This window comes from Pleurodeles waltl, chromosome 6 (assembly GCF_031143425.1).
Source record: "Pleurodeles waltl isolate 20211129_DDA chromosome 6, aPleWal1.hap1.20221129, whole genome shotgun sequence".
Classification (NCBI taxonomy): domain Eukaryota; kingdom Metazoa; phylum Chordata; class Amphibia; order Caudata; family Salamandridae; genus Pleurodeles; species Pleurodeles waltl.
The window spans coordinates 35,689,407-35,761,495 of NC_090445.1; positions in this window are offsets into that span (position 1 = coordinate 35,689,407).

Sequence of the window (72,089 nt, forward strand, 5' to 3'; positions counted from 1 at the left end):
GTTCCGTGTGTAATGTAACTGGTGCTCTTTTTCTTTTAAAGCGCTCCGATACCTTCGGTCGAGCTTTCGGTAAGGAAATCTGGAAAAATTGCACAACTAAATAAATTAGAAGGCGGTATTGTACCGCCGCTCGGGTGCCGTTTCCGCACCCTTTTTTTCAAGAGTACTGACAGATCAGACGTAGGTAAAAAATAAATAAAAAAAAGTCAGCCGCTGTGCTTGATTTCCACTTTAGAAGCCACATTTTGAATAGTTTTATCGCCTTTCCTGTACAGTTCATTTTGAACGGCGCAATGCATTCACTGACCATTTTAATTGCCTTTCTGATGTAGAGTTTTATTTAAATTATAACTCTCTAAAGCTGACATCAGACTGTAACATTGCTCAATGAACTGACGTCTTATGGTGACATCACTCAAAGAATGACTAACCGTGGTATCACTCCAGGAAACTGACTATACTGTAATATCGCTACAGAAATCCAAACTCCCTCTGGCTATGACATCACTGCAGGTTCCCGATAGCAGACTATGACATCATATCAAAATTCTAGTCACCTAAAGTGGTGTAATATTTTCCTAGAAAGTGCGACCAGAACGAAAGATCGACTCCAAACACTATAGACATAAAAACAGACTCAAATACATCCAATCATATATTTGTTTGCCAAAATCCACCAATTATCAACAGAACTTATAGAGTGTGCCATTAATGATGTCTGCTTGGGTTTGATGACTAACTCTGACATCATTCACTGGAGGGCCACTTGAAAACTACAGAAAGAGCACATTATAAAATCAGGATTAGCGAGGCCCTAAAGGAGAAGAAACAAATGAGAAAAAAACGAGTACTGTCTGCACCTTAAGACTCCTAGAAAAAGTATCCCCAGGACTCACCTGACATCGCCACAAGCATGAGTAACAGACACCGAAAAGTCATCTCTAGCTCTTCACATGAGGTTGGATCAGACAATGAAGACCACCCTTGGGCCACGAGCACCATCTGTGGCTAGGAATGGGCAGGAAGTGATGCCACAGCAGACAAGAGACGGGCAAGTATGCTCTGACTGGCAATGAGGCAGGAAGTGATGTCATGGAACTTGTGTTTACCTGTCTCGTGAAGAGGTATCTATTTAACAAAAAGAAGTTGAAAACGCTCCGCTGAGGTCAAAGTGAGGCCTGGTTTCAGTGACAACCTCGACCAATAGCACAAAGTGACCACAGCCACAAAGCATCTACGAGTGGGAGTTCTCAGCTTTGTACATTAAACGTGCTTCATCATTTGACAACTTTTAGAACTTGACTTTTCTTTATGGGGACACCCTTGATACAGCAGGACTCCAAACAAAGCTCTATCATCCTCTGTTGAGGGCGCATTCCGCAACTCCCAGTAATTTTGGAAATTTATCGTGGATCACAGCCAGTCTAGTCCATTTCTCAAACTGTCCATATAAGGTAAAGCACTGCTCATTTCTGAATCCTGATTGGCTGTTGCAGTGATGACACTGACTCAGATGTTTAGGACCCCTTGGGATGGTCTTTTCATTCTTCAGCAGGACAGACTTCAATGGCCTGGTTAGTACTGTTGAGTAATGCAAACATTTCCCAGTTGGATCCCTGTGAACTTACAGTCACATACACAAGTAGGTGGGTGAGGCCGGTTGGAGAATCCAGTCCACACAGTCGGTTGCCTGTTCTTAGACTAGACTTGCCTCTAGTTTCTTGTTCCTTCATCTTTGGCCTTCCCTTGTGGCTCATCTCCCCTGGTTCTTTGTCTCAGTTGAAGGATTCTCTTACAAACATTGTCCAGTTTTAGCATTGGAAGGTGGTGAAGGGACTGTGGGGTGCAGCAGTTAGACAGTGATCCCAAAGATGCAATGTGGTGGACTACACCGACGCAAGAGGGTTCAAAGAAGAGTGTTACTGTCTCTGTACTTTTTACCAGGTTGCATACAATTTCTCCCTCAATACCCTGTCTTTACAAATCTCTTTTGCACATTTCCTGCTATACTTGTTCCACTGTCTCATGTGTCTCTTGCCTTTTCTCACCCTGGTTCTCATCTTCTTGTGCAGTAAGTACTTATTTCCTCCATCACTCCTTTGTGATATTCGATAATTATGCTTTTTTCCATGACACTCAATTTTCTCCTCCATCTAGTCATTCTATTTAACTATTATTTTGTTAATTTCTTTCTTCAGGGATGATGTTTTTTCCTTTTCTCATAATTGTCCTATTTTTTTTAACGTTCTTATTTCTCCATTTGTCTTCTTTTCTTCCCTCTTATGGTCTTGTTTCCTGAGATTTCTTTGCTTCATGTTAATTTTTTTCTTCAAATTAATTTTTCCCTTTTTTGTGACGTCTCCTCTTTTTAACTGTTTTCCCTCTGCTTTGCTTTCAATAACTTCTCAACCAGCTCTATTTACTCTTGGTTCTCCCTACTTGTTAGCATCATTTTCTTTCATTGTTTAATTGTTTCGTTACCTTTCTCCTCATGTCTCACTACTGGCCGTTTTTCTTTCTCATCTTCTTTGTAGCTCCAAACATCTCTCACTTATGCTCTTCCATGGTCCACCTTTTCTAGATATTTATTTTCTGTTTTACATTCTTCCTTACAATACCCAGGACGTTGTTTTTTAAATTTTTAAATTTTTAAAAAATTTTATTGAACATTTTTACCTAATTCATTCTGTTATGTCCACGTACAGAGCAAAATGTATTGAAGACATTCATCATTCTGGTGACTTGAACATTGCTTACATCACATTTCCAAGGGTCATAGTAAACAGGGCAGAGAGCAGTTGGGTTCACATATGCATGCACCATTGTGACAAAGCTTGTAACATCTTGGCATTATATGAGCAACAAAAGACAATTTTGTTAAAAAAGGAAAAAAACAAACATTGGATCTAATCTACACTTGCACGTTTTACAGTACTGTATATACCTGTCCGCAATAGAGCACGTAAATGTTCATTGTGTAGCCTGGAAGGGGGAAAAAGGTGATTGTACTCAATAGGAGGAGCTGCGGTTAAATGGGGGACAGGAGCGCCTTCAGAGAGCCGTCAGCACCCAGTAGGTTATACTGGAACTCAAATAGTAATGTGTCCCAGCTGGCAGAAACGGGGGATTTGTGCAGGCCTCTGGTGTCCTCTTTATGCAAGGCCACACTCTCAGCCTGGGCCCAGGCTTTTATGGAGGGGTCCCAGGCAGAGATCCAGGGAGAGCTGACGATTTCCATCCAATAATCCAATAATCGGGAGCTTCGCAAGTAGGAGACCCAAGTCAAGGTAGTGACCCTGTTTCTCTTAGTCCGAAGGAGCATTCCCAGTAGATACACCTCCCATATGTGTAATGAGTCGTGCCCCGTGCAGTTTATTAAGTGGGTGGTGGTGTCTTGCCAGTACTGCACAAGCGATGGGCATGTGCAGAACATGTGCAGGCAATCAGCATCAGGCAAGTTGCAGCGGGTGCAGGCCACATCCGTGCAGTGGAAATAGCAGTTGATTTTATTTAGGGTGAGTTAAGCCCTATAAATCTACCTTGTCTGCTGCCTCGCCACTCCTCTTTTCCTCGTCACTGCAAGCACACACTCCCAGCCTTCAGCCTCAGAGCAGCGTTAGCATTGGCTGGGTGTGGCCAGCCAGGGCGCTCCCAAGCATACTGGGAGAGTGTGCCTGCTCTCTCCAGCTTGCAACACAGTGCCGGGCTGGAGAGAGCACAGTTCGCATGTGTGTTTGGCCGCTCCGAGACGGACGGCCAAACACACATGCGTACTGAGGGGAGTGCACAGTGCACCCCCCGGTCCCCATCACTCCCAATGTCACGCCCCTTTAACAACGTTATTATTTTTTACTTTCTTTGCCGACCGGGACGGACATGGCTGATCCCTTACGTTATGGGTAATAATAGGTTGGACATTTAATTCCAATAAAATGGAAAGACAATCAATTTAAAGACCATGCAAATATAAGCCCTGAAGAAGTCCTTTTGTGTAGGATGAAACGCGTTTGCTGATTGCTCATTTGTTCAAGAAAAAGCAATAATAAAAAATGAAGATTTTTAAAAGACAACGTTGTGTTACTGGACTTTACTGACTTTTCGCAGTGGTGCACTATCCGTATCTTTTTGCATGTAATCCTTTCAGGACTGCCCCTGTGGTGGCAGGTGCCGTGATTTGTGCACAGGTATAGCCATAGATATTGGGCGAAAATATAGTTCACAGAGTTCTAATATTTATGGTAGTTCAAGACAGGTGCATTTGTAAGGTTTAACCCGCCACCAATTCAGTAGCAGTTCAACGTTATTAAAGGATTTAAGATTGTTAAAAAATTTGCAGCGGCTGCTGCTGGTGGGGGCAACGGTATGGGCCTAAAGCGGGTATTTTGGGACACCAGGGTGGGATACACCAAGATTTACCCGAACTCTCTGTCTGTACGAGGGCAGCACAGCTCATCGTCACAGTGGTGTCGCAAGGAAGTAAGTGGTGCAGTTGTACGTATGCCTAAAGAGCTGGCTAGCCAGTGTATTAAGTGGCAGCTCGTTCCAATGACATGCAAATATTGAATTGTGAGATGCATTTTGTGTTCTTGCTGCATGTCCCCCCAATTTGTTCCTAGCACCCTAATGAGGGAGTTGTGTAGCAGAAATTGGCCCGCAGGAAGCCCGGCATATGCAAAGAGTTCATCCATAGGGAGGAGAGTGGCATCATTAGATGTCTCCCAATCTTTGAAGAACTGCTTCGCACCAGGAAGTCACCACTACAGAGAAAGTGACCAGTCCTCCCTATGGCGTGCCCAGTAGAGGTAATGCTTGAGCATATGGCAACATCGTTCTCGTGAGGAAAAGGCATTATCTGTAACAGCTGCATGCCACTTGTAAAAGAGGGGAACAGGGCAGTGCCACTCTAGACAAAAGATGGAAGAAGTGCAGTTGTCGTAGTTGGACTCTTGTTCTAGGCAAGACTGCTGGTTTAGGGATGATAGCACTTTTGTTTGTTAGCAACTAGGCCAATCCTACAACAAGTCGTAACTGGTGGTCCAAGCCTCCCGGCTCGAAAACAGAACCTCACCAAAAACCCAAACAGTAAAAGGAGATTTGTGGCAGCATTTACGCATGGACTCAAGAGTGTGACATCCGAGGGAGTGTTGTGGTTAAACAGAGATTATCCCTTTCTCACATGAACAACATGTCTCAATCAAACACAGGAAATGAAGATGATGCAGTAAAGTTTCAATAGGTTTTATTTAGCAAAACTGCAATCTATGATAAGTTGCATGGGCTGCAATGATTAGGATAATGAACAGTGCAAGAAACAGAATGGTCTGAACAAGAGTCATTAATACAAAGACCCCCACCATCTTGCAATGACATGAAGTGACATGAAGTGTGGAATATGTCCTAATACCCTAATGAGGTGAACCTAACCTCTAACCTAAAAGAGAGCTAGGCGTGTTAAACCCAATCTGCCAATGCCATGTCCATGAGAAGGCTCCCCAACCCTTGTTACCTTGGAATGAGGTCTCTAGCTCAGACTCCGTAGGGACATGAAGACTGGGTCAGCATCAAGGTGACATGCAGCATCGATAGCAACAATGGCAGCTGGTCGGAATCCCTCTGACTATCTGTCTAAGTGAGATGCATTTGTACAGATCTGCTCAGACCCCTGATGTAGGTCTGTTCCCAAACAATAGATAACAAGACAAGCTTGGGATGGCCCTCGAAGGCGTGAAAAGGGAAAGTAGCTAATGTGAACACCTACAGTTTGTTTATCTTTGTCGCTTGATATTGACGCCTTAGCGCGTGGCACCGATAAGATAAAACTAAAACATTGGCCTAACTAGAAACAAAACAGCCAACTTAAAATATATAATTAAATACATGTGCTAACACAGAGCAAGCTAAGTAGGATAGAAGTCAATAGGTGACGGGGGCACGAGTCTGCAAGTCAAAGGCTAAGCTAACTCCTGTTTCCCATTAAAACAAACTAGGATTCACTACACCCTCCCCATTGCCGTAACAAGTATGACGCCACTGAAGGTGAATAAATCCAATGCTAAAAGTGCTCTGGACTAAAAGCTAAGAGCATAAAAACTAGGTACAATAATCATATTTAAAACATGTTAAAAATCAGAAGCTAAAAACATACAAAGAGATATAGGGGGTCATTTTGACCTCGGCGGTCTTTTTTAAAGACCGCCGAGGGACCGCCGTGCGGAAGACTGCCAGTGGTGGCGGTTTGCCGCGCGGCCTATTTTGACCGTTGGCAGCTCTCCGTCCTTTTACGGACGGAGAGCCGCCAACAGCTATACTGGCGGGAGGCGGGGAAGTGGAGGTTGCTCCACCTCCACCACCACGCCAACAGAACACCGCCCAGCGAATCACGTCCTGTGACCCCCATGATGTGGACCATGACAAGCATAGCAGGCCAAAGTAAGAACAATAAATGCAAACTTTGAATTTAGTATTATAAGCCAATCATCAAATCTTTCTAGCAGTAGTCATGATCTTGAAGAGCATCTTCGAAGCCATTGAATGGAAAGGACCTCAGAAAAGAGGCAACATTGTCAGATGTTAGATAGATCACAGGATAGGCAGACGGATCCATGGAGCAATAGTGCGTAGTAGTCTCATGTGCAAGTCCACCTGCAGGAGTGGCACTGTCCACAGCGCCAAAAAGAGCCAAATCATTCACCAAAGGTGGCTCAAAAGTGGCCTCGTGAATCAGCCTTAGTCTCAAGTGGCACGACCGTGAATGAACCCTCATCGGGGACATCAGCAGTGCTTAGTCCACAGGAGGCACTGGCGTAACAGCAAGACACACTGTAGGCAAGTGTTTGAAGAGGTACCATATGCAGCGAAAGACTGGTTTCACGCACCATAGGAGTGGTCGGAATTACAATGACCAATCACGCTCCAATTTGTCCAGCAATGGAGCATTAATGACCTGAACCATGCGTTCATGGCACAGTTGAGCTGGTGGCAGTGGCTCCATTGCTTTGTGTAGCTGGAAATACACAACCACTGCTAATCAGAAGAGATAGCAGCAGTACTCCACCAATCAATGTCAAAGGTATAGGAAAGACGCCAAACACACTTGGCTGATGGAATGACTCCGAAGATAGTCTGGAAGATGGACACAAATCCAGACCCAACAGCCTTAAAGAAGTAGACAATGCCGGTCGTGCTCGAAGCATTGAAGATTCTGGACACCAGCTCTCCAAAATGCTTGGGGAAGTTGGTATTTAATAGGGATTATATCTCGGCTGATGATCTCGCATTCTGGAGAACATACGTCTCTCTAGCTGATGTCAACGTGACTTGTTTTTGAAACAGTAGCGTCTTCAGTCGGCTCAACTTGTCATAATTTACATTAGCAGTATCAATGTGAGGCCACATTTCTGATACTTTTATCTCTTGTATGGGGGGAATAAAACACGTAACAACCTTAGAGACTGAAATTGCGTAGGCAATTCCTTGTTGCATACAGCAACAGTTTTGGTCGCTCAGCACCATATAACTTCCATTCGAAAGTACATGAAATGCAGGTCGAATCAAAGGGATGGGAGTACCGTTCATAAAGCAGGCCAAGTTTGCGACCCCCGTATCACAAAGGCCGTGAAGGGACACCTGCTTGCAGATCATTGAATGACTCACAGTAGTCTCGAATTCGCTTCCTCTGAGAAAGACCTCTGTTTCGTCGTTCCGACATTTGTATTCAAAGGGCAACTCCCACACTACTTTAATATAGCTATCGCCTAGTCGCTCATATCTGCCCACAGCAAGATGTTTCAGGCATTTCAAAAAATGAAAAGTGGAAATGGGCAGAATGATAATGCCATGTAGGAGCCATACTGTTGAAGGACTCTCTGCAATTGTGAAACGCAACTTTTCTAACTTCTCTATATGAAGCATGGTGAAACTCGCTTCCCTTTTAGCCATTGTCTGTTGCTCCTTAGATAAATTAAAAGTGGTGAACAATTCACTACCGTTAATGTACTTCCATGGAACTCGTCCATTTTTCAAAGTCTGTAATGTTGAACCTCATGCATGATGGAATGCAGCTGACTTTGCCCATGATACATAAGGGACATGTCTGTCTGAATGATACATATTGCAGACAACACTATGGCCCTCATTACAACCCTGGCAGTCGGTGATAAAGCGGTGGTAATACCGCCAACAGGCCAGCGGTAATAAAAATGGAATGGAAACCGCCCACACAGACAGCCACTTTAACACACCGACTGCCACGGCGGTAGCAACAAGCACCGCAGCAGTAACCACCACCAGCCAGGCGGAAGACAATGTACCGCCCACAGTATTACAACAGGCCTATCCGCCACCTTTTCCGGGGCGGTACCAACGACATCAAAAGCACGGCGGAAACAGTACACAGAAGGCAAAGGACTCACCTCTGGAGACTCAAGGAAGAACCACGGCGCCATGGAGCCTGAGTTGCACATCTTCCCCATGATTGTATACCACTTCATGCATTACGAACAGAAACACCGGCGAAGACGACCACAGTGAGTACTGCCACCTAGCACAACAAGGGAGGGGGGAGGAAAAAGAGAGTGACACTCAGAAGCAACATGCAACACCCCCACCCCCAACACCACACACACAAACAGATGCAATAACATCACATATCTACCTCGTACCCCTCAGGAATTATGCAAGGACAAAAGGAATAGATTAAAGTGAGTGTAATAAGATAAAATAGTAGAAATTTGTGCTTCAAAATCAAAACAGTATATACATATGTTCAAATGGAGGGACACTGCCAAGTCCTCAATGTACGTGGGCCACAGGGCCACTACACATAGGCCAAAGCCCCACTTGACTCCTGCAACAACACAGAGAGAACACTGCAGGGGCATCAGGTCGAAAATACATAGGCACCTCAGGGGGACAGGGAACGGGGGGCACCTCAGCCGGAAGATGGTACAACACCATTGGTCCTGGAGGGGGCAACATGCCCATTGCTTTATCTTGGGGAGTGCAAAGCCACAGTCTCTCAAGTCTTTCCAGTGGGTGGGTTGCCCACTGCTGTATCCTGGGGAGTGCAAGGCCACAGTCTCTCAAGTGGGTGGTGTGCCCACTGCTTGGTCCTGGGAGTGCAAAGCCACAGTCTCTCAAGTGGGTGGTTTGCCCACTGCCTGGTCCTGGGGAGTGCAAAGCCACAGTCTCTCAAGTGGGTGGTTTGCCCACTGCTTGGTCCTGGGGTGTGCAAAGCCACAGTCTCTCAAGTGGGTGGTTTGCCCACTGCCTGGTTCTGGGGAGTGCAAAGCCACAATCTCTCAAGTGGGTGTTTTGCCCACTGCATGGTCCTGGGGAGTGCAAAGCCACAGTCTCTCAAGTGGGTGGTTTGCCCACTGCTTGGTCCTGGGGAGTGCAAAGTCACAGTCTCTCAAGTGGGTGGTTTGCCCACTGCTTGGTTCTGGGGAGTGCAGAGCCACAGTCTTTCAAGTGGGTGGTTTGCCCACTGCTTGGTCCTGGGGAGTGCAGAGCCACAGTCTCTCATGTGGGTGGTTTGCTCACTGCATGGCCCTGGGGAGTGCAAAGCCACAATCTCTCAAGGGGGTGGTTTGCCCACTGCATGGTCCTGGGGAGTGCAAAGCCACAGCCTCTCAAGTGTATGGTTTGCCCACTGGTTCTGGAGGGGGCCTTGTGCCCAGTGTGCTTCATCCTGGCAAGGAGGGGGTGAGTGGATGGCTTCTTCCACTGGTTCTGGAGGGGGACTTGTGCCCTGTGATGCAGCCCTTGGGAAGTGCAAGGTCACAGTCTCTCACCTGGGTGTCACACAACAGGATTTGCAGGGTCCAGGATGCACTACAGCCCATGGAGGCAGAACTACACATTGCCCGCCGGCGGTGATGGCTGCTCAGTAGTGGCAGTGGTGGTGCTGGTGTCGGGGATGTGAGTGGTGTGGGGAGGCTCCAGCCTTTCCGCTGCAGCCTCGGACGGCTGCCCACTGGGGCTGCTGTTGCTGGCAGTGGTGCTGGTGGCAGTGCAGGCAGTGGTGGGGGGAGGCTCAAGCCTTTCCCCTGCAGCCTCGGACGGCTGCCCACCTGGGCTTCTGCTGCTGGCAGTGGTGCTGGTGGTGGTGCAGGCAGGGGTGGGGGGAGGCTCCAGCCCTTCCCCTGACACCTCGGACGGCTGCCCACCGGGGCTGCTGCTACTGGCATTGGTGCTGCTGGTGGTGCTGGTGGCGGGGATGCCAGTGGTGGGGGGAGGCTCCAGCCTTTCCCCTGTAGCCTCAGACAGCTGCCCACTGGGGCTGCTGTTGCCGACAGTGGTGCTGCTGGCGGTGCTGGTGGCGGTGCTGGTGTCGGGAATGCCAGTGGTGGTCATCTTCCTCATGGGGCCCCGGAATGGGGCATGGGGCCCCTCTGGTGATTTTCACAGGGGCATGACGGCGCCCCCGATTTGACTTCTGCCGGGGCCCCAGGATGGTTTCTGGGGCCCCCCGGTTCAGTCTTCACAGGGAGCGCGACGGCGCTCCCTGGCTTCTTCTTGGCCGTCGGCCCCTCCACAGCCAGCAGCCATCTTGTGGGGGTGTGCGATGGCACCACCCCACGCCTCCTTCTTAACGGGGCCCTGGCCCACCCCGGGGGCACAGTCTGGAGCAGACCCACGCGCTTCGTCGCTGCTTCTCTAAAGGTCAAAGGTCACAATCCTTCTTCCCTGGATATCTCGGGCCTCCAAGGGCCGATTTTCATGATTCCAGCATCGTTTCGCTCCTTGTGACAAGCCCTTGCCACCAGGAGCACTCTCCTTAGGCCTCCTGGCCTAGAAGGGTCTCAGATTATAGGGAGCCAGTCCCACTGACTCCCTGAGCCAGCCTTTCCTCTGGGTGCACTCTTTTCCTCATGGGCAGCGTGTTCTCCTTGCGCTAGCCCAGTCCTTCCCCGAACTATCCTCGGGGGAGGGTAAGGGAGCCAGCTTGCCTGGCCCTGGCATTCGCCTCGCTGGCCTGAAGTCCTTCAGGGGCAGAGTCCCTGCCCCAGGGGCAGTCAGGGGGTTCTTCCTTCAGTTGTCCATGACGCCCTTCTGCAGTCCCAGTGTACATCAGTGAAGCACAGCCAAAAGAGAGAGAGCTCTCTCCTGTGCAGGACCTTTTAAGTGGGGGTGGAAGTGTCCAGCAGGTCTGCACCTCTGGCCTATCCAGATGTGCCACATGACTTCCTTGCCCCCGTCCCCTCCTTCCTGCACAGTCTTCTGGCAAAGCTCAAAATGGCATCATCCAGGAGTTTGTTGCCACATGTGCTCTGAAAGTTTCAGCCCCTCCTCACTGACATTCCTCCCAGGGCCTCTACAGCCTGCTCCTGGCACGGAATGACAGCTGGCTGATTGATGCAAGCCCCTGCTCAAGCAAGTAGACAGAGCAGTAATTGGCCATAATCCTGAGCTGAGTCAGAGAAAGATGACATCCCTGGATGACCCATAAGTTGTACAACTATGCTCTTGTAACCTACTGCATCATTCTTTTCTTACAGGTTACAGTGTACCTTGGTGTGACTCTGCTCTCGGTGGACCCCAGAGAACTGGAGTTGCACCCTAGGCCATCCTTCCCCATTGACATTTAATGGAGTATCCCCACAATGCAAATACATTAAGCACACTAACATTGGCATTTAACAGAGTGTCCCTACAGTGAAAAGACAGGAAGGACACTGATTCTCCCTCACATGTGTACACCCCTCTCATGAGGCCTACTCCAGGTCACCACCCACTCTGCAGAGTTCTTCCTGCAGCAGGCTTACCTAAGCGCAGTTCTTGGGCTGCGCACACCAGGAATCCTCCTCCCACAGCCCTCACATGGGTGCACATCCATGTGCACACATGATCACATGTAACCCACCTGGGGCCTCCTGCCCTTAGTGCACCACAGCAGCCTTTCCTTAGCACGGCGGCACCAGCAGTAAACTCGCGCAGTCTATTTTACCATGAGTTTACTGTGCGTTAGTCCCCGCATAGGAGGCCCCCTCACAGTAAAAGTTCAAAAACCAGGTGGTCAAAAAGCGAAAAATCAGGGCAGACCTGATTGTCAGAACCGTCCTCTAACAGCCTCCTTGCCCTTCCCTTTGGCACCTGGTGGTGCCTCCTTGCCCTTTTCCTTGGCAGTTGGTGGTGCCTCCTTGCCCTTCCCTTTGGCAGCTGGTGCAGGCACACTGTCAGTGCTGATGGCTGGTTCCCTGGAGCCTCTCCCACCTGCAGTAGCTGCCGACACTAAAGTGGCCGTGGACTGGGTGGCTGAGGTGCTCACCTGTGTTCTGACCACCCTGGCCTGACGTGAAGGACGGGGGAGGGGTAGGGAAGAGGTCAACGGTGGAGAGGAAAAGCTTGTTAGGGACACCCGGGTGGGAAGAAGGTGAAGGTTTGGGAGTGGAGGAAGAGGGAGTGGTTGTAGGAGGTGTCTGTCTGCTGTGTTTGGGTGCAGGTGCATGGTCTGGATGCTGCTGTGAGGTGGATGGCTGTTGGGTGTCTGAGTGCTTGCGTTTGTGTACTTTGGGAGGAGGGGGCACAGACACAGTCGGAGAGGACACAGGGGATGTGTGCATGGATGTGGGGGTGGTGACTGCCAGTGAGGGGTGTGTAGTGATAGGCGTGATGGTGGAGGTAGTGGATGAGGATGTAGTGCATGCAGGTGTGAGTGGAGACGCTACTGGGAGGGTGGTGGAGGGCGAGGAGGAGGGGGACACAGTGGAGGCAGTGGATGTTGTTATATCTGCATCTGGATGGTGTTTGTGTGAGTGCCTGTGGGATGATGTGTGGTGCTTGTGTTTGCCTGAGCCACTCCTGTGTATTGTCTTTGGTGCATGCTGGTCTGAATGTGTGCTTGGGATAGGTTGGGTTTGAGGGGAATGGGACTGGGTAGAGGAAGCTGGAGGGGGGAGTCTAGAGACAGGGACAATGGCTGCCATCAGGGAGGAGGCCAGCGCCTGGATTGGTTTCTGTTGAGCGCCATGCCAGAGTGAATGCCCTCCAGGAATGCATTTGTTTGTTACAAATGGCCTTCCAGCCCCTGGATGGCATTCACTATGGTTGACTGCCCAACAGAGATGGATTGCAGGATGTCAATAGGCTCCTCACTCAGGGCAGCAAGACTAACTGGGGCAGGTCCTGAGGTGGCTGGGGCGAAGGAGATGCCCACCCTCCTGGCTGAGTGGGCACGGGAAACTCGCTGAGGGGCTGCTGGGAGGGCGGAGCTGGTACGGGGGTGGTGGCTGTACCTGTAGTTGGGATGGGCACAGCGGTGTCCGCCACCATCAGGGAGCTTCCTTCAGAGGAGGTATCACTGTTCGAACTGTCCCACTTGTCTCTGCTGTGGTGCTCCCCTCGCCCTCCGTCCCACTAGTGCCCTCACCGCTGGTGGATTCGGCCTCCTGGCCCCTGTGGGATGCAGCTCCCTTCATCACCGGTGCCTCTGCTCCTCCGCCAGATGATGCTAATGCACATAGGGACAGGGTGACAAAACAAAAAGGGGGGGGAGATACAAAGAATACACTTGGTCAATGGCAACAACAACACCACCGTTGGTGTACACCACACACACACACACACAGGGAACAGCCCTAAGCACTAGGCAATGCACTAAGAGTCACAATGCTAGTCACCAACCCATGGAAAAGAATACCTAATGCCCATAGCAGCATACTTGAGACCCACAGACCCCACCTAGTAGTGGATACCTACTAGCTTGGTTGGAGGTATTTTACATCAGAACCCTGCCCAACATGGGACCTACCCTGCAATGTCCGGCCTGGCCTAGGGGCACCCACAGGTCCAGATACCCCACCCGGGGTCCACCCCACCACGTGCAAGTAGTAAATTGGGAAACTGTACTCACCCCCTTGTGGCTGCTGTGATGCCCTCAAGTGCCCATCTAGCTCCGGATAGGCCACTGCCAGTATGCGGGCCATCAGGGGAGTCAGGGTTTGACGGGTACCCCTTCCTCGTTGGGAGGCCTTCCCCAGCTGGGCCTCCGCCGTCTTCCTTGCCCAGCGTCTCAGGTCCTCCCACCGTTTGTGACAGTGGGTGCTCCGCCTGCCGTAGAACCCCAGGGTCCGCACATCCTTGCCGATGGCACGCCATGTACCCTTTTTCTGAAGGGCGCTCACATGCAGAAAAAGAAACATAGAAAAAGGTATCAGTCATACCATCCGGCCTGTTGCACTCATGGCCCACCATAGCCCTCACATCCCCTTACGCACAGACATTGCCCACCATACATGCATCACGCTGCCCAGAACCCCTCCACCAATCCCCCCTACACGTGGCCCTCACATACAGCACTCCATGCCTTCATGCCCCATGCATCGTGCTCACAGTGTACTCACCTGTTGGTCTGGAGGCCCATACAGCATTCGGTACTGGGGTAGGATCCCATCCACTAGTCTCTCCAACTCCGCAGCGGTGAAGGCAGGGGCCCTTTCCCCAGTGACACGAGCCATGGTCGGTTCCAGACACAGGTCACAGCAGCACTTGCAGTGTAGGTCCTCTCCTGTTGAAGGTCAGGTAGCAAGTGAGTGAACAGATAGAAAATGGCGGTCACGTCTGTGGTGGAGTGTACATCACCATTGGTCACTGTAACCCATAGGGGCCAATGACAACCAATGAGGAGTTGCACAGCAGTACTCGACTGCCTTCCACAACGGCGCACAACGTCAGCTGCATTATTCATTTCCACATTTCCATCCTCACAGGACAGGTGGACACCATTTTATGGGGGGGGGAGGGTGGCCATGGCGCCTAACTGCATCACAGTCCACATAGGCACCATTTGGGCCTATCCAATGACATACTGTTACAGTCACAACATGCAATGCAGTGTAGTGTTTGGAAATGTGGAATACTGACCAGCTGCTCAACGTTTTGCCCCCTAGATAACAACCGTTGCGGATGAATAGGAGATGGAGACATCCGCCTGTGTACAGACCCCTGGTGGACTTAGCAACAATGGAGGATAGGCACATAAGGGGTCATTCTAACCCTGGCGGTCCAAGACCGCCAGGGCTAAAATGACGGGGGCACCGCCAACATGCTGGCGGTGCCCCGCTGGGCATTCTGACCGCGGCGGTTTGACCGCGCTCAGAAGTGGAAAACCGGCGGTCTCCCGCCGGTTTTCCGCTGCCCATTTGAATCCCCTGCGCCGCCATGGGGGATTCTGACAGCCCATACCGCCATCCTGTTCCTGGCGGTTCGCCCGCCAGGAACAGGATGGCGGTATGGGTTGTCGTGGGGCCCCTGGGGGCCCCTGCAGTGCCCATGCCAATGGCATGGGCACTGCAGGGCCCCCCGTAAGAGGGCCCCACAAAGAATTTCACTGTCTGCATTGCAGACAGTGAAATTCGCGACGGGTGCCACTGCACCCGTCGCACCTTCCCATTCCGCTGGCTCCATTCGGAGCCGGCGTCCTCGTGGGAAGGTAGTTTTGCACTGGGCTAAAATGACGGGGGCACCGCCAACATGCTGGCGGTGCCCCGCTGGGCATTCTGACCGCGGCGGTTTGACCGCGGTCAGAAGTGGAAAACCGGCGGTCTCCCGACGGTTTTCCGCTGCCCATTTGAATCCCCCATGGCGGCGCAGCTCGCTGCGCCGCCATGGGGGATTCTGACAGCCCATACCGCCATCCTGTTCCTGGCGGTTCGCCCGCCAGGAACAGGATGGCGGTATGGGTTGTCGTGGGGCCCCTGGGGGCCCCTGCAGTGCCCATGCCAATGGCATGGGCACTGCAGGGGCCCCCGTAAGAGGGCCCCACAAAGAATTTCACTGTCTGCATTGCAGACAGTGAAATTCGCGACGGGTGCCACTGCACCCGTCGCACCTTCCCATTCCGCTGGCTCCATTCGGAGCCGGCGTCCTCGTGGGAAGGTAGTTTTGCACTGGGCTGGCGGGCGGCCTTTTGGCAGTCGCCCGCCAGCCCAGTGCAAAACCCAGAATACCCTCAGCGGACTTCCGACCGCGGAGCGGTATTTTGGAGGGGGAAGTCTGGCGGGCGGCCTCCGCCGCCCGCCAGACTTAGAATCACCCCCATAATCTTAACCTATAGACTGGACAGGGCCATAATCACAGAGCTGTGTGCCCAATTGGAGCCTGACCTAATATCTGCTATCCGTCACCCAACTGGGATCCCCCCTTTGGTGCAAGTCCTATTAGTGCTCCATTTCTTGGCAAGTGGCTCCTTCCAAGTGACAGTGGGCTTGGCAGCAGGAATGCCTCAGCCAATGTTCTCAATAGTGGTGACCAGAGTGTTGTCTGCCCTGATTAAACACATGTGCAGCTACATCGTTTTCCCCCAGGTGAAGGATTTAGCCACAGTGAAAGCTGACTTCTAAGCAACGGAACATATCCCCAACATCATTGGGGCAATAGATGGAACACATATTGCATTTGTCCCCCCTCCCCCTGGCGAAATGAACAGGTGTTCAGAAATCAAAAGAGTTTTAACTCCATGAATGTCTAGATGGTGTGTCTGGTGGACCAGTACATCTCCCATGTCAATGCAAAGTATCCTGGGTCCGTGTATGATGCCTTTATCCTGAGGAATAGCAGCATCCCATACGTGATGGCTTAACTCCAGAGGCACAGGGTATGGCTAATAGGTGAACCCAGGGTTCCCAACCAGTATATTTTGGTGTACGGGTATGGTGTTGGCCATAAGGGTTAGTGTTTGGCTAACAGGCATCCCTTGATATTTGCCGGTGACTCTGGTTACCCCAACCTCCCATGACTGCTGACCCCTGTGAGGAATCCCAGGACAAGGGCAGAGGAACGTTACAATGAGGCACATGGGCGAATAAGAAGAATAATAGAAAGGACATTCACCTCCTAAAGGCCAGGTTTCATTGCCTCCATCTAACAGGTGGATCCCTGTACTACTCACCCAAGAAGGTGTGTCAGATCATTGTGGCATGCTGCATGTTGCATAACCTTGCCTTGAGATGCCAGGTGCTTTTTCTGCAGGAGTATGAGGCTGGAGATGGGTGTGTGGCAGTAGTGGACCCTGTGGACAGTGACGATGAGGAGACAGAGGATGAGGATGAGGACAACAGAACAGCTATTAAACGACAGTACTTCCAGTGACACACAGGTAAGACACTGTAACTTCACTTTGCATTGACAGTTTTGTTTTTGACATTGTACATGGCAGGCAGATTCTCACAATTTTATGGCCACTTACTGTACTCTTTGGCATCTCTATTTTCAGATATCTGTGCCCCACTCTGGCATCTGGTGTGTTGACTGCAGCCTACTACAGGTCATTCCTATGTATTTATTCTTGTACAGTTGTATTGCAGTGTTTAAAGCTTGTTAAACAAATACTTTGTTCAATCATTTGACAGACTCCATACTTGTATTTTTTAAATGGTGTTTATTTAAGTGCTAAGAAGGTAGTGGAATGGGCTGGGTTGATGGTGGAGGAAAATCCAGGATAGAGTCCAGGCTATTGGTATCACAGGTGCATTGTCCAAGGGGGCATAGGATGTGGAGCAATGGCAGTTCAAGGTGGACAGGGTGACAGAGTGGGGCACAAGGGTGACAATCATGAGATTCTTATTTCCCACGAGGGTCTTGGCAATGTTCTCTGGCTTCTGTCTGGATTGCAGGGACTGTTTGTGGGGTGGTTCCCCTTCTGCAGGGGGAGGGGTGCTGGTGGCCTGTTGTTCCTGTGGCGGGGCCTTCTGTCCGCTAGCGTCAGCGGAGGTGGAGGGCTGTTCATCGGTTTGGCTAGTGTCAGGGGCCCGGTGGTGTGCCACTGCCTCCCTCATGGTGTTTGCCATGTCTGCTAGCACCCCTGCAATGGTGACCAGGGTGGTGTGGATGTCCTTCAGGTCCTCCCTGATCCCCAGGTACTGTCTTCCCTGCAGCCGCTGGGTCTCCTACAACTTGTCCAGTATCTGGCCCACTGTCTCCTGGAAATGGTGGTATGCTCCAGGATGTTGGTGAGTGCCTTGTGGAGAATCGGTTCCATGGGCCTGTCCTCCCCCTGTCGCACAGCAGTCCTCCCAGCTTCCCTGTTGTCCTGTGCCTCTGTCCCCTTAACCGTGTGGCCACTACCACTGACCCCAGGTCCCTGATCGTCCTGTGTTTGTGGGGTTGCCTGGGGTCCCTGTAGTGGTGGACACACTGCTGGTTGATGTGTCCTGGGGACAGAGGTATGGTGGGTGGGTACTGTGGCGGTGTTTCCTGAGGGGGGAGGCTCTGTGGTGGCATGGGACTGTGCCTGGGTAACCGACCGTTCGGAGATCCCTGATGGGCCAGGTTGGTCATCCAGATCCAGGCGTCCAGAGCTGCTGTCATCACTGTGGGCCTCTTCTGTGGGGGGACTGGATATTGCTGGCACCTCCTCTCCGGTGACGTTGTATGGGGGAACTGTGGGGATGTAAATGCAGTGTTATTGTTTCTGCGTTTGACATCTTGTGCATGGGTATGTTGTCCTGCATGGTTGTGATTGCCCTGTCAGCTTTGCCTTGTGTGAGTAGTGATTTTGTGAGCTAGGTGATTCTCTCTAATGTGCATGCTTTATTGATGGGTGTCCATGCAGGGCTGTGAGTGATGTTCATGCATTGGTGTTGCATGCAGGGCTTAGTATTGGGATGGGTGGGTTGTGATGGCGGGGTGTATGTGAGGTGGTAGGGTGATGGGGTGAGGGTAGGGGTAGGGTGAGGGTAGGGGTGGGGGTATATGATGCCTTGCAGGTAGGGGGGTTGATAGTAATAGAGATTTGACTTACAAGAGTCCAGTCCTCCTGCTACTCCTGCCAGGCCCTCAGGATGCAGTATTGCCAAGACGTGCTCCTCCCATGTTGTTAGTTGTGGGGAAGGAGGTGGGGGTCCACCGCCAGTCCTCTGTACAGCTATCTGGTGTCTTGCAACCACGGAACGCACCTTCCCCCGTAGGTCGTTCCACCTCTTCCTGATGTCATCCCTTGTTCTTGCGTGCTGTCCCACGGCATTGACCATGATATTCCACCATAGCTCCATCTTCCTAGCAATGGATGTCTGCTGCACCTTTGATCCGAATAGCTGTGGCTCTACCCAGATGATTTCCTCCACCATGACCCTTAGCTCCTCCTCTGAGAACCTGGGGTGTCTTTGTGGTGCCATGGGTGTAGTGTGTGTGGTGTGTGTGTGAGGGTGTGTGAGGTGATATGTTGGGGTGTGTGCTGTAAGGTGCGTGGATGGTGTATGGGTGATGGTGTTCTGTGGCTCTGGTTCTGGTTCTGTGGGTGCTCTTGGTGTCTCTCTCTCTGTTGTCAATTTATGTGAGTCGTAAAGGGTTGTGGGTAGTTTGTGTGTGTGTTTTATAGTGTTGTAGGTGTGTTGGTGTGGTGTGTGAATGTGTGTCAGGTGTGTGTAGTTTGAATTGTCCAATGTAGTTTTGTTTTGTTAGTGTGTGTGTATTTTGAGCACGGCGGTATGTACCGCCAATGGTTTACCGCGGTTGAATGTTCGCTGCGGTGATTCGTGGGTCATAATGCTGTGGGCGTAGTTCTGTTGGCGCAACGGTGTGGGTTTTGCTACCGCCAGTTTATCACCGAGCTTGGGCTGGCGGACTTGTGTGTGTGGCTGTATAGTGACCAATTGCTCTGTGTGGGTCATAATATGGGTAGCGGTAAACCGCCGCCGTGGCGGTATCTTGGCAGCAGGCTGCATGGCGGTAAGCGGGACTTACCGCCAATGTCATAGTGAGGGCCTATTTTTGTCAGGAAATAAATCCTGTTGGGCAGAGTGTTCATGTCGTTATTGACAACAGCTAAAGCCTTTTCTAAGTTTTCCTTATCTATTTGACTTAAATGTGTAGCAGCTTCTATCTGAGAAAGCTTCCAGATCTCATTATACATAGCAAAGATGAATCTTTTAGAGCGTGGCTTTCTAGGACCTACCAAAAAGTCCTTCAAGTCTACCTCTTAAGAAAGAGTGTTAAGATGTTCTTTAGCTGTGGTTAACGTGTTAGTCTGTACCCATTGTTGTCACAGCTGAGCCACACTGTATGTTGTAACTACACCCGTGTGTTGACCCGAGACAAAGCGAGGGCCTGGCCGGCTAATCTTAAAACCCCCTGAGGAATTCACAAAATGTGCCTGGCATCCATTGGTGTCTATTGGTCAAATTAACCACCCATTGGGACTGGAAAGTGAAGAGTTATAGGTACCAGCCAGAACCTTTGCACCTCGCTCTTCCTCTGTGACATGCAGGAACAATTGCCAATTATTAAACTTTGCCGGTGTGCAGATACTGGCCATGTTAATTTCTTTTATTTTTGCTAACCCCAGACAGGATGCCTGTTGAATAGTGTCATTCAAAAAGATAATTTGCACAGGAATAAGGCATGCTCTAAACAAAGCTTCCCTACCCTATATCTGCCAATCTTGTGTTCCCCATACACTCTTTAAATCAACAGTTTTCCCCCAGTATTTGTAACCTTCAACTGCAAGATGGGAAACAAAGGAATCTGAATTAATCAGTTTTGTATCAGTTAGCAAAAATTTTCGAATTTTTAAATGAGGTAATTTGAAATAGTATGACTCTGGATGTTTTGTTCATGCCCAGAAAAATAAGTAAATTTATCCGAATAACGTTTTGGGCTCCCCACAGGTGGTGTTGAACAGTGTTACCACAGTGTGTAGTTAAGTATTGGTCTGTGTTTCGTGGCATGGTGCAGGTAGTAATGTCCCCAGTTGTTATAGCAGAACGTTTCCCCATAATTCATTGTATTTGTATATACATCATCACTTTCAAATACTGAATAGTCCTTCATTTCAGTTAACATAGAATCAACTGTCTGTACATCCCAATCATCAGATACAACACCAGGTGTAATTACATCAGTCGTAGAAAATTTGAAGACATATGGAATTTGAATTACCTTCTATATCAAATGGAATGTTGTCCCACACAATCCCATCAGGAATTGGTACAGCTGAAATGTTCACAAGGGACAAGTCTCTTCGGACCTTATGTGAGGAATGATATGGAGTTAAGACTTCATCCACAGGCTATACAGAGGAGCATTCAGGCAGGTAATGACCATTTATAAGCAAAAAGAAAAGTCACAAAAGCAATCCATAGAAACAATGCAAAAAATGTCAAGCAGAACCATAAATAGTTCCAGGGGTGAATTAAATAGTTATTCTTAAGCCATAGGTACAGCTTACGTGTCTTTGATACATTTTCAATTACTGGAGTGGATGAGTCTGAAGAAAAGTAATTAATGTCAATGAAGTAACCAGAAGCAGTCTCTGCAAACACACAAGCAGGTACATTACGGGTAAGTGGATCCACTTAACGTGGAGGCTCATAGTAGACGGTGTCCTCAGTCTGTTTTGTGTTTGTGTAGAAAACAGCCAAATCTTGGACAGATGCTGTCATTGAAGTGGTAACTGGAATTAGCAAGAGCTAATTTTCCGCCCTCCCCACAGTCGAGGAGGTATTTGTTGCATCGTTGGACAAGCTTGTGTAGTCAGAGGTAACGTTGTTAATTTCTGCTTTGAAGAGGTATGTCCTGTTGGGTAGTGAGAGGGGACCGGGAACTACCCAAGGGACCTCTGGGTCTACTGTGCAGGATCGGCCACATGGTGAAGTTTGATATTGTCAATGGAAATGAATATGTTAGCTTTGAAACCAGGCAGCGGTGGTAGGATGACAGTTCTGGTATCTTGTACTCCCAGTACTAGGACCAGTGCTCTGTAGAATGGACCAAATTCCTTCTTCACATGGATCTTCTCATGAACCAGATCCCCGACTTTAGGAATCCAGCCAGTGGAAGTTGTTGGTAAATCCCTTATACCTAAGGTGGCAGCTTATTCCTAAAATGGCAGAACTGGTGGATGATTTATCATCACGAAACTGCTGAAGCTCCTCTAATACAGTTCATTTATGCCAAAAGGTGTATCTGCTGCCACCTAACCAGGGCCATCAAGATCTGGGACATACATAGGTATCCCAAAGATAACCTCATAGGGAGTGTGTCCCCCCAAGGACCGCCTTGGCAGATTATTCAGTACTCTCTGGACGCCATATAGGTGATGCAGACAACTGCGGCCAGAACCTAATACTCTAGCTGTTAAGGACTGCTTTAGATCACTGTTCCTCCTCTCCACAACCAAATTTCCCTCAGGATGGTATGGTGAGGAGTAATGGAGTTCAACACCCATCGTCCCCATGGTATCCCTGAATGCCTTGGAGGCAAAGGCAGGGCCCTTGTCTGAATGGAATGCTGCAACTGCATATGTACCGATAAAGATCAGCAAGTCTTTTATAACAGCTTGAGCGTCAGCTGGCCGCTGTGGTCATACCCACAGGAATCTAGAACAAGAATCTACAGCGATTAAGATGTATTTGTATGCACCGTCAGGTTGAAAGGGACCGCAGTGGTCCAGGTACACACATTGTAGTGGCCTATTGGACACTAAGAGGGATGTCTGCGGTGGGCGTTTGATGTTGGAGCCCTTAATTTGCTGGCAAATGTCACAACAAAGGACGTGTTGTTTTGTCTGTTTGTATAGACCAGGCCACCAGAAGCATTTCTGTAAGAGTGTTACTGTGGCCAGAATGCCAGCATGAGCAGAAGCAACACCCTCATGTGCTGCCTTTATTAGATCTAATCTCTGGTCTTGGTTGGGGATCGCCTGATCTCCAACCCCAGGAATTGTTGCATAAGCAACATTCTGTGCACTGATGTGGTAAGAATATTATGTAGGGTATGCTTTTGGAAGAGACTTGCCTTTAGACAAAGCTTTCATGGCAGTCAGAATTTCAGTATCCAACCTCGTCTGAGAACGAGTCACTGCAGCCACAGAAGCTGAAGCTACTGCAGATTTAGCTGCTTCATCAGCCAAAGTATTGCCGATAACGTGTACTCCTACACGTTGGTGGCCCAATGTATGTACTACATGGACACAAGGTAGTTTATCCTTAAGCTCAGCCACCCTCCCCCACAGAGTTCTGTGTTTTATGGTGCTCCCTTTGGAGTCTCTAAACCGGTTCAATAGCCAATTATTAAGATAATCATTGTAGGACTGGACGCAGTAGTATGTGTCACAGACAATCATGGTCAGTAATCCTGGCTCTGTATGTTCTAGCGCTAATATAAGGGCTTTGAGTTCAGCCAACTGGGCTGTGCAGTCCCCTAAGGTGTGCATGTAGGTATTGTGAGGGTGAAAAACTCCATCCTTCATTACTCCGCTCACGGCTGCGCAAGCGGCTGAGTATTAATGTTTGGTACCTATAGCTGGTTGTGCTGAACCATCTGTGTTTATGACAGTATGGTATCTGTCAAGTGGCAAAATATCTAGAGGAACAGGGTACTCCTGGTCATATTGGAGAAATTCTTGTGTCTGGAGTTTTGGATCAAAGGTGTAGTCAACATTGGTGGCAGTCAGGGAGGTTGTCCACTAAATCCAATGTGGATGTAATGCTTTAGCGTTTGGAACGCTTGTTTTGGTCACAGCCTCTAAGGATGGCACCGGGGTAACGACAATAATGTGTTTCCCTTGGGCAAGTGGTCTCTCCTTAATGACAGCCATCTGAACTGCAGTTAAAACAAATTCTGTAGGTGCAAAACGTTGTTCTGCATTGGAGTATGAATGTGATTTCAATGCTATGGGCACTGTGTCACCCTCATTAAAGGTGACATAAGTGAACCCCATGGCACCAGCAATTATTCTGATGACCAAATTTGTTTAGTTGTCACAGGTGTGCAAGTGTTTTACTTCTAGCATGTCCTGTTGCAATTCCCTAAGAATGCATGTGTGTTCAACTGTCCAGTGTCTGCTAGAAAAATCAGGGGTATTTAGTCATAAAGTGGCTTGATACATTGTGCATAGTCAGGAATGTAAGTTCTGCCAAAATTAAAGGAACCAAGTAAAGACAGAAGAGGCCCACAGTGATGACAGCAGCTCTGTCCAACTGGATAAAGATGACCAGCTGGCCCATCTGGGACCTCGGGACAGTCGGTTCCCCAGACACTGACACATACCACCACAGACCCTCCCCCCTCAGGAAACACCACCACAGCACCCACCCAGCTGGCCCATCCCTCTGTCCCCAGGACACGTCAAGCAGCAGTGTGTCCACCACTACAGGGAACCCAGGCAAACCCACCACCCCAAGAACAGCAGGGACCTGGGGGCAGTGGCAGTGGGCACACAGTTCAGGGGACAGAGAAACAGAAAAACACGGGAACTGGGAGGACTGCTGTGCGACAGGGGGAGGACAGGCCCAGGGAACCCACTCTCCACGAGGCCCTCTCCAACATCATGGGAGCGTACCATCATTCCCAGGAGACGATGGCAATGGACCTAGCCAAGTTTCAGGAGACCCAGCGGCTGCAGGAGGAACAATATCTGGGGATCAGGGAGAAACTCAAGTCCATTAACACCACCCTGGTCACCATTGCAGGGGTGCTGCAGGACCTTATGAACACCAGGAGGGACACTGTGGCACAACAAGCGGCCCCTGACACTAGCCTGGATGATGAACAGCCCACCACCTCTGCCGGCGCTAGTAGACAGGAGGTACCGCCACAGGACCATGACACCAGCACCCCACCCCCTGCAGATGGAGAACCACCCTGCAAACGGTCCCTGAGATCCAGGAACAAGACAGGAAATGAGACCCCCCTGAATGTCATCCTTCTATCCCACTTTGTCACCCTGTCCATCCTTAAACTGCCCTGGCTCCCCTTCCTATGCCCCTTTGGACAATGCACCTGTGTAGGAAGTTGGCTCCGTATGTGCTATTTCAAAGTAAGAAGTAGCATGCACAGAGTCCAAGGGTTCCCCTTAGAGGTAAGATAGTGGCAAAAAGAGATAATGCTAATGCTCTATTTTGTGGTAGTGTGGTCGAGCAGTAGGCTTATCAGAGGGTAGTATTAAGCATTTGTTGTACACACACAGGCAATAAATGATGAACACACACTCAAAAACAAGTTCCAAGCCAATAGGTTTTTATATTGAAAAAATATATTTTCTTAGTTTATTTTAAGAACCACAGGATCAAGATTTACGAACAATACTTTAAATGAAAGGTATTTCACTCAGGTATTCTAGGAACTTTCAATAATCACAATAGCATGTACGGTCTTGACACGAATGGCAATAAGCTATTTTAAAAGTGGACACAGTGCAAACATCAACAGTTCCTGGGGGAGGTAAGTATTTGTTAAGTTCACAGGTAAATAAAACACTTACAGGGTTTCCAATTGGGTCCAAGGTAGCCCACCGTTGGGGAATGGAAATAGGGGTGCCCCGGTTCCAGTCTGCCAGCAGGTAAGTACCCGTGTCTTCGGAGGGCAGACCAGGGGGGTTTTGTAGGGCACTGGGGGGGACACAAGCAGGCACAGAAAGTACACCCTGAGCGGCATAGCGGCGGCTGGGTGCAGAGTGCAAACAGGCGTCGGGTTTCAATAGGAATCAATGGGAGACCCGGGGGTCTCTTCAACGATGCAGGAGGGCACAGGGGGGCTCCTCGGGGTAGCCACCACCTGGGCTGGGCAGAGGGTCACCTGGGGGTCGCTCCTGCCCTTGAGTTCGGTTCCTTCAGGTCCTGGGGGCTGCGGGTGCAGTGTGGTTTCCAGGCATCGGGTTCCTTGCAGCAGGCAGTTGCGATCAGGGGGAGCCTCTGGATTTCCTCTGCAGGCGTCGCTGTGGGGGCCCAGTGGGGGTCAACTCTGGCTACTCACGGGGTCGCAGTCGCCGGGGAGTCCTCCCTGTAGTGTTAGTTTTCCACAGGTCGAGCTGGGGGCGTCCAGTGCAGAGTGGAAAGTCTCACGCTTCCGGCGGGAAACGTATGGTCTTTAAAAGTTGCTTCTTTGTTGCAAAGTTGCAGGTTTGTTGAAAAGGGCCGCTGTTCTCGGAAGCTTCTTGGTCCTTTTAGATGCAGGGTAGTCCTCTGAGGCTTCAGAGGTCGCTGGACCCTGTTGGATGCATCGCTGTTGCAGTTTTTCTCGAAGTGGGGAGACAGGCCGGTAGGGCTGGGGCCAAAGCAGTTGTCGTCTCCGTCTTCTCTGCAGGGCTTCAGGTCAGCAGTCCTTCTTCTTCTTAGGTTGCAGGAATCTAGTTTCCTAGGTTCTTGGGAGCCCTTAAATACTAAATTTAAGGGTGTGTTTAGGTCTGGGAGGGCAGTAGCCAATGGCTACTGTCCTGGAAGGTGGCTACACCCTCTTTGTGCCTCCTCCCTGAGGGAGGGGGCACAGCCCTAATCCTATTGGGGGGATCCTCTATCCACAAGATGGAGGATTTCTAAAAGTAAGGGTTACCTCAGATCAGGACACCTTAGGGGCTGTCCTGACTGGTGGGTGACTCCTCCTTGTTTTCCTAATTATCTCCTCCAGCCTTGCTGCCAAAAGTGGGGGCAGTGGCAGGAGGGAGCGGGCATCTCCACTAGCTGGGATGCCCTGTGGCACTGTAACAAAGGGGGTGAGCCTTTGAGGCTCACCGCCAGGTGGTACAGTTCCTGCAGGGGGAGGAGAGAAGCACCTCCACCCAGTACAGGCTTTGTTCCTGGCCACAGAGTGACAAAGGCACTCTCCCCATGTGGCCAGCAACATGTCTGGTGTGTGGCAGGCTGGCAAAAACTAGTCAGCCCACACTGGAAGTCGGGTATGTTTTCAGGGGGCACCTCTAAGGTGCCCTCTGGGTGTATTTTACAATAAAGTGCACACTGGCATCAGTGTGCATTTATTGTGCTGAGAAGTTTGATATCAAACTTCCCAGTTTTCAGTGTAGCCATTATGGAACTGTCGAGTTCGTGTATGACAAACTCCCAGACCATATACTCTTATGGCTACCCTGCACTTCCAATGTCTACGGTTTTGCTTAGACACTGTAGGGGCATAGTGCTCATGCACCTATGCCCTCACCTGTGGTATAGTGCACCCTGCCTTAGGGCTGTAAGGCCTGCTAGAGTGGTGACTTACCTATGCCACAGGCAGTGTGAGGTCGGCATGGCACTCTAAGGGGAGTGCCATGTTGACTTAGTCTTTTTCTCCCCACCAGCACACACAAGCTGTGAGGCAGTGTGCATGTGCTGAGTGAGGGGTCCCCAGGGTGGCATAAGACATGCTGCAGCCCTTAGAGGCCTTCCCTGGTATCAGGGCCCTCTGTACCATGGGTACCAGTTACAAGGGACTTACCTGGGTGCCAGGGTTGTGCCAATTGTGGAGACAAAGGTACAGTTTAGGGAAAGAACACTGGTGCTGGGGCCAGTTTACCTTTTTGGGCATTTTCTTAGAGGTAAGTTCTGTGAGGGGTGTCACTATGGATCCATACCCCTTCACAAATCTTCTATAGTACCCAGTCAAGCCAAAGAATGCCCTGACTTGAGTCTGGGTTTTTGGAGCTACCCAGTCCAGAATAGTCTGGATCTTGGGTTGGAGTGGCTGAACTTGGCCTCCACCTACAAGGTGTCCCAAGTAAACCACAGTACCCTGCCCTATCTGGCATTTGGATGCCTTGATAGAGAGGCCTGCTGCTTGCAGAGCCTTCAAAACCTTCTTCAGGTGGACCAGGTGATCCTGCCAGTTGGAGCTAAAGACAGCAATATCATCAAGATAAGCTGCACTGAAGGACTCTAAGCCAGCAAGGACTTGATTCACCAACCTTTGGAAGGTGGCAGGGGCATTCTTTAAACCAAAGGGCATTACAGTAAACTGGTAGTGCCCATCAGGTGTGGAGAATGCTGTCCTTTCTTTTGCTCCTGGTGCCATTTTGATTTGCCAGTACCCTGCTGTCAAGTCAAAGGTACTTAAGTATTTGGCAGCACCCAATTTATCAATTAACTCATCAACCCTTGGAATGGGATGGGCATCTGTCTTGGTGACATAATTAAGTCCTCTGTAGTCCACACAAAACCTCATCTCTCTCTTACCATCTTTTGTGTGAGGTTTGGGGACTAAGACCACTGGGCTAGCCCAGGGACTGTCAGAATGCTCAATGACTCCCAATTCCCGCATCTTGTGGACTTCCACCTTGATGCTTTCCTTAACTTGGTCAGACTGTCTAAAATGTTGTTTTTGACAGGCATGCTGTCTCCTGTGTCCACATCATGGGTACACAGGTGAGTCTGACCAGGGGTTAGGGAAAAGAGCTCAGCAAACTGCTGGAGGACTTGCCTGCTGTCAGCTTGCTGTTAGCCAGAGAGGGTGTCTGAGTATGTCACTCCATCTACTGAGCCATCTTTAGGGTCAGTTGAGAGGAGGTCAGGGAGAGGTTCACTCTCAGCTTTCTGGTTCTCATCTGTAACAATCAACAGGTTCACATCTGCCCTATCATGGAAGAGTTTTAGGCGGTTAACATGGATCACCCTTTTGGGGGTCCTGCTAGTGCCTAGATCCACCAGGTATGTAACCTGACTCTTCCTTTCTAGCACTGGGTAAAGGCCACTCCATTTGTCCTGAAGTACCCTGGGAGCCACAGGCTCCAGAACCCAGACTTTCTGCCCTGGCTCAAACTCAACCATAGCAACCTTCTGGTAATACCACAGCTTCTGGAGCTGTTGGCTGGCCTCAAGGTTTTTGCTTGCCTTTTCCATGTACTCGGCCATCCTAGAAGGTAGGCCTAGTACATAGTCCACTATATCTTGCTTAGGCTCATGAAGAGGTCTCTCCCAGCCTTCCTTCACAAGAGCTAGTGGTCCCCTGACAGGATGGCCAAACAGAAGTTCAAAGGGTGAAAACCCTACTCCCTTCTGAGGCGCCTCTCTGTAGGTGAAAAGCAGACATGGCAAGAGGGCATCCCATCTCCTTTTGAGCTTTTCAGGGAGCCCCATGATCATGCCCTTCAATGTCTTGTTAAACCTTTCAACAAGACCATTGGTGCGTGGAGGGTATGGGGTGGTAAACTTGTAAGTCACCCCACACTCATTCCACATATATTTCAGGTATGCTGACATGAAGTTGGTATCTCTGTCAGAGACCACCTCCTTAGGGAGTCCCACTCTGGTAAAGATACCAATGAGTGCTTTGACTACTGCAGGGGCCGTAGTCGACCTAAGGGGAAATGCTTCAGGGTATCTAGTAGCATGATCCACTACTACTAGGATATATTGGTTCCCTGTTGCTGTGGGAGGTTCAAGTGGACCCACTATGTCCACTCTCACTCTTTCAAAGGGGACCCCCACCACTGGAAGTGGAATGAGGGGGGCCTTTGGGTGGCTACCTGTCTTACCACTGGCTTGACAGGTGGCACAGGAGGCACAAAATTCCTTTACTTTCTGGGACATGTTGGGCCAATAGAAATGGTTGACTAACCTCTCCCAAGTCTTGGTTTGTCCCAAATGCCCAGCAAGTGGAATGTCATGGGCTAAGGTCAGAATGAACTCCCTAAACCCCTGAGGCACTACCACTCTCCTAGTGGCACCAGGTTTTGGATCTCTTGCCTCAGTGTAAAGGAGTCCATCTTCCCAATAGACCCTGTGTGTTCCACTGACTTTTACTTTTGTTTCCTGAGCAGCTTGCTGCCTAAGGCCTTCAAGAGAGGGACAGGTTTCTTTCCCCTTACACAGCTGTTCCCTTGTGGGTCCCCCTGGGCCTAAGAGTTCAACCTGATAAGGTTCCAACTCCATGGGCTCAGTTCCCTCAGAGGGCAGAACTTCTTCCTGGGAAGAGAGGTTCTTTTTCTTTTGCTGTGTTGAAGCTGGTTCCCAAGCCTTCTTTCCTTTTCTCTTGGAGGGTTGGGCCATTATTCCAGACTCCAACACCTCTTTTTCACCCTGAGCCTTGCACTGGGCCCTTGTCTTGACACACACCAGTTCAGGGATACCCAGCATGGCTGCATGGGTTTTGAGTTCTACCTCAGCCCATGCTGAGGACTACAGGTCGTTTCGAAGCAAACAGTCTACTGGGATAGCAGAGGAGACTACCACATGTTTCAGGCCAGTGACCCCTCCCCATTCTAAAGTTACCATAGCTATGGGATGTACTTTAGTCTGATTGTCAGCGTTGGTGACTGGATAAGTTTGTCCAGTCAGGTATTGTCCTGGGGAAACCAGTTTGTCTGTCACCATTGTGACACTGGCACCTGTATCCCTCAGGGCTTCTACACTAGTCCCATTAATTAAGAGTTGCTGCCTGTATTTTTGCTTATTAGGGGGCCAGGCAGCCAGTGTGGCTAAGTCCACCCCACCCTCAGAAACTAATGTAGCTTCAGTGTGAACCCTGATTTGCTCTGGGCACACTGTTGATCCCACCTGGAGACTGGCTACTCCAGGTGCTAACTGGAGTAGTAGTTGAAGTGGAGCCTTTCTTGGGACAGGCCTTGTCTCCAGTTTGGTGTCCCTGCTGATTAGAGCTACGACACCAGGCCTTTTTGGGATCAAAGTTTTTACCCTTGTACCCAAAATTGGATTGTGAAGAGGCTTTGGACCCAGCCTCCTGAGCAGGTTTTTGGGGTCCTGTAGAAGACTCTTTACTTTTACCCTTGGATGTCTCAACACTCTTCCCTGGGGAGTCTTTGTGACCCCTTTCTTTTGGTCACCCCCTGTGGAAGTCTTGGTCACCCTAGTCTTGACCCAATGGTCTGCCTTCTTTCCCAATTCTTGGGGAGAAATTGGACCTAGGTATACCAGATGCTGATGCAGTTCATCATTGAAACAATTACTTAAAAGGTATTCTTTCATAAACAGATTGTACAGCCCATCATAATCATTTACACCACTGCCACTAATCCAACCAGCCAGTGTTTTGACTGAGAAGTCAACAAAATCAACCCAGGTCTGGCTCGAGGATTTTTGAGCCCCCCTGAACCTAATCCTGTACTCCTCAGTTGAGAATCCAAAGCCCACAATCAGGGTAGCCTTCATGAGGTCATAGGATTTTGCATCTTTTCCAGAGAATGTGAGGAGTCTATCCCTACACTTTCCAGTGAACATTTCCCAAAGGAGAGCACCCCAGTGAGATTTGCTAACTTTTCTGGTTGCACAAGCCCTCTCAAAAGCTGTAACCATTTGGTGATGTCATCACCATCTTCATATTTTGTTACTATCCCTTTGGAGATTTTTAGCATGTCAGGAATATCTCTGACCCTATTGAAGTTGCTGCCACCATTGATGGGATCTAAGCCCATCTCTTGTCTTTCCCTTTCTATGGCTAGGAGCTGTCTCTCCAAAGCCAATCTTTTGCCCTCAATGCTTCCAGAGTTGCTGGACTCCCCTGTGGGAGAAGCAGCATCTCTGACTATCACTTCTGTAGTCAGGGTTGGAGGAACCCTGGTCTCCCCAACTAGGAGTGGGGGTGGGAAATTATCCTCCACATCACTAGCTTCCCCCTCTGTCAGAGTATCTTCAGAGGGGTTGTCTCTAGCAAACTCTGCCAAGAGCTCCTGGAGCTGTACTTTGGTAGGGTTTGATCCAGTTTTTATCTTTTTGATTTTGCAGAGAGTCCTTAACTCTGACATCCTAAGATGCAGGTAAGGGGTGAGGTTGAGCTCCACCACCATCTCTTCAGCAACAGATATTGGGCCTGATTATGACCCTGGCGGACGGCGGAGGCCGTCCGCCAAGGTACCGCCGCTGAATGACCGCACTGCGGTCAAAAGACCGCGGCGGCCATTTAGACATTTCCTCTGGGCCGGCGGGCGCTCTCCAAAAGAGCGCCCGCTGGCCCAGAGGAAATGCCCCTGCAACGAGGACGCCGGCTCAGAATTGAGCCGGCGGAGTTGCAGGGGTGCGACGGGTGCAGTTGCACCCGTCGCGTATTTCAGTGTCTGCTTAGCAGACACTGAAATACTTTGCGGGCCCTCTTATGGGGGCCCCTGCCGTGCCCATGCCATTGGCATGGGCACGGCAGGGGCCCCCTGGGGCCCCGCGGCACCCCCTACCGCCATCCTGTTCCTGGCGGGCGAACCGCCAGGAACAGGATGGCGGTAGGGGGTGTCAGAATCCCCCATGGCGGCGCGGGGGATTCTAAGGGCAGCGGTAAACCGGCGGGAGACCGCCGGTTTGCCTCTTCTGACCGCGGCCGAACCACCGCGGTCAGAATGCCCTGCTGGGCACCGCCGGCCTGTCGGTGGTGCTCCCGCCGACCCAAGACCGCCGGGGTCAGAATGACCCCCATTATTTCTCTAAAAGTTGGGATATTTTTTAAGAATCTAAAACTATCTCTAGAACTTAATCCAAACTTTTACAAAACTTTTAAACTCTAAATGAAATGCTAACAGGGACTAACACAAGGCCCTAGCAGGACTTTTAAAAATTTAGAAAAATAGCTAAAATTTCAAAAATCAGTTTCTAATGACAATTGTTGGATTTGTAGTCGTGTGATCAGGTATTGGCTGAATAGTCCAGCAAATGCAAAGTCTTGTACTCCACCGCTGATCCACCAATGTAGGAAGTTGGCTCTGTATGTGCTATTTCAAAGTAAGAAGTAGCATGCACAGGTTCCAAGGGTTCCCCTTAGAGGTATGATAGTGGCAAAAAGAGATAATTCTAATGCTCTATTTTGTGGTAGTGTGGTCGAGCAGTAGGCTTATCAGAGGGTAGTGTTAAGCATTTGTTGTACACACACAGGCAATAAATGAGGAACACACACTCAGACAATTCCAGGCCAATAGGTTTTTACATGGAAAAATATATTTTCTTAGTTTATTTTAAGACCCACAGGTTCAAGATTTACAAACAACACTTTAAATGAAAGACATTTCACTCAGGTATCTTAGGAACCTTGAATTATCACAATAGCATGTACAGTCTTGGCAAAAATGGCAATAAGCTATTTTAAAGGTGGACACAGTGCCAAAAATCAACAGTTCCTGGGGGAGGTAAGTAAATGTTAAGTTCACAGGTAAGTAAAACACATACAGGGTTCAAAATTGGGTCCAAGGTAGCCCACCATTGGGGGTTTAAGGCAACCCCAATGTTACCACACCAGCAGCTCAGGGCCGGTCAGGTGCAGAGGTCAAAGTGGTACCCAAAACACATAGGCTTCAATGGAAATAGGGGTGCCCCGGTTCCAGTCTGCCAGCAGGTAGGTACCCGCGACTTCGGAGCGCAGACCAGGGGGGTTTTGTAGGGCCCCGGGGGGGACACAAGCAGGCACAGAAAGTACACCCTCAGCGGCACAGGAGCGGCTGGGTGCAGAGTGCAAACAGGCGTCGGGTTTCAATAGGAATCAATGGGAGACCCGGCGGTCTCTTCAACGATGCAGGTAGGCACAGGGGGGCTCCTCGGGATAGCCACCACCTGGGCTGGGCAGAGGGTCACCTAGGGGTCGCTCCTGCCTTTGAGTTTGGTTCCTTCAGGTCCTGGGGGCTGCGGGTGCAGTGTGGTTTCCAGGCGACAGGTTCCTTGCAGCAGGCAGTCGCGATCAGGGGGGGCCTCTGGATTTCCTTTGCAGGTGTCACTGTGAGGGCTCAGGGGGGTCAACTCTGGCTACTCACGGGGTCGCAGTCATCGGGGAGTCCTCCCTGTAGTGTTAGTTTTCTGCAGGTCGAGCAGGGGGCGTCGGTGCAGAGTGGAAAGTCTCACGCTTCCGGCGGGAAACGTGTAGTCTTTAAAAGTTGCTTCTTTGTTGCAAACTTGCAGGTTTGTTGAACAGGGCCGCTGTTCTCAGGAGCTTCTTGGTCCTTTTAGGTGCAGGGTAGTCCTCTGAGGCTTCAGAGGTCGCTGGACCCTGTTGGATGCATCGCTGTTGCAGTTTTTCTCGAAGTGGGGAGACAGGCCGGTAGGGCTGGGGCCAAAGCAGTTGTCGTCTCCGTCTTCTCTGCAGGGCTTCTGGTCAGCAGTCCTTCTTCTTCTTAGGTTGCAGGAATCTAGTTTTCTAGGTTCTGGGGAGCCCTTAAATACTAAATTTAAGGGTGTGTTTAGGTCTGGGAGGGCAGTAGCCAATGGCTACTGTCCTGGAGGGTGGCTACACCCTCTTTGTCCCTCCTCCCTGAGGGAGGGGGGCACAGCCCTAATCCTATTGGGGGGGATCCTCCATCCACAAAATGGAGGATTTCTAAAAGTAAGTGTTACCTCAGCTCAGAGCACTTTAGGGGCTGTCCTGACTGGTAGGTGACTCCTCCTTGTTTTCCTAATTATCTCCTCCAGCCTTGCCGCCAAAAGTGGGGGCAGTGGCCGGAGGGGGCGGGCATCTCCACTAGCTGGGATGCCCTGTGGCGCTGTAACAAAGGGGGTGAGCCTTTGAGGCTCACCGCCAGGTGTTACAGTTCCTGCAGGGGGAGGAGAGAAGCACCTCCACCCAGTACAGGCTTTGTTCCTGGCCACAGAGTGACAAAGGCACTCTCCCCATGTGGCCAGCAACATGTCTGGTGTGTGGCAGGCTGGCAAAAACTAGTCAGCCCACACTGGAAGTCGGGTATGTTTTCAGGGGGCACCTCTAAGGTGCCCTCTGGGTGTATTTTACAATAAAGTGCACACTGGCATCAGTGTGCATTTATTGTGCTGAGAAGTTTGATATCAAACTTCCCAGTTTTCAGTGTAGCCATTATGGAACTGTGGAGTTCGTGTTTGACAAACTCCCAGACCATATACTCTTATGGCTACCCTGCACTTACAATGTCTAAGGTTTTGCTTACTTACACTGTGGGGGCATAGTGCTCATGCACCTATGTCCTCACCTGTGGTATAGTGCACCCTGCCTTAGGGCTGTAAGGCCTGCTAGAGTGGTGACTTACCTATGCCACAGGCAGTGTGAGGTTGGCATGGCACTCTAAGGAGAGTGCCATGCTCCCGCCTCGCGGGAACCGCCATATGGCCGCTCCGTGGTCGAAAGACCGCGGAGGCCATTCAGGCTTTCCCGCTGGGCTGGCGGGCGACCGCCAGAAGGCCGCCCGCCAGCCCAGCGGGAAACCCCTCCCCACGAGGAAGCCGGCTCCGAATGGAGCCGGCGGAGTGGGTATGTGCGACGGGTGCAGTTTGCACCCGTCGCGTATTTTAGTGTCTGCATTGCAGACACTGAAATACACAGTGGGGCCCTCTTACGGGGGCCCCTGCAGTGCCCATGCCATTGGCATGGGCACTGCAGGGGCCCCCAGGGGCCCCGCGGCACCCCCTACCGCCATCCTGTTCCTGGCGGGCGAACCGCCAGGAACAGGATGGCGGTAGGGGGTGTCAGAATCCCCCATGGCGGCGCAGCAAGCTGCGCCGCCATGGGGGATTCCAAGGGCAGCGGAAAACCGGTGGGAGACCGCCGGTTTTCCTTGTCTGACCGCGGCCAAACCGCCGCGGTCAGAATGCCCGGCGGGGCACCGCCAGCCTGTTGGCGGTGCTCCCGCATCCCTGGCCGCCGGGGTCGGAATGACCCCCTTAGTCTTTTTCTCCCCACCAGCACACACAAGCTGTGAGGCAGTGTGCATGTGCTGAGTGATGGATCCCCAGGGTGGCATAAGACATGCTGCAGCCCTTAGAAACCTTCCCTTGCATCAGGGCCCTTGGTACCAGGGGTACCAGTTACAAGGGACTTACCTGGGTGCCAGGGTTGTGCTAATTGTGGAGACAAAGGTACAGTTTAGGGATAAACACTGGTGCTGGGGACTGGTTAGCAGGGTCCCAGCACACTTTCAAGTCATAACTTACCATCAGCAAAGGCAAAAAGTCATGGGGTAACCATGCCAAGGAGGCATCTCCTTACAACCTCTGAAACCAATAGACTGGACTCTGCCATGGACATTCCTCCACCATCCCCCCTTCCCATTTCACAACCCCCCCCCCCACTTATTTCAACATAAATAAACACCTTTGAATCACAAAACAATCTGGAGTCAGTCTGTGCTTTCACAAATGTGTATTAGCAAAAACTATGGAATATAGCAATGTCAATTTTATTGTCAACATACCGATGTAACACAGCTCTAGTCCATGAGGTAATATAGCAGAGGTCACACATTGGGACCCACATCTGTTAAATGGAAAGGCAAAGTGACAAGTCAGGGTCCATACACTGGGTGAAAGTGACAGACTAATGATAGGTCAAACAATAGTATGAGATATATGAGGCAGTGATATCTTCTTACCTGTGTCTCACTGGAAGTATTGTTGGAGAAACGTTGTTTCTGTTGTCGATATCCTCTTCTTCTGCCTCCTCTTCTTCACTGTCCACAGGCTCCACAGCTGCCACAAGACCTCCAGCTGGACCATCCTCCTGCAGAAAAGGCAACTGTCGTCGCAAAGCCAGGTTGTGCAGCATCCAGCAGGCCACGATGATCTGGCACATCTTCTTTGGTAAGTAGTAGAGAGAACCACCTGTCATATGGAGGCACCGGTACCTGGCCTTCAGGAGGCCGAAGGTTCTTTCTATAATCCTCCTAGTTCGCCCATGTGCCTCATTGTAGCGTTCCTCTGCCCTTGTCCTGGGATTTCTCACTGGGGTCAGTAGCCATGACAGGTTGGGGTACCCAGAGTCAGCTGCATATAGGGAGGGACAACTGTAAGACACACACTAACCCGTAGGAACAACCCCAGACCCAGATAACTATTCACAGGGTATAGGGTCCTTGTACTCACCTATTAGCCACACACGGTGCCTCTGGAGTTGCCCCATTACATAAGGGATTCTGCTATTCCTCAGAATGTAAGCATCATGCACTGAGCCAGGAAACTTGGCATTCACATGGGAGATGTACTGGTTGGCCAAACACACCATCTGCACATTTATAGAATGGTAGCTCTTCCTGTTTCTGTACACCTGTTCACTCCTGCGGGGGGGGGACCAAGGCCACATGTGTCCCATCAATGGCACCTATGATGTTGGGGATATGTCCCAGGGCATAGAAGTCACCTTTCACTGTAGGCAAATCCTCCACCTGAGGGAACACAATGTAACTTTGCATGTGTTTCAGCAGGGCAGACAACACTCTGGACAACAAGTTTGAGAACATTGGCTGGGATATCCCTGATGCAATGGCCACTGTAGTTTGAAAAGACCCACTGGCCAGGAAATGGAGTACTGACAGGACCAGCACTAGAGGGGGGATCCCTGTGGGATGGCGGATTGCTGACATCAGGGCTGGTTCCAACTGGGCACACAGTTCATGGATTGTTGCACAATTAAGTATGTAGGTGACTATTATGGGGGTCATTCCAACCCTGGCGGTCGGTGTTAAAGCGGCGGTCAAACCGCCAACAGGCTGGCGCTAAAAAAAATGCAATTCCGACCCTGGCGGAAACCGCCAACAGAGACCGCCACTTTAACACACCGCCCGCCACGGCGGGACAAACAAACAGCGCGGCGGTCACCGCCAACAGACAGGCGGGAGACAATGTACCGCCCACCCTATCACAACCCACCAATCCGCCACCTTTTCCGGGGCGGTAGCCCCGCCGATAAAAACACCGCGGAAACAGCTATTTCAAACGGAAAACGCTCACCTCTATACACCCCACGAGGAATCTGGACAGCATGGAACCCGAACTACACATCCTACCAGCCATTGTCTTCCTGCTCCTCTACCAGGAGCACGAACGCCGGCGCAGAAGACAACGGTGAGTACTGCACCTACGACACAGGGGAGGGGGAGGGGGAGGCAAAAAATTACGGGGACACACATATGCGACACACCCACCCTCACCCTTAACCACTACAACACACACATCAATGCATAGCAACATATCACAGTTACACCCCCAAACCTCCCGGAAGAATGCAAAGGCAAAAGGAAATGATTATAAATATAGAATTATATTGTAAGACTGAGTATAAAATATATCACACATCTATAACTTTATATACATAAATTGTCCAGTCCGATATGTCTATCAGCCATTGTTCGTGGGCCACTGGGCCAAAACACATGGGCAAAGCCCACACAGGATACCTGCCTCCAACGGAGAGAACACTGCAGGGGCATCAGATAGGAAAACTACAGGCACCTCAGGGGGAAGGGAAGGGGGGGCACCTCAGCCAAATGAGTCCACAACGCCAGATCCACGAGGGGCCTCCATGGCCACTGTGCCATCCTGGGGAGTGCAAAGCCACAGTCTCACAAGTCTCTACAGTGGGTGGGTTGCCCACTGTGCCATCCTGGGGAGTGCAAAGCCACAGCCTCTCAAGTCTCTACAGTGGGTGGGGTGCCCACTGTGCCATCCTGGGGAGTGCAAAGCCACAGTCTCTCAAGTCTCTACAGTGGGTGGCTTGCCCACTGCCATATCCTGGGGAGTGCAAAGCAACAGTCTCTCAAGTCTCTACAGTGGGTGGGTTGCCCACTGTGCCATCCTGGGGAGTGCAAAGCCACAGTCTCTCAAGTGGATAACAGTCTCCACTGGTACTGGAGGGGGACTAGTGCCCAGAGTGCTTCGTGCAGCCCTGCCCGACACAGATGCGGGCCTGCCCCTTCCGCCAATGGGCCAGCGGTGCTTGAGATGAAGGGCCCAGTTCAGCGGTGCTTGAGATGAAGGGCCCAGTTCAGCGGTGCTTGAGACGGCGGTGCCCAGCGGAGCAGTGCTTGAGATGAAGGGCCCAGCGGAGCGGTGCTTGAGATGAAGGGCCCTGTTCAGCGGTGCTTGAGACGGCAGTGCCCTGTTCAGCAGTGCTTGAGATGAAGGGCCCAGTTCAGCGGTGCTTGAGACGGCAGTGCCCAGCGGAGCAGTGCTTGAGATGAAGGGCCCAGCGGAGCGGTGCTTGAGATGAAGGGCCCTGTTCAGCGGTGCTTGAGACGGCGATGCCCTGTTCAGCGGTGCTTGAGATGAAGGGCCCAGTTCAGCGGTGCTTGAGACGGCGGTGCCCTGTTCAGCGGTGCTTGAGATGAAGGGCCCAGTTCAGCGGTGCTTGAGACGGCGGTGCCGTGTTCAGCGGTGCTTGAGATGAAGGGCCCAGTTCAGCGGTGCTTGAGACGGCGGTGCCCTGTTCAGCGCTGCCTGAGATGAAGGGCCCAGTTCAGCGGTGCTTGAGATGAAGGGCCCAGTTCAGCGGTTCTTGAGACGGCGGTGCCCAGTGGAGCGGTGCTTGAGATGGCGGTGCCCTGTTCAGCGGTGCTCGAGACGGCGGTGCCCTGTTCAGCGGTGCTTGAGACGGCAGTGCCCTGTTCAGCGGTGCTTGAGACGGCGGTGCCCTGTTCAGCGGTGCTTGAGACGGCGGTGGCCTGTTCAGCGGTGCTTGAGACGGCGGTGCCCTGTTCAGCGGTGCATGAGATGAAGGGCCCAGTTCAGCGGTTCCTGAGACGGCGGTGCCCTGTTCAGCGGTGCTTGAGATGAAGGGCCCAGTCCAGCGGTGCTTGAGATGAAGGGCCCAGTTCAGCGGTTCTTGAAACGCCGGTGCCTAGTGGAGCGGTGCTTGAGATGAAGGGCCCTGTTTAGCGGTGCTTGAGACGGCGGTGCCCAGCGGAGCGGTGCTTGAGATGAGTGTCCTGGTCAGCGGATCCGGCCCAGGCATGGATGTCACTCGCCACCTGACATGTGGCTGGCGGGGCCTTCCTGCCCATCTGTCTGGTGGCTTGCGGGCCCTCCTGGGCTGCAGTTATCGGCCTGTGGGTGTCCTCCTGCCCACCTGGGACGAGGCTTGCGGGGCCCTCCTGGGCTGCAGTACCGGGCCTGTGTGTGTCCTCCTGCACACCTGGGATGGGGCTGGTGGGGCCCTCCTGGCCAGCTGGCCTGCTGCCGGACTTGTCGGCCGTGCTGCCCTTCCCACCCTTCCCTGCACGCTTGTGGCCCTTTCCCACCTTTGGCGGTGTGCCAGGTGCCACCCGACTTCCTGCCGGAGCCAATGTAAGGATTTTTGTCGCTGGGGTCTTTGGTCGCTCACGCCGGGCACTGGCAATCTTAGGATGTTTTTCCGGTGGTGGGCTGGCCGTGCCTTGGCTCCTAGCTGAACTGGATGCCCTTGAGGGTGGGGGACTTCACAGTCCATGGACAACAGTCTTCACAGGTCCCGGTTTTGTGGTGGCTGAGGTGCTGATTGGAGTCTTATGAGATGGACGGGGTTGGGGAGTTGTTGGAAAGAGGTTAAGGTTGGCAAGGAAAAGCAATTTGGAAAGAGAGGGACGGGTAGGTGTAGTGGGTATGGGAGTGGAGGAAGAGGATGTGGTTGTAGGAGTGTGAAGTCTGGTGTCTTTGGGTGCAGGTGCTTGGGCTGGAGGCTGTCGTGAGGTGGATGGGTGTTCGGTGGGTGGCTGCCTGCGTTTGTGTAGTTTGGAAGAGGGGGTGACAGACACACTGGGAGAGGACACAGGGGACATGTAAATGGTAGTGGGGGTGGTGACTGCACGTGTGCGGAGTGTTCGGTGGGTGTGCTGGTGATGAACGTAGTGGCTGAAGATGCTGTGCATGCAAGTGTGAGTGGAGACGTGACAGGGAGGGAGGAGGGAGACGAGGAGGAGGGGGACACAGTGGAGGCAGTGGCTGTTGGTATGTCTACATGTGGATGTTGCTTGTGTGAATGCTTGTGTGATGTGTGGTGCTTATGTCTGGATGAGCTTCCCTTGGGTGTTGAGGTGTGTGCAGGCTGTTCTGATGGTGTGTCTGGGATAGGCAGAGGTACAGGGGATTGGGTCTGGGTGGAGGGAGTTGGAGGGGGGAGGCTAGAGACAGGGACAATTGCTGCCGTCAGTGCTGAGGCCAGAGCGTTGAACGATCGCTGATGGGCAGCCTGACCCGAATGAATGCCCTCCAGGTATGCATTACTCTGGTGCACCTCCCTTTGTACACCCTGGATGGCATTCAAAAGGGTAGACTGCCCAACAATGATGGTCCTCAGGAGGTCAATGACCTCCTCACTGAGGACAGCAGGGGCGACAGGGGCAGGGCCGGAGGTGCCTGGGGCGAAGGAGATGCCCACCTTCCTGGGTGAGCGGGCACGGGGCAAACGCTTAGGGGCTGCTGGGAGGGCGGTGCTGGTGCGCTGGGTGGCGGCTGTACCTTTTGTTGCGGGGGGCACGGATGTTGCCGCCACCACAAGGGAGCTCCCTTCAGAGGACGAGCCGCTGTCACTGACATCAGCACGAGTCCCCGCTGTGGAGCTCCCCTCGCCCTCCGTCTCACTGGTGAAATCTGAGTCAGTTGCATGGCCCGCCATGGCCATGTGAGATGCAGCTCCCTCGTGCTCCGATGCCACTTCTCCTCCGCCTGATGATGCTAATGCGCACATGAACAGGATGACCACAAAAAAGGGGGGGAGGAGAAATAAAGACATGTTGAGTGCATGGATTACCGCTACCGTTGGCGGACAAGACAGACACAGAAGCCCCCTGCACTACGCCGCACACTTGGGGTCCACTACGCAATCCGTGGGACATGGCCTACAAGCCTATGGACGACAACTGCACACATAGATGACACAGGGCCATGGATACCTGTACTTGGCACCCTACAGAGGTGGGGGGCGGGGGCACAGGGCCATGCCTTACGGAGGGGCCTAGCCTACAGAAAACGCCCTGGCCTAGGGATACCCACAGCCCTCCTCCCCACCCAGACACCTCCACTGCGCCCAAAGTCAGCAGAATGTATTTGTACTCACCCCCTTGTGTCTGCTGTGATGTCCTCACGCGCCCATCTAAATCGGGGTAGGCCACCGCCAGGATCCGGGACATCAGGGGGGTCAAATGACGACTGGCACCCCTCCTACGTTGGGAAGCCATCCCCAGCTGAGCCTCTGCCGTCTTCCTGCTCCAGCGTCGGATGTCCTCCGACCTCTTCCGGCAGTGGGTGCCCCGTCTGTTGTGGACCCCCAGGGTCCAAACGTCCTTGGCGATGGCACGCCAAATCGCGACTTTCTGGTGGGCGCTGACCTATGTGACATGTACAGGGAGAGAAAAATTGTCATCACCTTCTGCATGCTCGATGTGAGTGGCCCCCCATCCCCACCCTTGCCATGTGGCACATGCTCTCATCTGTCGTTTGATGCATGCCTCAATCGCTCCCCTCCCCACCATCTTTCATCCACCCCACTCAACCCAGGCATTGCCCACTAAGCATGGTCCCAGTGTACTTACCTGTTGGTCTGGAGGACCGTAGAGTAGCGCATAATGGGGGAGGACCCTATCCACAAGTTTCTCCAACTCCTCCGCAGTGAAGGCAGGGGCCCTTTCCCCAGTCGCATGAGCCATCGTCTCTTCCAGACCGAGGTCACAGCAGCACTTGCAGTGTAGGTCCTCTCCTGTCGAAGATCAGGTATCGAGTGATTAAGCTGATAGAAAATGGCGGTCACGCCCGCGGCGGTGCGTACCGCGACCGCCGGCGCACATCGTCATTGGCTCCTGAAACCTATAGGGTTCAATGTTAACCAATGCGGCTTAGCGCTGCGGTCTTCGACCGGCAACCGCCCAGGTGTGCCACGCCAGCGCATTGACCTCACATCCCACTGTCGCACTTCACAGGTCAGGCAGCCGCCATTTCAAGGGCCCACATGGCCTAATTACCAACTGTGTCACACATACCTAGGCCATGCACCAACACTCATACAAGCCATTCAATGCATTGGGAATCGTGTTATGTGCAAGCTGTGGTTGCGTACCTGTGGGTTGCTTCACTCTGTGCTCGCTGTTGTCCTTCATAGGCACCGTCCGCTGGGACATGCGAGGAGATGGATGAATCTTTCCGTTTACAGACCGCTGGTGGACCTGTCTACAATGGAGGAACGACATGTCATACTGACATACAGGCTTGACCGAGCCACTATACAGGAACTGTGTGCCCAGCTGGAGCCAGACCTGATGTCATCCATCCGACAACCCACAGGGATCCCCCCTCTAGTGCAGGTGCTGTCAGTACTCCATTTCTTAGCAAGTGGGTCATTTCAAACAACAGTGGCCATATCATCAGGGATGTCCCAGCCTATGTTTTCCAAGGTGTTGTCCAGAGTGTTGTCTGCCCTGCTGAAAAACATGCGGAGCTACATCGTTTTCCCTGAGGTGGGGGATTTGGCTACAGTGAAGGGTGATTTCTATGCCCTTGGACATATCCCCAACATCATAGGTGCCATTGATGGGACACATGTTGCTTTGGTCCCCCCCAGCAGGAGTGAACAGGTGCACAGGAACCGGAAGAGTTATCATTCCATGAATGTACAGATGGTGTGTTTGGCTGACCAGTACATCTCCCATGTTAATGCCAAGTTCCCCGGGTCAGTGCATGACGCCTACATCCTGCGGAATAGCAGCATCCCGTATGTGATGGGTCAACTCCAGAGGCACCGGGTGTGGCTATTAGGGGACTCTGGTTACCCCAACCTGTCCTGGCTACTGACCCCAGTGAGGAATCCCAGGACAAGGGCAGAGGAACGGTACAATGAGGCCCATGGGCGGACTAGGAGGGTGATCGAGCGAACCTTTGGCCTCCTGAAGGCCAGGTTCAGGTGCCTCCATATGACAGGTGGATCCCTAATGTACTCACCAAAGAAGGTGTGCCAGATCATCGTGGCCTGCTGTATGCTTCACAACCTGGCTTTGCGCCGCCAGTTGCCTTTTCTGCAGTAGGATGGTCCAGATGGTGGTGTTGTAGCAGCTGTGGAGCCTGTGGAGAGTGAAGAGGAGGAAGCCGAAGAGGACGACATAGAGAACAGGAACACAGTAATACAGCAGTATTTTCAGTGACACACAGGTAAGAGTAGACACCGGCATATTACATTTACTTAATGACTCCTACCTCTCTACCGTCTGACTTTTTCCCCCAGTGTATGGTAACTGTGTTGTGACTCTCCCTTCTGTTTTCAGAGATGTGGGCCCCACTGCGTGACATCTGCTTTGTTTCCCCATGGACTACAGCTGTGTGACAGCGGTTTGTTAGCATCACAATGTGAATGAACATTTTGGCATGGTCATGTCTAATACATTTGTTCTAAATCACAGCCAGACTCCAGATTGTTTTGTGCAATAAGTGTTTTTATTCAAGTGCTCTAAATTGGATGGGTGGTTGCAAATCGGTGAGGGGTGATGGTGGAGGATTGTCCATGGCAGAGTCCAGACTATCAGTTTCACAGGTGCATTGTCCAAATGCCTGTGGGAAGTGGAGCAGGGGCAGTTTAAGGTTGGACAGGGTGACAATGTGGGACAGTGGGATGACAATCAGGGCGGTATCCTTTGCTGGTGGGGGTCTTGACATCTTACTCTGTCTTCTTCCTGGATCTCAGGGCCCGCTTGCGGGGTGGTTCTCCTTCTGCAGGGGATGGGGTTCTGGTGGCCTGTTGGTCTTGTGTCGGGGCCTCCTGTCCACTAGCGCCGGCGGAGGTGGTAGGCAGTTATTGGTGCATGCTAGTGTCAGGGGCCCTTTGAGGTGCCACAGTGTCCCGCAATGTCGTGACTACCTCATTCAGGGCCACTACGATGGTACCCATGGCGGAACTGATGTTTCTTAGTTCCTCCCTGAACCCCATATACTGTTGCTCCTGCAGAAGCTGGATCTCCTGAAACCTGGCCAGGACCGTCGCCATCGTCTCCTGGGAGCGGTGGTATGCTCCCATGATGGAGGAGAGGGCCTCGTGGAGAGTGGGTTCCCTGGGCCTGTCCCCCCCCCTGTCGCACAGCAGCCCTCCCAGTTGCCCTGTATCCCTGGGCCTCTGTCCCCTGGACCTTGTGCCCACTACTACTGCCCCCAGGTTGTTGGGGTGGTAGGTTAGCCTGGGTTCCCTGTAGTGGTGGACACACCGCTGATTGACGTGTCCTGGGAACAGAGGTATGGGCCCGCTGGGTGGGTGCTGTGCTGGTGTTCCCAGAGGGGGGAAGGTCTACTATGGCCTGTGGCTGTGTGAGGGGAACCGACTGTCCCGAGGTCCCCGATGGACCGGGCTGGTCATCTAGATCCAGGGAGACAGAGCTGCTGTCCTCACTGTGGGCCTCTTCTGGGGGTGGAGTGGACATTTGTGGACCCTCCTGCGCGGTGACGTGGCGTTCGGGTCCTGCAGGGGTATAAAAGTATGGTTATTGCTTCTGTGTGTGTCATAGCGTGCAATGGGTGGGTGCCCGTGTACCCCAGTGCTGGCATTCCTTTGTGGGGGCTGTTGTGACGGTGGTTGGGGGGGGGGTTGTATGTGTATGTGCAGTGGGCATGCTTAGGTGATGGGTGTCCATGCTTTGTGGACACATGCAGGGCTAGGTGTTGGGATGGGTGGGTTGTGATGGTGAGACAGTTGCAAGGAGTAGGATGTGGTGAGGGTGAGGGTGGGGGTATGAGTTGGCATGCAGGTGGGGTGGGGGGAAGAAGTAGTTAAGATTTGCCTTACCAGAGTCCATTCCTCCGCCTACTCCTGCGAGGCCCTCAGGATGCAGGATGTTCAAGACTTGCTCCTCCCATGTTGTAAATTCTGGGGGAGGAGGTGGGGGTCCGCTGCCAGTCTTCTGCACCGTGATGTTGTGCCTGGAGACCATGGAACGCACCTTCCCCCGTAGGTCGTTCCACCTCTTCCTGATGTCGTCCTGATTTCTTGGGTGCTGTCCCACAGCGTTGACCCTGTCCACTATTCTGCTCCATAGCTCCATCTTCCTGGCAATGGTGGTGTGATGCACCTGTGCCCCGAACAGCTGTGGCTCTACTCGTACAATTTCCTCCACCATGACGCTGAGTTCATCATCAGAGAACCTGGGGTGTCTTTGCGGTGCCATGGGGTGGTGTGGGTGATGTGTAGGGTGGATTGTGTGGTGCTAAGTGTGGTGATGTGTATTGTTGTGTTGTGTGAAGTGCGTGCAAATATTGCTGGGTGACAGTGAATTGGGCGTCTGGGTGCTCGGATGTCTTTTATCGGTGCGTGTTCACGAATCTCTAGGAGTGGAGGTTTGTGGGTGATGTGGGTGTGTATTTTATATTTTATTGGGTGTGTGGGAGTGGTGTGTGTATGTGTCTCAGGTGTGTGTATTTTGAATTGTCCAATGTGGTTGTATTTTGTAAGTGTGTGTGTATTTTGAGCGCGGCGGTGTGTACCGCCAATGGAATACCGCGGTTGAAAGACTGCCGCGTGGATTCGTGTGTCGTGATAGTGTGGGCGTATTTCTGTTGGCGTGACGGTGGAGGTTTGGCCATCGCCAGTTTCTCGCTGCCCTTTGGTGTGGCGGACTTTTGTGGATGTCTGTATTTTGGCGGTTTGCCTGTTGTGGGTCAGAATGACTGTGGTGGTTTACCGCGGCGGTGTTATGGCGGTCTTCTGAACGGTGTTAAGCGCCTTTTACAGCCGAGGTTGGAATGACCACCTATGTGTCTCTCTTCCATTGTCAACAGGTCCACCAGCGGTCTGTACACCGGAGGATGCCGCCATCTCATCACCTGCCCCAGCGGACGTGCCCTATGGACGGGAACAGCGATCAGAGAATCAGCTAACACTGAGGAATTACAAAATGTATTTAGCACACATTTGTCAATCCGCAATGTGCCTGTTACTGTGTGTATGCAAGGCCTAGATAGGTGTGACGCAGTTATTAATAATGCCATGTGGCCCCCTGAAATGGCACCTGCCTGACCTGTAAGGTGGGACAAGGGGATATGAGGTAACTGCGCTGGCGTTCTACACTGTCACAGGAGCCAATGACAATGTACGCCGGCAGTGACGGTAAACACTGCTGCGGACGTGACCGCCATTTTCTGTCTGTTGATACCTGACCTTCGACAGGAGAGGACCTACACTGCAAGTGCTGCTGTGACCTGTGTCTGGAAGCGACGATGGCTCATGTGTCTGGGGAAAGAGCCCCAGCCTTCACTTCGGAGGAGTTGAAGAAGTTAGTGGATGGGGTCCTCCCCCAGTACACACTACTCTACGGTCCTCCAGACAAACAGGTGAGTACATTGTGAGCACGCTGTATGGGCAATGCCTGTTTGGAGTGGTGTGGACGGAAGATACAGGTGGGGGGAGGTCTAAGCCCTGCATGAGCGGACGGTGAGCGTATGTGCTTCAGGGCAAGGGTGGGAACGTGGCCCAATGACTCTGACGGTCCAGACGGTTAAAGTTTTTCCTTTTGCCCTGTACTATTCCTGAAGGTCAGCGCCCACCAGAAGAAGGATATTTGGCGTGCCATTGCCAAGGACGTCTGGACCTTGGGGGTCCACCACAGATGGAGCACCCACTGCCGGAAGAGATGGGGGGACATTCGCCGCTGGAGCAAGAAGATGGCGGAGGCCCAGCTGGGGATGGCCTCCCAACGTGGGAGGGGTGCCCGTCGCACCATGACCCCCCTAATGTTCCGGATCCTGGCAGTGGCATATCCGGAGTTGGATGGGCGCTTGAGGGCATCACAGCAGCCACAAGGGGGTGAGTACAGTCACATTCATCTGACTCTGCGCGCATTGCAAGGTGTCTGGGTGGGGGAGGTGGGCAGTGGGTTCCCCTAGGCCAGGGCAAGGTCCCTTTGTGAGGCAGGATATGGGGCACCCCAACCCCACCAGTGGTAAGAGCCATCTACACCTAGTCAGGCTCCAGTGACTTCCATGTGTGCAGCAATCGGGCATAGGCCTTGTCCCCCAAGGTCCTGTGAACAATCTTGGAACTATAGGTGCATGGCGTAGTGCAGAGGGCTGCTGTGTCTGTAGTGTCCGCCAACGGTAGTGGTATTGCATGCACTGAACATGTCTTTCTTCTGTCTTTCCCCCCTTTTTTGTGATCTCCCTGTTCTTGTGTGTAATAGCATCATCAGGCGGAAGAGCATTGTCACCGGAGCAGGAGGGAGCTGCATCCCACTTGGCCCTGGAGGGCAAGACAACGGAGTCTGAAGCCACCAGTGGGATGGAGTGTGAGGGGAGCTCCACGGCGGGGACAGGAACAGAGACCACCGGCAGCGACTCCTCCTCTGATGGGAGCTCCCTTGCGGTGGCGGGCCCCTCTGTCCCCCCCGCATCAACAGCTACAGTCGCCACCCCCCTACCAGCACCGCCCTCCCAGCAGCCCCTCAGCGTGTGTCCCGTGCCCGCTCACACAGGAGGGTGGGCATCTCCTTCGCCCCAGGCACCTCAGGCCCTACCCCAGTCAGCCCTGCTGCCCTCAGTGAGGAGGCTATTGACCTCCTGAGATCCCTCACTGTTGGGCAACCTACCATTGTGAATGCCATCCAGGGTGTCGAGAGGCATTTGTAACAAACAAATGCATACCTGGAAGGCATTCATTCGGGCCAGGCAGCCCAACAGCGAGCATTTCAGGCTCTGGCCTCAGCACTGATGGCAGCCATTGTCCCTGTGTCCAGTCTCCCCCTCCATCTTCCTCCACCCAGACCCAATCCCCTGTACCTCAGCCAATCCCAAGCACACCATCAGACCAGCATGCACACACCTCAACACACAAGGGTGGCTCAGGCAAACAAAAGCACCACACACCCCACAGGCACTCACACAAGCATCATACCCATGCAGACATACCAACATCCACTGCCTCCACTGTGTCCCCCTCCTCCACGTCGTCCTCCTCCCTCCATGTCTCGTCTCCACTCACACCTGCATGCACTACATCTTCAGCCACTACCTCCATCACCAGCACGCCCATCACCACACACCACTCACGTGCACTCACCACCCCCACTACCATTCACACATCCCCAGTGTCCTCTCCCAGTGTGTCTGTGAGCCCTCCTCCCAAAGTACACAAACGCAGGCACACACCCACCCAACAGCCATCCACCTCACAACAGCCTCCAGCCCATGCACCTTCACCCAAATCCAGCAAATGTACACCTCCTACACCACTACCTCTTCCTCCACTCCCAAACCCCCTCCATCTACCCATCCCAGTGTGTCTAAAAAACTTTTCCTGGCTAATGCTGACCTCTTCCCTACACCTCCCCCCGTCCGTCCCCTAGGGCCAGGCTTTCCACGTCCCAACCCAGCACCTCAGCCACCACATCACCAGGCACAGTGGTGCCAGCAACTGAGGGCTATTGGAGTGTGCCAACCATCAGGGCTGCCAGTGTGCCACGGAGCGAGGGCAAGGGATTCCGCCACCTGCCAAGCTACAAAAGTTGCCTACATCCTGGAGGGAGAAGCAGAAAACCCCTGCCACCAAGGGCTCAGGTAAAACGAAAGGGGATAATGGCAAGACAGCGGCACCACCTTCCAAGGTGGGGAAGGGCCAGGAAATGAAGGGCAGGTCAGGAGAGGGCATGGTGGCACTGATGGAGGGACCAGTGTCACAACTTCTGTCCACGTCGACGCCAACCTGTATGGTGGAGAAGACCGCCACCAGCACCGCCGCCACAGAGGCCACCGCCAGCACCGTCGACACAGAGCCCTCCGCCAGCACCGATGCCACAGAGGCCACCGCCAGCACCGTGGGCACAGAGCCCTCTGCCAGCACTGATGCCACAGAGGCCAGCACCGATGCCACAGAGCCCTCCGCCAGCACCGATGCCACAGAGGCCACCGCCAGCACCGATGCCACAGAGCCCTCCGCCAGCACCGCTGCCACAGAAGCCACCGCCAGCACCAATGCCACAGAGTCCTCTGCCAGCACCGATGCCACAGAGGCCACCGCCAGCACCGATGCCACAGAGGCCACCGCCAGCACCACTGACACAGAGGCCACCGCCAGCACCGCCACGACTGACACCGCCGCATGCACCGCCAGTGGCCTGAGACATCCTAAGCCAGTGGTACCAATGCAGACATGGCTGCCATCCCCAGTGGTCAGTCGTCCGACGCTGGTGGTTAGTTCCAGGAGCCTGGCCAGCTTCCATGATGCACCACTTTCAGTGGAGTATCACATCCACTACCTCAGTCCTTGGCAGGATGAAGCACTCTGGGCACAAAGCCCCCTCCAGAACCAGTGGAGAAAGGCATCCACTACCTCAGTCCTTGGCAGGATGAAGCACTCTGGGCACAAAGCCCCCTCCAGAACCAGTGGAGAAAGGCATCCACTACCTCAGTCTTTGGCAGGATGAAGCACTCTGGGCACAAAGCCCCCTCCAGAACCAGTGGAGAAAGGCATCCACTACCTCTGTCCTTGGCAGGATGAAGCACTCTGGCCACAAAGCCCCCTCCAGAACCAGTGGAGAAAGGCATCCACTTGAGAGACTGTGGCCTTGCACTCCCCAGGATACAGCAGTGGGCAACCCACCCACTGGAGAGACTTGAGAGACTGTGGCTTTGCACTCCCCAGGATACAGCAGTGGGCAACCCACCCACTGGAAAGAATTGAGAGACTTTGGCTTTGCACTCCCCAGGATACAGCAGTGGGCAACCCACCCACTGAAGAGACTTGAGAGACTGTGGCTTTGCACTCCCCAGGATACAGCAGTGGGCAACCCACCCTCTGGAAAGACTTGAGAGACTGTGGCTTTGCACTCCCCTGGATACAGCAGTGGCCAATCCACCCACTGGAAAGACTTGAGAGACTGTGGCTTAGCACTCCCCAGGATAAAGCAGTGGGCATGGAGCCCCCTCGTGGAGCAGTCGCGTCGTGCATTTATCAGACTGAGGTGCCCCCCCCTCCCCCGGAGGTGCCTGTTTCATTTCAATCTGATGCCCCTGCAGTGTTCTCTCCGTTTGATGTCTGGTGTCATGTGTGGGCCTCGCCCATGCATTTTGGGCCCAGTGGTCCACGGACAAAGATTGGTGCACTATCCGGACTTGTGTAGTTGGTGTACATAATTGTATATACTGTATTTAGAGTTTTTAGTACTGGATTTGTATTGATGACATTCGTTCTAATCAATTCCTTTAGTCCTTGCGTTCTTCCAGAGGGGGTGGGAAGTGTATGTGTAGTGTTGCAGCATGTATTTGTATGTATGGTGTTGTGTGTGAGGGTGGGGGTGGGGGTGTTGCGTGTTGCGTGTGTGTGTCACTCTCTTTTCCCTCCCCCATCCCCAGTGTTGTAGGTACAGTACTCACAGGTGTCGTCGCCGCCGTCTTTGGTGCTCCTGATAGAGGAGCAGGAAGACTATCGCAGGGAGTATCTGGAGTTCTGGCTCCATGGCGTCCTGGTTCCTCGTGGGGTATGGAGAGGTGAGTGTTTTCCCTTCCAAGTCCTGTTTCCGCCGTGTTTGTGTTCACGTTTGTTCTGCCCCGGAAAAGGTGGAGGATTGGCATCTTGTGATAGGGTGGGCGGTACTTTGTCTCCCGCCTGTCTGTTGGTGGTGACCACTGCGCTGTTTGTTTGTACTGCCGTGGCGTCGGAGTGTTAAAGTGGCTGTCTATGTTGGCGGTTTCCGCCACAGTCATGATTCCATTTTCTTTTCCGCCGGCCTGTTTGCGGTATTACCGCCGCTTTAACACTGACCGCCAGGGTTGTAATGAGAGCCTATGCTATTAATCAGTGCTGTGCTATGTGAATTTTGTATAGCATATGTACGTGTGTGACTGTTTAAGTGTCTGTAATCTAAGACTATTCTATATGAATGGTCTGGCTTTGCAACCGGGAACAACGGGTTATTAATTGTAGAGACACAGGGCTCAATTACACCCTGGTACTCGAGCTGAGTGAGGATCACCCTCACCAGAGCTTTTGCTTCATGTTTAACAGGATATTGTAGCTGAGGCTAGGGTGTAGACCTGATAGATATTACCTGACAAGGAGAGTCCTTGTCCCAACCTACATGATAGCAGTACGAAGCCCAATTACCAGCATAGGCTTGTTTTATTGCTTTTCGGCCAGCAGGATATCACAACTATGTTCATCTCAGAATATCACACCAATGGTGCACTCTACGTCTCCCTCAATTTGGATATTTAAATCATAAACCCTGTCGGGTGGGAGACCGCAGCCGTCCGAAGTCTCAACCACAGTGAAATGGCTAGATGGTGTCGCATCCAGATGATCTTTCAGACTCTGGTGACATATTGTGACCTCTGCTGCGCTGTCTAACAGTGTCTCTGCCCACTTCTTGTTCTTAAGTGTACTGGCATTATTAACTGATAGTGCTGCAACCTTTTTCTTTTTAAACTGTGGCTTTTGTTGTTGGGACTTATCTTCTTTTTGTCTGAAGAATGTGGTGAATCTTTCTTCTGTTTCACATATTCTGGACGTTGATCAGGACGGCCCCCTCTCTCGCTATGTCTATCCGGTGCACCCTGAAAGGATGTGTTGTGTGCGTGCATGGGGGTGTGCGTGTGAGTGTGTTGAGGAGGTGTGTGAGTGCGTGTATGCATGTGGGGGGTGTGTTGTGTGTATGGGAAATGTGTGCGCGTTGGTCTGTGTGCATGTCTGTTTTTATGTGTGCGGGTATGTGTTGTAATAGTGTATGTGTGCGTGTAGGGGTGTGTGTACGTGCATGTTGGGGGTGGGGGTGGGGAGGGGGTGTGTGTATGTGCATGTTGGGGGTGGGGAGGGGGGTCCTGCCACCTTTGGGGGTTGGCAAGGGGGTGTGGGGGGAGGACTCGGATGGGGAAGGGGGGTGGGGGAGACCCCTTATCAGTGCCAGGGAAGGAATTCCCTGGCACTGATAGTGCCTACCGCCATGGATTTCGTGGCGGTTCCAAACCACTGAAATCTATGGCGGTATGCAGTGTCCTGATACCGCCGACGGTCTGGTGACGGCCGCCGGGCTGGAGACCGAAGTCTCCAGCCCAGCGGTCGTCACCGCCATGGTGGTCAGAGTGGAGAAGTGGCGGGTGACCATGGCGGTAACCGCCATGGTCATAATTCCATTTTTGTTCCCGCCGGCCTGTTGGCGGTATTACCGCCACATCTCCCCTGTCCGCCAGGGTTGTAATGAGGGCCTTGGACTATCTTTAAATTGGTTTTGCTTATCCCAGCGCTTCTCGGAACCCTCCTGTCCTTGTTTAGTACCTTCCTTAGGGGTGGTACTCTGTATTTCAAGGTTCTTCAGCTTGGCTCCCAAACCATCCCGTCCTATACTGGTATAGGTGTCGTAAATAATTTTTGGTAGCTGTTTCTCCTGGTCCAAATGTGGAATCTCTTGGAGGCGCTGGCGTATAGCCAGTGCTACTGCTTCCCCTTTAATGTTACTGAGTATGATTGAGGAGACTACATCAAAGTTACGCATTAATTTCATCCGCACATCTAGGGCTGAAGCAGCCCCGTGCTCAATCTGAATTTGTTTTAATACTTCCGGTAAATTGGCAAGTGTCGGGGTACCATGTGTGGTAGTATAAATTGTAACGAAGTCTGTACCCCATGTGGCGCAGTCATCCACAGAGGGAACCATCCCGGAGGACAAGCACATTGTGAGAACTCTGTTTCTCCTGTAGTCCCGTATGGGGAATCACATCTTTCAGCAGATTTGTTTTCTGGGCTATCCAGAAGGGGATTTTCTCTTATTCTGTGGGTACCTTACCCATGATAGTATGTACTGTTTGTGGATTAATCCCAGTAGCCAATTGATATCCAGCAGGTGCTGGTGGTACTGGATGCGCTGGTGTAGTGTTCAAAGTTCGCATTACAAACTGAACAAGTTGTCTGTAAAGTGTTACTAGCTCAAGGTATAAGTTTTGCAGGTTTGCTGGCTGTATATTTTGTATACCTGGGTGAAGTGTGTATGTGTCAAACATAGGCCACGCTGGTCTTTCATTACCTAAGGGACCTAATCTCACGGGTTGTATTACGTGTGGTAGGGCACTATTTAACCAGTTCTGATGTTCTTGATAAGTTATCGGAATCTCAAGATACTGGTATGCTTGGTACTGTTGAGGTACGTTTGCAATTCTGTATGTGTGAAATGCAAATGATCTTTTGTCTCCGTCAGGAAAGGTGACCCAAGAATAGAATGTTTCTGTTTGGTAAGCTTCACTAGCTTCTACTAGGAATGTGACATCCCCGCTCTCATCTGTTAAACCACGAGCTACTAGGTGTAGTGTTAATGCTTGTCTAGCATTCTCAGGAATGTCCATGGCGTTAGCCATATTGTGAAATGGGTAAAGAGATGGAACACTAAATGGGGAGCAAAGTCCTTTTAATGGTTCGAGCTCAAACCTCAGGGACCTCCTATAGCCTAATTAGGAGGTCCCTGTTCAGCTGAGGAGGATCTTCCCCAAGACCACGGATGTCTCCGTATAATGACACTTAGGGTCATTCCTACAACAAGTCACAACTGTCATCCCAACCCTCCCGGCTCACAAGCAGCATCTCACCAAAAAGCCAAACAGTGAAAGGTGATTTGTGGCTGCCTTTACGCGTGGACTCAAGAGTGTGACATCTCAGGGAGTGTCGTGGTTAAACGGGGATTACCCCTTTCTCACATGAACAACATGTCTCAAACACAGGCATTGAAGAAGATGCATTAAAGTTTCAATAGGTTTTATTTAGCAAAACTACAATCTGTGATAAGTTGCATGGGCTGCAATGATTAGGATAATGAACAGTGCAAGAAACAAAATGGTAAAGACAAGAGTCATTAATACAAAGACCCCCACCATCTTGGAATGACATGAAGTGACATGAAGTGGGGTATATGTCCTAATACCCTAATGAGGTGAACCTAACCTCTAACCTAAAAGAGAGCTAGGCACGTTAATCCCAATCTGTCAATGCCATGTCCATGAGAAGAGACCCCCAACCCTTGTTACCTTGGAATGAGGTCTCCAGCTCGGACTCCATAGGGACACGAAGACTGGGTCAGCGTCAAGGCAACGTGTAGCATTGATAGCGGCTATGGCATCTGGTCGTAATTCCTCTGTCTAAGTGAGGTGCATTAATACAGATCTGGTCAGACCCCTGACGTAGGTCTGTTCCCAAACGATAGATAACAAGACATGCTTGGGACGGTAATTTATGTAAACAATTACCTCAAAGGCGTGAAGAGGGAAACTACCTAATGTGAACACCTACAGTTTGTTTACCTTTGTCGCTTGATATAGATGCCTTAGCGCGGTGGCACTGATAACGTAAAACTAAAACATTGGCCTAACTAGAAACAAGGCAGCCATCTTAAAAGATATAATTAAATAAATGTGCTAAAACAGAGCAAGCTAAGTAGGGTAAAAGTGACTAGGTGACAGGGGCACGAGTCTGCAAGTCAAAGGCTAAGCTAACTCCTATTTCTCATTAAAACAAACTAGGATTCACTACACCCACAGCCATATCATATAGTACACCCAAATCCTCAAAGAACTCTGTCGGAAGACTGCTCTGATCATCAAAGATTAGGGGTGAGGTCTGTTGCACCTCATGAGTCTTATTCTCCATTGAGACACAAAATTTATCTGTGGCTGCTAGGGCAATGTCCAGTTTATCCTTGACTGAAAGGGGACCACCAGGGCGGTCGGGGAGTTTACCATTTTTGGAGTCAGTGGGGGCATGGCCAACGGATGCGGGGGTCCTGGGGTGGGTCTCAGATCATAGGTGTCTCAAATCTGCTGTGGGACCTGGATGCCTGTAGGGGGAGGGAAGGGAACATCAGTATGAAACGACCAGCTTGCAAGTGCCAAGGGATGAGGTAGAGCTACAGAGCATAGGCAGCGCAGCTGGTGGACCAGTCCACAGTTCACCTCAGTGTCTGGTGCAGGAGCCACAAAGTCCACAAGCAGGATGTAGGTCAGGTAGGTGTACTGGTCTCCGCCAATCAGTCATTTAAACCGTGCTGCTTACCCTCCATGAGGGTATCCAGATGCTTCAGGGTGCGATAGGCTCAGACGAATAGGCAGGTCTTGAGTGCTTAATGGAGTTCTGGGAAAGATGGGGAGGTGCTGAGCTGTAGAGGGAGGTTGTTCTAAGCTGTTGCTGTAAGGTAGGAGATAGAGAGTCCTTTGCTGGTAGTTCTGTGAATGCAGGAAGTGTGGGCAATCAATAAGGAGGTGAATCGGAGTAGTCTGGCTGGTTAGTTGAAGTTCAGGCAGTGGTTGATGTAGGCACCTTCCAGGTCATGAAGGGCTTTCTATGAGTAAGTAAGTAGCTTGAATAGGCATCTATTTTTTACTGGGAGTGCCTTGATGTGCAGAAAGATGTGGATCAGGCGGGGGAGGTCGAAGATGAGTCTGGCTGTGGCATTCTGCACGGCCTGTAATCTCTTGAGGAGTTGTGTAGAAATCCCATAGTAAATGGCGCTGCCATAGTTGAGTCTGCTCATGACAAGGGCTTGTGTGACATGTGTTAATGTTGGTGGGGAGCCACCTGAAGATCTTCAGTAGCATGAGCAGAATGAAGAAGCAGGCTGATGAGATTGGTTTGACCTGGGATTTCATAATTAGTTTGCTGTCTAGGATGATTCTGAGGTTCCTGGAATGATCGGACAGGGAAGGTGCTGTTCTTAGTTCCTCAGGTTACAAAGAATTATTCCAGGGGGTGGAGTCTTTGTTGAAGATCAGAACTTTTTGTCAGTGTTGAACTTCAGGCAGTTCTCTCTTAACTAGTTGGTGGCTTTCTTCATGCAACTAAGGAATCTTGTTTGGTGGTGATGCGGTCCTTGGAGAGGGAGAGGGTAAGTTGAGTTTCATCTGTGTATGAGATGATGTTAAGCCTGTGGTCCTGACGAATCTGGCCAAGGGTGTCATAAAGTTCTTGAAGAGAGTGAGGCTGAGGAGTGGGCCTGAGGGACCCACATATGATGTGCTTGGGATCGGAGGAGAATGGGGGTAGGCGGACATTCTGGGTTCTTCTGGCAAGGAAGGAGGCAATTTATTACGGGGCGTTCCCTTGGATACCTATGTTGTGTAGTTTGGTGATCAGAGTGTGGTGGGATACCATGTCAAACGCTTCCGAGAGGTCGAGGAGGATCAGGGTCGATGTTTCTCCTTGACTGAGGAATGCTTGTATGTCATCTGTTACTGTGAGAGAGCAGTTTCCGTGCTGTGGTTGCTATGGAATTTGGACTGGGAGGAGTCAAGAAGGTGGTGTTGCTCGAGGTGGGTGCTGAGTTGAATGTTGGAGGCCTTTCCCAGTACCTTGGGAAGTAGATGGGTCAGTAGTTCTTGAGTTTTCTGGGGTCAGCTGATGTTTTTTTGAGTAAGGATTTGATCTCGGTGTCCTTCCAGTCTTCTGGGAATGTGGCCGTAGTTATTGAGGTGCTGTGCAGGGAGGTGAGTTCTTGGCTGACTTTGTCCTTTCCGAGGTTGAGGATGTGGTGTGGGCAGGGGTCATTTAGTCCTCCTGGGTGGATGGAGTTAATGAGGTTTGCATTTTCCCGGGTGGTGAGGGTGTTCCAAGTGGCAAGCTATGGTTCTTTGCCATTAGTGGTGGGCCTGTGTAGGTTGAGAAAGTTGGTGGGATCATGTTGGGGTTCAAATTCCTTGTAGATGGTGGAGATTTTGTCATGGAAGAAGATTACAAGGTTGTAGTAGAGTTCCTGAAAGGGCATGAAACAGTTCTCTTTGGCTGAGGGGTTAGAGAACTCCTAATGATATTGAAGAGTTATTTGTTGTTGTTGAGGCTGGAGCCAATGCTGGCAGCTTAGGTCTCTCTTTTCTTCTCCTTTAGAAGCGATGGTAGCGGTTTAGGGAGGTCTTGAAGGAGGTTCTGTCAGTTGTCTCCTTGGTCCTGCGCCATCTTCTCTACTGCTGTTTGCAGGTGCATTTCACTGTCCTGAGCTCTTCAGTGTACCAACTGGCCTGTTTGGTGGACCTTTTGTGGTGGTTGCCCTTGATGGGGGCGACATTGTTGGCACAGCTAGTAATCCATGTGTTGAAGTTCTTGAATTCCTGGTTGAGGGAAGTGGCAGGGGCCGGGATGGAGTGTTTGAGAGCGTCAGTCGATTGGGTTTCAGTCATTTTGCCCCATCTGTGCGGGGGAAGGCAGGGCAGCAAAGATCGATGGTGTTACCTGTGTTCAGAGTGTGTAGTTCAGCAGTGGAGTAGTTGTGGTGGGGGTGCAGGACCAGGGTTCCTGGTGCTGGGCTTGGTCCAGGCATGAACGGGCACAGACGGGCTTGTCTTTGGTGTGCTTTTAGCAGGCAGGTGGCGCGCCCCCTGCACCGTTGCGCTGCAGTTGCTATTAAGTAATTTCTGGGAGGTGGCAGTGGTGCAAGGGTAAGGTGGGCAGGGCTAGCAGGGGCGAGAAGAAGAGGCTGGAGTAGCATGCAGGAGTGCAGGTAAGGAGCAGGGAGTGCAAGAGGCAAACAAAAGAAAAGGGCAACAATGGAAAGGCAGTGAGAGTGTGAAAAAACAAAGAGCAAAAGACCATAAAAAGACAAAAAGGAGAGTGCAAGAGACAAACAAATGACAGAGGCAAGTGAGAGCGAGAAAAACAAAGAAGAAAAGGTTAGAAAAGGTAAAGGGGAGGAAAGGTAGAGTTCAAGAGACGCCAAGAGGCAAATGGCAACAAGCCAACTGCAACGGAGGAAAAGGGCACAACACGTCCCCAAATCCAAAGTACTTTTTGGGTGAATGTAGATGTCAGGATACTTCAATTCGATTTCCTCAGAAGCAGAAGATAACTCCTCAGTCCCGACCCGAGCTACTCACAACGAATATTAATCCTTCGTGTTGAATACCCCGGAGGGGGAAAGGGGAATGGGATGGTGGAGAGACTGCCACAGAGATGATGAACGCCAGTACTCAGTCTGCCTCTTCACATCTAAGATTGCATACAGCACCTGCAAGAGTCACAGTCGCAATTACTAGGGACATACAACATCAGTTTTTCACTTTCTACTCTCAACACTTAATTCTCTTTAATTCTATTATTTCTTCACTCACCCTGAGTTCTCTGTAGCCTTGCTTCTCTCTATTAAATGATAGCTCTTCTTAAAATAATGCTTATTACTGATTCTGGAAGAACTTCTCAACCTTTGTTAGAGATTGGTTTTATGTTGCTATATATATATATATATATAGTTGGTGATAATGCGTTCCTCAAATCAGCTGATGTTATTTAATTTCTCCTGTCTTATTGTGACTTCTGTCAATACTTGTATTTGTAAATGCTTGTTTATTAAAGTTTGTTTCTCCTTTCTTACTTCGACATTTGTTGATAACTTGTATTTGTAAATGCTTGTTTATTACAGTTAGTTTCTCCTTCCTTACTTCGACATCTGTCGATAGCTTGTAGTTGTAAATGCTTGTTTATTTAAGTTTGTTTCTCTTTTAAACTCTATTTTGGTTTATTACCATTGAATTTGTAATTTCTTATTTGTTAACAGTTCGTTTCTCCTTTAAACTTGGCCTTTGTTTATAACCTTGACATTTGTAGATACTTGCTCTTTTAAAGTTCGTTTTTTCTTTGACTTTAATATCTTAAACAAGAACCTTGTAAACATAAGGTTAATTCATACATTAACTCTGTAGCCTTGCCGACTTCCACGGGAACGGTCTACTATCAAACTCTTCGAATAAACCTTGACAATATTTATCCGTTTTCTGTAATATAATCTTCAAATGTAATTTTACCTCACAGGAGTTTCTGTTCAGAAGCACGCTCTCTCTCCACACAGCTGATTCCTGTCAGACCTCAGTTGAAGTGCAAGGCTTCCAGCTGGAGAGCTCATAACCTAGCAACCAACCGATTGCAAGACTAGAACTGTAACTAACCTTCAGGACTCACAGCGGCCATCTTGGATCTTCTCTTCTTGATTCTTCCTTTGAAATAAGCGCAAGATTACTCTGCAAACCTTCTTCCAGTTTGGGCTTTGCTGTCTCCACTGAGGATATCTCTTTGCTTTTCTCATGCACTTCTTTGATTTGACTTGGCAAGTTTGTGTGGTCATGACAGTACTCCCCCTCAAGGAACAGTTCTCCAATTTAGGTTTGCTTGGGTAGGTTCTATGAAAGTTTCTCACTAATCTTGAAGCATGTACATACTCGTGCGGTTCCCAGGATCGTTCCTCTGGACCATAACCTTTCCAATCAATTAGATAATAAAGCTGGCCATTACGGATTTTGGAATCTAAGATTTGATTGACCTCATACTCTTCTGCAGAGCTAATCTGGATAGGAATTGGAGGGGAGTTTTGACGTAAATTTGGAGGACTGTTCTTTAACAAGGAGACATGGAAAACAGGATGTATCTTTAGATGAGCTGGCAACTGCAATTTAACTGCCACTGGATTGATCATCTTGTCAACTTTGAATGGGCCTATAAATCGTGGCTGAAATTTGCGATTTCCTTTGAGACGTAAATGACGAGTGGATAGCCAAACTTTGTCTCCTTTCGAATAAATGGGGCTCTCTCTTCTTTTTCTATCAGCCTGAGTCTTATAGGAGTCTTTTGCTTGAATGATGTTTTTTCTAGCCCTAATTAACGTGGTCTGCAAATCCCTCACCATCTCTTCTACTGCAGGCACTGAATCATCTTCTTTACCCAACATTACATTAGGATGTCTACCATGGTTCAGATAAAAGGGGGTGAACCCAGTGGTGGAATGAACAGCATTATTGTAAGCAAATTCAGCTGCCCACATCAACTCGGGCCATTCCTTCTCTTTATCGAATAAATTGAGTCTTAAATACTGTTCTAACTCTTGAGTCACTCTCTCTGTTTGACCATCGGTTTCAGGATGGTAACTGGTAGAGTAACGAGAATCAATTCCTAATCTTTTACTAAAGGCCTTCCAAAAGCGAGAAACAAATTGGGACCCCCTGTCTGAAACTAGAATTTTTGGGATACCATGGGCGCGTACTATGTGTTGTGTAACCAACTGTGCAACCTGTGGGGCTCAAGGGATTTCTTTCAAAGGAATGAAATGCGCCATTTTAGTGAAAGTGTCTACAAAAACTAGGATAGTGTTAAAACCTTGGCTACTAGGGAGGTCCACTATAAGATCCATAGTAACAGTATGCCAGGCATGGGGTGCAGTGGGTAAAGGTCTTAACAGACCTTGTGAAGCTGTTCTATTTGATTTCCCTCTTTGACATTTGTCACAAGTTGACACATATTGTCTTATCTGAGTTTTCGTTTTTGGCCACCAAAATTCTCGTTGTATTAGATTTGGAGTCTTTTGAATTCCTTTGTGTCCAGCCAATTGATCGTCATGATGAGCCTGAAGAATTTTTTCTTGCAGCTCCACAGTCGGAACATTCAGTGCACCTTTAAAGTATGGCAAACCTTTTTTGATTTCTCTTCCTAGGCCTTCTTTGGACCACTTCAGCATTCCTTCGAATGTTAAGTTTTCTTAAATTTCTTTGGTTAAATTTTCATACAATATGGCAGATATGAACTTCTCTTGTGGAATAATCAATTCTTTTTCTGGAGGCTCTTTAACTGCACCGGTATCAATTCGAGACAGAGCATCTGCCTTCCCATTTACTTTTACTGGTCTGAAAGTGATAACAAAATCAAAGTCTGCAAAATATAGGGACCAACGCAGTTGTCTAGCTGTTAGAGTTCGAGCTGATTTTAAAAACTGTAAATTTCGGTGGTCCGTGTAAACGGTCACTTTATGCTTAGCTCCCAAAATGTAATGCCTCCACTCACAAAAAGTTTCTTTGACTGCCAATAGCTCCTTATCCGCAATTGAATAATTTATCTCTGGTGGTGTTAATTTTCAAGAGAAATAGGCCACTGGATGTAATTGACCTGTATCTTTATGACACTGAGAAAGGATACCTCCTATGGCAACATCTGAAGCATCTGCCTCCACATAATATGGCTCATCTGGATTGGGGTGGAGCAAGATTGGAGCTGAGACGAAGGAATTCTTCAAAAAATTAAAAGCATTTTCAGCTTCTTTTGTCCACTCAAACTTCACTCCTTTCTTCAACAATCGAGTAATGGGTGTAACTGTTTGAGAAAAATTGGATATGAATCTTCGATAAAAATTAGCGAACCCCAAGAAACTCTGGATCTCTTTGACATTGCAAGGAGAAGGCCAATGTTGCACTGTCTTTATCTTGGCAGGATCCATACTAACTCCTTCTGGTGACAAAATGAATCCTAAGAACTCAACTCGTTCCACATGAAATGCACACTTCTCCAATTTTACATAGAGATGGTTTTCTTGCAACCTTGTGAGGATGGATCGAACATGGGAAATGTGCTCCTGTAGATTGTCGGAAAAGATTAAAATGTCATCTATATAAACCACAGCAATCCGGTCGAGGAATTCTTGTAATATATCAGTAACGAAATGCTGGAAGGCAGCGGGAGCATTGCATAACCCATAAGGCATCACTTGATATTCAAATAATCCGTATCGAGTCCGAAAAGCGGTTTTCCATTCATCCCCTGAAGCCACTCGAATCAAATGACATGCTCCTCGCAGGTCCAATTTGGTGTAGATTCTAGCATTCTTTACTTGATCTAATAAAACTGACACTAAAGGCAGTGGGTATCGATTATTGATGGTAACCTGATTGAGGGCTCGATAATCAATGCAAGTTCGAAGACTCCCATCCTTCTTTGGTATGAAAAATAGTGGGGATGACACTGGAGATTGAGAAGGACGAATAAAACCATTAGCAAGATATTGATCCAAATACTCCTTTAGATGTTGATTCTCTGCTTCGGTCAATGCGTATATTCTGCTACATGGCAATATCGCACCTGGCTCCAGTTCAATTTTGCAGTCGTAGGGTCGATGTGGTGGCAATTTCTCAGCCTCCTTTTCATCAAAAACGGCGACTAAATCCTCATATTCTTTTGGGATTTCTGCTGTCTTTAGTGCACAGATCACTGAAGAGTGTGATGATAAACAGGCCGCTTGGGACTTGGTGGACACTTCCACTCCATCATGAAAGCAATTCTCTTTGCAGTAAGAGGAATTCATCTTGATCGTTCTTTTGCTCCAATCAATTTGTGGATTATGTTCTGTAAGCCAGGGCAGACCCAAAATGAGTTTAAATTGTGGAGCATCTATCAAATTAAAGATTATCTGCTCCTGATGTCCACCAAAACCTTGCATCTGAATTGGTTCAGTCTCATGGGAAATGGGTCCTGAAGAAAGATTGGTTCCATCCACAGCTCTTACTACTTCCAAAGTAGATTTCTTGATAAATCGAATACCCATTTTACGAGCGTATTTGATATCACAGAAGTTGCCCGTAGCTCCAGAGTCTATCATAACTGAGATCCCTTGAATTTCCTTCTCAAGGGTCTTAACTGATACTGTTTGTACCAAATGTGGCGCTGCGGTTTGTAAGGTATTCACCACTCGTTGATCTAAAGGAGTTGTCTTGGGTTCTGCTTTCATCAGGGCAACTCCCTCTACTGATGAAGCTGGCCTTTTCCCGACTGAAGAGCTTTGGGTTTCTTGGGACAGTTTTTAACAAAATGCCCAGATGCACCGCAATATAAACATAGTTGATTCACTCTTCTTTTCTCTTTTTCTGCCTTAGATAAAGGACCTCGGATGGAACCAATTTGCATTGGTTCTTCTATCGTTATCCCTTCTCCGGCTCTCGTATGATCATTTCTTACACGATCAATTCTCAGGGGAAATGGTCGATACTCTCTTCTCTTTTCTGCTCTTCGTTCAGTTAACCGGTGGTCAATCTGTAACACAAGATCAATTAACTCCGAAATTTCGGTGGGTCTATTTGGAACTTGTGCTAAGGCATCTTTCAATTCATCTCTCAGTCCACGATAAAATATGGCGGCTCTTTTTGACTCCGGCCAGGCAGTCTCTACAATGAGTTTATTGAAATGAGCCAGATAGGCTACTAGATCTTTATTACCTTGCCTGATTTCCAGTAGTTCATTGTCAGTGGCTTGAGCTGCAGTTCGCCGATCAAATATTCTTAAGAACTCTTCCTTGAAATTTTGGAAATTATATAAAACAGGATAATTTCTGGAAATTATTGGCATGGACCATGCGGCTGCATCTCCTGTCAGATAAGACAATATAAATGCAACTTTGGACTGGTCTTCGTAAAAAATGACTGGTCTACATAAAAAATGCAATGAGCATTGGGTCAGAAAAATCTGCGTCTTATTTGGATCCCCACCGAAGCGCTCGGGTTGAGCCAAAGGAATAATAGCGGAAACCGCATGAATTACTTGAGTGGATATACCTGCAGACTGTGAAGGGCTAGGGATTTGTCAAAACACAGATTCATTTGATTTAGCGGTGTTCCCTAACTCATTTATTCGCTGTTTTATTTGGACTGTTTCTTCTATGGTGTTATTTAATTGTTTCTGTAACCCTTCCAAAACGGTGGCTAATGCTTTTATATCAATTCCTTCTGCCATTCTGCTCTGTTTTTTCCCTAAAATTAGGGTGATGGCACTTCAATCTGTCAGGATACTTCAATTCGATTTCCTCAGAAGCAGAAGATAACTCCTCAGTCCCGACCCGAGCTACTCACAACGAATATTAATCCTTCGTGCTGAGTACCCCGGAGGGGGAAAGGGGAATGGGATGGTAGAGAGACTGCCACAGAGATGATGAACGCCAGTACTCAGTCTGCCTCTTGACATTTAAGATTGGATACAGCACCTGCAAGCGTCACAGTCGCAATTACTAGGGACATACAACATCAGTTTTTCACTTTCTACTCTCAACACTTAATTCTCTTTAATTTTATTATTTCTTCACTCACCCTGAGTTCTCTGTAGCCTTGCTTCTCTCTATTAAATGATAACTCTTCTTAAAATAATGCTTATTACTGATTCTGGAAGAACTTCTCAACCTTTGTTAGAGATTGGTTTTATGTTGCTATATATATATATATATATAGTTGGTGATAATGCGTTCTTCAAATCAGCTGATGTTATTTAATTTCTCCTGTCTTATTATGACTTCTGTCAATACTTGTATTTGTAAATGCTTGTTTATTAAAGTTTGTTTCTCCTTTCTTACTTCGACATTTGTTGATAACTTGTATTTGTAAATGCTTGTTTATTACAGTTAGTTTCTCCTTCCTTACTTCGACATCTGTCGATAACTTGTAGTTGTAAATGCTTGTTTATTTAAGTTTGTTTCTCTTTTAAACTCTATTTTGGTTTATTACCATTGAATTTGTAAATGCTTATTTGTTAACAGTTCGTTTCTCCTTTAAACTTGGCCTTTGTTTATAACCTTGACATTTGTAGATACTTGCTCTTTTAAAGTTTGTTTTTTCTTTGACTTTAATATCTTAAACAAGAACCTTGTAAACATAAGGTTAATTCATACATTAACTCTGTAGCCTTGATGACTTCCACGGGAACGGTCTACTATCAAACTCTTCGAATAAACCTTGACAATATTTATCCGTTTTCTTTAATATAATCTTCAAATGTAATTTTACCTCACAGGAGTTTCTGTTCAAAAGCGCGCTCTCTCTCCACACAGCTGATTCCTGTCAGACCTCAGTTGAAGTGCAAGGCTTCCAGCTGGAGAGCTCGTAACCTAGCAACCAACCGATTGCAAGACTAGAACTGTAACTAACCTTCAGGACTCACAGCGGCCATCTTGGATCGTCTCTTCTTGATTCTTCCCTTGAAATAAGCGCAAGATTACTCTGCAAACCTTCTTCCAGTTTGGGCTTTGCTGTCTCCACTGAGGATATCTCTTTGCTTTTCTCATGAACTTCTTTGATTTGACTTGGCAAGTTTGTGTGGTCATGACAGTAGAGCAGGATCTGTGGATCTTTTTATTTTTTATCCCCAGTATACCTATGGTACCCCCAATGCCTTCCACATTAAGGCCCTCATTACAACCCTGGCGGTCGGTGATAAAGTGGTGGTAATACCGCCAACAGGCTGGTGGTCAATACCGCCAAATTATGATCATGGGGGTGAGAACTCAGATAGGCAGCCGCTTTACCACACCGACCACCAGGGCAGATACAACAGCCACCACGGCAGTAGCCACCTACAGCCAGGCGGAAGTCAATGTTCCGCCCACTGTATTATGAGACAGGAAACCGCCACCTTTTCCGGGTCGGTACCAACGACATCAAAAGCCTGGCGGAAAAACTTCACAGATGGGAACGGACTCACCTTTGGAGACACAGGGAAGAACCACTCCGCCAAGGAGCCTGAACTTCATATATTCACAATGATATTCTATGTCCTGTTCCACCACAAACACCAACACTGGGAAAGACGACCACGGTGAGTACAGCCGCCTAGCACACAAGGGAGGGGGGGAGCAAAACGAGAGTGACACACACACACACGCACAACACCCACCCCACACCTCCAACACCATACACACAATGAGCAGCAGTAATAAAACATATTTACCCTGTACCCCTGAGGAATAATGCAAGGTCTACGGGAATGTGAGAAAGTGACTGTAATAATAACACCACAGTAGAAATACGAAAAGTCAATCTCATGGTATATACATATGTACAGCACAAGGGACACTGCCCAGTCCTCAATGTGCGTGGGCCACAGAGCCACAGGCCAAAGTCCAAGGCCCCACATGTCACCTGCACTAACACGCATCAGTTGGAAAATAGGCAGGCACCTCAGGGGGACAGGGAACGGGGGGCACCTCAGCCGGCAGATGGAACAAAACACTTGGGGCAACATGCCCTGCACTTGTCCTGGGGAGTGCAAGGCCACCGTCTCTGAAGTGGGTGACTTGCCCACATGCTCTGGAGGGGGAAACATGCCCTGTGCTTGGCCCTGGGTAGTGCAAGGCCACAGTCTCTCAAGTGGGTGACTTGCCCACATGCTCTGGTGGGGGCAACATGCCCTGTGCTTGGTCCTGTGTAGTGCAAGGCCACAGTCTCTCAAGTGTGTGACTTGCCCACATGCTCTGGAGGGGGGCAACATGCCCTGTGCCTTGTCCTGCGGAGTGCAAGGCCACAGTATCTCAAGTGGGTGACTTGCTCACATGCTTTGGAGGGGCAACATGCCCTGTGCTTGGTCCTGGGGAGTGCAAGGCCACAGTCTCTCAAGTGGGTGACTTGCCCACATGCTCTGGAGAGGGCATCATACCCTGTGCTCTTGATCCTGGGGATGCTGGGGTTGGTGGGTGTCTCACCCACTGGTTCTGGAGGGGGCATCATGCCCTGTACTCTTGATCCTGGGGAAGCTGGCGTTGGTGGGTGTCTTACCAACTGGTTCTGGAGGGGGCATCGTGCCCTGTGCTCTTGAACCTAAGGAAGCTGGCGTTGGTGGGTGCCTTACCCACTGGTTCTGGAGAGGGCATCGTTCCCTGTGCTCTTCATCCTGGGGAGTGCAAGGTCACAGTCTCTCAGCTGGGTGTCATACCCACAGGATTTGCAGGGGGCAGGCCGCACTGCAGCTCATGGAGGCAGGACTTTCTACCTTCCGCTTGCGGTGACGGCTGCTCAGTGGTGGTAGTGGTGCTGCTGCAGCCGCTGGTGGGGGAAGCTCCTGCCCATCCCCTGCAGCCTCGGACGGCTGCTCAGTGGTGGTAGTGGTGCTGCTACAGCCGCTGGTGGGGCAAAGCTCCTGCCCATACCCTGCAGCCTCGGACGGCTGCTCAGTGGTGGTGGTGGTGCTGCTGGTGGTAGTGGGTGGAGGCTCCAGCCCATCCCCTGCGGCCTCGGACAGCTGCCCACTGTTGGTGGTGGTGGTGCTGCTACAGGTGGTGGTGGGGGGAGGCTCCAGCCCATCCCCGGCATCCTTGGATGGCTGCACAACCATGGTTGGTGGTGGGGGCTCCGTCTGAGTCTCTGCACCAGGCCCCTTGTCCTTCCTGCCTGCTGGTGCAGGCTGTAGGAGTCTGGCCTGGCTTATAATGGGTACCTGATGGAACTTAGACCTTGTGCCAGGTTCAGTTATCCCTTATTAATAGATTAGTAGTCTTCCAGCAGCTTAGGCTGATAGAGGTAGCTATAGCAGAGCAGCTTAGGCTGAACTAGGAGACATGAAAAGCTCCTACTATACCACTTCTATCATATAGGTACTATATCATAAGAAACACAATACTCAGAGTTACTAAAAATAAAGGTACTTTATTTTAGTGACAATGTGCCAAAAATATGTCAGAGGATATACTCCCTTAGGAGGTAAGTAAAATACACAAAATATACACACAGTCCAAAATCAGGTAAGTAAAACAGTCAGAAAGTAGTGCAAACACTGTAGAATACAATAGGATGCAATAGGCCCAGGGGCAACACAAACCATATACTAAGAAAGTGGAATGTGAACCACGAATGGACCTCTAGGGTAGTGTAGTGTGTAGAGGGTCGCTGGGAGTGTAAGAAAACACTAAGGGTGTCCAAGAAACCCACCCCAAGACCCTGAAACGTGGGAGTAAAGTACTACTATTTCCCCAGAAACACACTAAACTCGTGATAGAGGATTTTGCAAAGACCACAACAGACTGCAACGCGCTGAAGATGGATTCCTGGACCTGATGACCTGCAAAGGAAGGGGACCAAGTCCAAGAGTCGTGAAAGTGTACAGGAGGGGCAGGAGCCCACTAAACCCCGGATGAAGGAGCAAAGTGGCTGCCTCCGGATGGAAGAAGCTGAAGATTATGCATCAACAAAAGGTGCTAGGAACTTCTCCTTCATGCAAAAGATGTCCCACGGAGTGCTGGAGGATGCAGAGTTGTTTCTTTGGCAAAATACCACAAACAAGCCTCGCTAGCTGCAAGAGTCGAAAGTTAAGAAAAAGGGTGCTGCCTGGGCCCAGGAAGGACCAGGATGTCGCCACTTGGGAGAGGAGATAGAGGGGGCCCTAAGCAACTTAGAGAGCACACGCACAAGAAGGTAGCACCCACAGAAGTCCTTGAACACGGGTTCAAGAAGTCTGAACACAGCAGTCATCTCAACACTGCAAAAGAGGGTCCCACGAAGCCGGAGTTCAACTCAGGGAGTTGAGCAATGCAGGACAGAGTGCTGGGGACCTGGGCTTGGCTGCACGAAGGATTTCATGGAAATGTGCACAGGAGCCCTAGCAGCTGCAGTTCACGCGGTGCACAGGATTACTGTCTGGAGAGGGGAGGCAAGGACTTGCCTCCTCCAAATTTGGACAGTTGGACCACTAGACAGTCTGGGTCACTTGGGTCCACCACCTGTGTTCCAGGGGCCACGCTCGCCAGGATGAGAGGGGTCCCAGAGTACCGGTGACGCTGAAGTTTGGTGCCTGCTGAAGCAGGGGGAAGATTCCGTCGACCCACAGGAGATTTCTTCATGGCTTCCAGTGCAGGATGAAGGCAGGCAGCCCCCAAAGCATGCACAACCAGGAAACAGTCGAGAAAGCCGTCAGGATTAGGCACTACAATGTCGCTGGTAGTCTTCCTGCTACTTTGTTGCAGTTTTGCAGGTGTCCTGGAGCAGTCAGCGGTCGATCCTTGGCAGAAGTCGAAGAGAGAGGTGCAGAGGACCTCTGGTGAATTCTTGCAAGTCGTTATCTGAGGAAAAGCCCACAGGAGAGACCCTAAATAGCCCTCAGAGGAGGATTGGCCATCCAGTCAGGTAAGCACCTATCAGGAGGGGTCTCTGATGTCACCTGCTGTCTCTGGCCACCCAGAGGCCTCCAGGGTGCCCTCACACCTCTGGATCCAAGATGGCAGCGGTCTGGGACACACTGGAGGAGCTCTGGGCACCACCCATGGGCTGGTGATGGACAGGGGAGTGGTCACTCCCCTTTCCTTTGTCCAGTTTCGCACCAGAGCAGGGACTGGGGGTTCCCTGAACCGGTGTAGACTGGCTTATGCAAGGATGGCACCATATGTGCCCTTCAAAGCATTTCCAGAGGCTGGGAGAGGCTACTCCTCCCCAGCCCTTAACACCTATTTCCAAAGGGAGAGGGTGTAACACCCTCTCTCAGAGGAAATTCTTTGTTCTGCCTTCCTGGGACTGGGCTGCCCAGACCCCAGGAGGGCAGAACCCTGTCTGTGGGGTAGCAGCAGCGGTAGCTGCAGAGAAAACCCCAGAGAGCTGGTTTGGCAGTACCCGGGGTCCATAGTGGAGCCCCGGGGATGCATGGGATTGGCACCTCAATACCAGATTTGGCATGGGGGGACAATTCCATGATCTTAGACATGTTACATGGCCATATTCGGAGTTACCATTGTGAGCACACGTGTAATGGTGTCCCTGCACTCACAAAGTCCGGGGAAATGGCCCTGAACTATGTGGGGGCATCTTTGCTAGTGCAAGGGTGCCCTCACACTTAGTAACTTTGCACCTTAACCTGCAGCAAGTGAAGGCTAGACATATAGGTGACTTATGAATTACTTAAGTGCAGTGAAAATGGCTGTGAAATAATGTGTGCGTTATTTCACTCCGGCAGCAGTGGCAGTCCTGTGTAAGATTTGTCTGAGCTCCCTATGGGTGGCAAAAGAAATGCTGCAGCCCATAGGGATCTCCTGGAACCCCAATACCCTGGGTACCTAGGTACCATATACTAGAGAATTATAAGGGTGTTCCAGTGTGCCAATTAGATTTAGTAAAAATGGTCACTAGCCTATAGTGACAATTTTAAAGGCAGAGAGAGCATAAGCACTGAGGTTCTGATTAGCAGAGCCTCAGTGACACAGTTAGTCACTACCTAGGTTAACACATTCAGGTGGTCATTCCGACCGTGGCGGTCGGTGGTGAAGCGGCGGTAAGACCGCCAAAAGGCTGGCGGTCTTTTTTCATGAATTGTGACCATGGCGGTTACCGCCATGGCCAGCCGCGCTTCACCGTTCCGACCGCCACGGTGGTAACGACCGCCGGGCGGAACGGCGGTCGTCACATACCGCTGGCGGTATTCCAACCCGCCTGACCCCGGCTTACCGCCATGGATTTCATGCGGGTTGGGACCGCCATGAAATCCATGGCGGTAAGAACTATCAGTGCCAGGGAATCCCTTCCCTGGCACTGATAGGGGTCTCCCCCACCCCCACCCTGACTCCCTCCCCTACCCCCCCACCACCCCTGCCACCCCCAAAAGGTTGCAGGACCCCCATCCCCATCCCGATCCCTAACATATACACACACATACACACATACATACGATCACGCATTCATGCACGCACTCATGCACATACACACACACCCGCCCGCATTCATGCATGCACTCATGCACATACACACCCCCCCCGCATTCATGCACGCACTCATGCACATACACACACCCCCGCATTGATGCACGCACTCACACGCCCCCTCTACATACACACACCCCCATGCACCCACACAACTCACAACACCCCCCCGCCCCCTTCCCTAGCAGACGATCACCTTACCTGTTCCGGTGATCCTCCGGGAGGGAACAGGACACATGGGGGCAGCTCCACCGACACCGCCACGCCAACAGAACACCGCCACAGCGAATCACAGGTCGTGATTCGCTGGGCGGTGTTCTGTTGGCGTGGCGGTGGAGGTGGAGCTATCTCCACTTCCCCGCCTGCTGCCAGTATGGCTGTTGGCGGCTCTTCGTCCAAAAACGGGCGGATCGCTGCCAATGGTCATAATGGCCCGTGCGGAAGACCGCCAGCACTGGCGGTCTTCCGTACGGTGGTCCCTCGGCGGTCTATTGAAAAGACCGCTGAGGTCGGAATGACCACCTCAGGCCACAAACTATGAGCACTGGGGTCCTGGCTAGCAGGATCCCAGTGAGACAGGCAAAAACAAACTTACATATATGTAAAAATAGGGGTAACATGCCAGGCAAGAAGGTACTTTCCTACACAGGCCCCTTGCCCTTCCTGGCAGCACTTGGGGCAGGCTCTTTGCCCTTCCGGGCAGCAGCTGGGGCAGGCTCCTTGCCCTTCCGCGCAGGCGCACTTTGCCCTTCCGAGCAGCAGCTGGAGCAGGATCTTTGCCCTTCCGGGCAGCAGCTTTGGCAGGCTCATTGTTCTTCCGAGCAGCAGCTTGGGCAGGCACACTTTCTTTGAGGCTGGCTGGTGCCCTGGATCCTTTCCCACCACAAGTGGGTGTGGAGACTTCTGGGCCCGTGGACTGGGTGGCTGAGGTGCTTGTCTGGGTTTTTGCCTTCCTGGTCAGACGTGAAGGGCGGGGGGGAGGGGTAGGGAAGAGGTCAATGGTGGAGAGGAAAAGCTTCTTAGGGACATTGGGGCGGGAAGAGGGAGCATGTTATGGAGTGGAGGAAGAGGGAGTGGTTGTAGGAGGTGTCTGTCTGCTGTGTTTGGGTTCAGGTGCATGGGCTAGATGCTGTTGTGAGGTGTATGGCTGTTGGGTGTCTGAGTGCTTGCATTTGTGTACCTTGGGAGGAGGGGACAGACACAGTGGGAGAGGACGCACGGGACATGTGCATGGCTGTTGTAGAGGTGTCTGCAAGTGAGGTGTCTGTTCTGCTAGGTGTGGTAGTGATGCTGGTAGTGGATGAGGATGTAGTGCATGCAGGTGTGAGTGTAGACGCAACTGGGAGGGAGGTGGAGGATGGGGACCCAGTGGAGGCAGTGGATGTTGGTATGTCTGCATCTGGATGGTGGTTGTGTGAGTGCCTGTAGGATGATGAAGGAGTGCTGCTTGTGTTTGCCTGTGCCACTCTTGTGTGTTGTCCTGTGTGCATGCTCGTCTGCCTGTGTACTTGGGATAGGTGGGGTTGAGGGGAATGGGATTGGGAAGAGGAAGTTGGAGGGGAGATGGTAGAAACAAGGACAATGGCTGCATCAGAGAGGAGGCCAG